This window comes from Cajanus cajan, chromosome 9 (genome assembly GCF_000230855.2).
Source record: "Cajanus cajan strain Asha chromosome 9, NIPB_CcT2T_4, whole genome shotgun sequence".
NCBI classification, from domain to species: Eukaryota; Viridiplantae; Streptophyta; class Magnoliopsida; order Fabales; family Fabaceae; genus Cajanus; species Cajanus cajan.
In genome coordinates, this window is record NC_138525.1 from 7,980,159 (window position 1) to 8,051,249 (window position 71,091).

The 71,091-nt window shown below is 30.1% G+C and overlaps 7 protein-coding genes, 1 long non-coding RNA gene and 2 other non-coding genes across 12 annotated transcripts in view; 2 read left to right on the forward strand and 8 right to left on the reverse strand.

Moving 5' to 3' along the window:
* PAT2 (protein affected trafficking 2) overlaps positions 1 to 3,228 on the forward strand; it is a 9,595-nt gene extending 6,367 nt beyond the window's left edge. The window contains exons 9-11 of the mRNA XM_020378350.3: positions 1 to 581; positions 875 to 1,144; positions 2,698 to 3,228. The exon at positions 1 to 581 is cut by the window's left edge and continues 369 nt beyond it. Of these exons, the coding sequence (XP_020233939.1) occupies positions 1 to 581; positions 875 to 1,144; positions 2,698 to 3,061 (1,215 nt within the window). The 3' untranslated portion in view covers positions 3,062 to 3,228. The remainder of the gene's footprint in view (positions 582 to 874; positions 1,145 to 2,697) is intronic.
* A 4,317-nt stretch (positions 3,229 to 7,545) lies between these two features.
* LOC109814045 (ternary complex factor MIP1 leucine-zipper protein (Protein of unknown function, DUF547)) lies at positions 7,546 to 12,281 on the reverse strand. Of its 2 annotated transcripts, none has more exons than XM_020378376.3 (9): positions 11,720 to 12,281; positions 11,504 to 11,599; positions 11,091 to 11,409; positions 10,193 to 10,598; positions 9,624 to 9,723; positions 9,456 to 9,515; positions 9,249 to 9,332; positions 8,441 to 8,548; positions 7,546 to 8,353 (listed from the first exon to the last, which is right to left on the reverse strand). In XM_020378376.3, exons 1-9 carry the CDS (start codon positions 11,789 to 11,791, stop codon positions 8,045 to 8,047), a joined length of 1,554 nt encoding a protein of 517 aa, XP_020233965.1. In that variant the 5' UTR covers positions 11,792 to 12,281; the 3' UTR covers positions 7,546 to 8,044. The 2 variants fall into 2 exon arrangements, with proteins under 2 accessions (XP_020233965.1, XP_020233964.1); XM_020378375.3 differs by having other exon boundaries at positions 11,504 to 11,620; positions 11,720 to 12,278.
* On the reverse strand, positions 12,254 to 12,325 carry TRNAK-UUU (transfer RNA lysine (anticodon UUU)). Its single transcript has one exon. It is a non-coding gene; the product is annotated as a tRNA-Lys (tRNA).
* Positions 12,326 to 13,598: 1,273 nt separating this feature from the next.
* LOC109814036 (16 kDa phloem protein 1) lies at positions 13,599 to 18,330 on the reverse strand. Its single transcript, XM_020378361.3, has 5 exons — positions 18,118 to 18,330; positions 17,824 to 17,889; positions 16,766 to 16,901; positions 16,277 to 16,412; positions 13,599 to 16,106 (listed from the first exon to the last, which is right to left on the reverse strand). The coding sequence occupies exons 1-5, from the start codon at positions 18,182 to 18,184 to the stop codon at positions 16,020 to 16,022; spliced, it is 492 nt and encodes a 163-aa protein (XP_020233950.1). The 5' UTR covers positions 18,185 to 18,330; the 3' UTR covers positions 13,599 to 16,019.
* A 1,883-nt stretch (positions 18,331 to 20,213) lies between these two features.
* Positions 20,214 to 20,285, reverse strand: TRNAK-UUU (transfer RNA lysine (anticodon UUU)). Its single transcript has one exon. It is a non-coding gene; the product is annotated as a tRNA-Lys (tRNA).
* Positions 20,286 to 24,484: 4,199 nt separating this feature from the next.
* On the reverse strand, positions 24,485 to 26,444 carry LOC109814024 (16 kDa phloem protein 1). Its single transcript, XM_020378348.3, has 5 exons — positions 26,288 to 26,444; positions 26,007 to 26,072; positions 25,605 to 25,740; positions 25,282 to 25,417; positions 24,485 to 25,036 (listed from the first exon to the last, which is right to left on the reverse strand). The coding sequence occupies exons 1-5, from the start codon at positions 26,352 to 26,354 to the stop codon at positions 24,971 to 24,973; spliced, it is 471 nt and encodes a 156-aa protein (XP_020233937.1). The 5' UTR covers positions 26,355 to 26,444; the 3' UTR covers positions 24,485 to 24,970.
* Positions 26,445 to 30,096: 3,652 nt separating this feature from the next.
* On the reverse strand, positions 30,097 to 32,765 carry LOC109814038 (16 kDa phloem protein 1). The gene is made up of 5 exons (XM_020378363.3): positions 32,577 to 32,765; positions 32,167 to 32,232; positions 31,097 to 31,235; positions 30,554 to 30,689; positions 30,097 to 30,363 (listed from the first exon to the last, which is right to left on the reverse strand). The coding sequence occupies exons 1-5, from the start codon at positions 32,641 to 32,643 to the stop codon at positions 30,310 to 30,312; spliced, it is 462 nt and encodes a 153-aa protein (XP_020233952.1). The 5' UTR covers positions 32,644 to 32,765; the 3' UTR covers positions 30,097 to 30,309.
* A 2,968-nt stretch (positions 32,766 to 35,733) lies between these two features.
* On the reverse strand, positions 35,734 to 39,191 carry SCL30 (SC35-like splicing factor 30). Of its 2 annotated transcripts, none has more exons than XM_020378378.3 (8): positions 39,033 to 39,191; positions 38,666 to 38,903; positions 37,761 to 37,928; positions 37,614 to 37,654; positions 36,505 to 36,583; positions 36,243 to 36,422; positions 36,034 to 36,155; positions 35,734 to 35,938 (listed from the first exon to the last, which is right to left on the reverse strand). In XM_020378378.3, exons 2-7 carry the CDS (start codon positions 38,893 to 38,895, stop codon positions 36,035 to 36,037), a joined length of 819 nt encoding a protein of 272 aa, XP_020233967.1. In that variant the 5' UTR covers positions 38,896 to 38,903; positions 39,033 to 39,191; the 3' UTR covers positions 35,734 to 35,938; position 36,034. The 2 variants fall into 2 exon arrangements, with proteins under 2 accessions (XP_020233967.1, XP_020233968.1); XM_020378379.3 differs by having other exon boundaries at positions 38,666 to 38,897; positions 39,033 to 39,183.
* A 1,966-nt stretch (positions 39,192 to 41,157) lies between these two features.
* Positions 41,158 to 45,131, reverse strand: LOC109814037 (Radical SAM superfamily protein). The gene is made up of 10 exons (XM_020378362.3): positions 44,847 to 45,131; positions 44,686 to 44,761; positions 44,471 to 44,568; positions 43,903 to 44,004; positions 43,654 to 43,740; positions 43,285 to 43,401; positions 42,851 to 42,954; positions 42,074 to 42,213; positions 41,832 to 41,968; positions 41,158 to 41,725 (listed from the first exon to the last, which is right to left on the reverse strand). The coding sequence occupies exons 1-10, from the start codon at positions 45,042 to 45,044 to the stop codon at positions 41,567 to 41,569; spliced, it is 1,218 nt and encodes a 405-aa protein (XP_020233951.1). The 5' UTR covers positions 45,045 to 45,131; the 3' UTR covers positions 41,158 to 41,566.
* Positions 45,132 to 51,062: 5,931 nt separating this feature from the next.
* Positions 51,063 to 52,703, forward strand: LOC109814026 (uncharacterized). The gene is made up of 2 exons (XR_002241044.2): positions 51,063 to 51,417; positions 52,444 to 52,703. It is a non-coding gene; the product is annotated as an uncharacterized LOC109814026 (long non-coding RNA).
* The last annotated feature ends 18,388 nt before the right edge of the window (positions 52,704 to 71,091 follow it).

The window sequence follows — 71,091 nt, forward strand, 5'->3', positions numbered from 1 at the left end:
CAGTATGATGGAGCTACTAAGAGTGATTCAGATGAGGAGGATCCAGGAACATCTGGATCTTTGGATGAGGAAAGTGCTTCTAATTATAGTTCTGAACAGTCTATTACTGGTTCAGGCAATGCCAGTGACAGTGATGAATCTGTTTCTGGTAATGAAGGTGAAGATAATGCTAAACCATTGATTCAGATTTCAGACACCAGCAATGTTTGTGACACTGGTTTTCGGGACTTGATGTCAACGAAGTCTCTTGAGTCTTGGTTAGATGAACCGACCAGGTCATCTAAAGGAAGTGAGATAAAACAAAGCCAAATTCGAAGTTCTTCAGCAAGAATAACCATCGGAAATATTGGCAGCCGAGTAAAACCCAAATGCTACACTCTCTTAGATCCTGCAAATGGAAATGGGTTAAGGGTGAATTATTCATTTTCATCTGAGACTTCTAGCATATCCTCTCACCTTGTATGTTTGGAAGTATTGTTTGAAAATTGTTCTCTGGAGCCCATGTTTGATATAGTCTTGATAGATGAAGATTATAGCAAAAGCTCTGATTCTACCAATCAAACATCACCAACAACTGAAAAGTAAGTTCTAATCTTTTCAGATTTTGTTTGGTGGTTGTCTTCATTTTTCTTCTTTTATAATTTGGAATTTATATACTTATTTGTATTATTGATATGTTCTAATAGCTTAAATGTTTTTGTTTTTACTGGGTTCCATAAATTAGTACCTATCACTTTTAGGTGAAAATTTGAATTTAGATTGCCTGTACATCGTGTAAACTTAGGTATATATACTGGCTAATTTACCCTTGTGAAATCTTTACGTGCTGGCTTCAAAGTGCTTCATGCGGACTACTTTTATGTCTCTGTTGCAGTACCTTGAAATTTCATGTTGATAAACCAGCACTGATTTCCATGGAGGAAATCCCTTCTCTGGAGCCTGGTCAGACAGCAAAGCGGACTCTGCTAGTTCGTTTCCATCACCACCTTTTGCCTCTGAAACTGGCTTTATTTTGCAATGACAAGAAATTCCCTGTCAAGTTAAGGCCCGACATAGGATACTTTGTGAAACCACTTCCCATCAGTATTGAAGATTTCAGAGATAAGGAATCTCGCCTTCCAGGGATGTTTGAATATGTGAGGAGGTATGACTGATTGACTGTCATGTGTTTGTTAAATATATCGATCATGTGACTTGTAGGAAAACTTATGGTTCTTCATGCTATCATTCTCGATAGTTCTCCTTCTCCACACTTATTATGTTGAAAACTTAACATAGTGTTTGGTTGGAGGGAGGGGAGGGGAGCAAAACCCCTCCTCATCCAATTTTATTGTCCCCCTCCAATATTGGGGGGATTTCGAGGGGTGGAGAGCGATTTTAAAATATTTTTATTATAATGTTCAAAATATCCTTAATTATGTCATTAAATTTAAAATTACAAAGATACAAAAGTAAATTGATTTTTAAAATCCCTTCCCTCCTCTTGTGAACTAAACAAAAAAAGAGTTACCTTTTCTCTTTTCAGCCAAACAAAATTTCTAACTCTTTCACTTCCCTCCTTAGAACCAAAATAGACCCTAAAATACTACGATAGAGGATCAGGCATAGGTCAAATTCTTATGAAATGCCATCCATATGCAAGATGAGAGTGTGTCAGGGAGAAAAAAGGTGGAGTCTTTAATTTAAAATTAAAATTTGAACTTCAAAGAATAGGAAGTTTCTTATAACTTATAAGTATATGGGGGCAATTGAGTGACTTTAAATTTAAATTATTTTGGTCTTTTAACCGTTTATTCAGTATTGTGGCTGTATTTGGACGTCAAAAATAAACCTGGCTTAAATTTTGAACGGTATGGATATTACTTATTCAAGTTCTTTATTTTATTTCTATATATCCTTTAGGCATCCTTGGGAAAGCATATCTGAAATGTGGTTTTATGTTTCTCTGAATCCATTATCGGTTATACTTCAAAGTTCAAAGAGAAAGTTAAAGCAGTATATACCACATGTCAATTAGTTTTAATTGTGTTAGAATCTACAATAATTTGGGGCCTGTTTGGTTAATGGAGATATTTTCTGTTTTCATCAATTATTATGATTTACAAGTATGTTTTCTTGTTTCTTTGTACAAGTCTTTAAAAACGAAGAATAAAATGAAAACAGTGTGACCTTTTTGTAATTATTAATGAAAATATAAAACAGTTCCACAAACCAAACAAACCCTTATAGTTTACCTATATGGCTATGCAGATAGCCTATCTTAGCTTCCTGCCCAGCTAATTTTTGACTTTGTTAAAAATGTTGTTAGGATTAGGATCTATAATAAACACACTTTTGCAAGTGTTTGCTAGCTTCAGAATATTAACTATCTGGCTCAGGTAATTCTTGTCAGATAAAGTAATGCTGCATCGTGATTTGAATAGCAACTGAAGAGATTGGAATTGGAATTGCCTTGTTAATTTGAATGATGATAGAAACAGAATCTATTGTGTGCATTAACTGACAGTAATTATCTGTTTATTATGAGCTTACTTTTTATGTTCCCTGCACCTTCCGGACTCTTTTTCCCTTTTATTTTATTTTTTTTCCTGTTTCATTCTTGGGATAAGGTTTTTTTTTTTTTTTTTTTTTTTTTTTTTTTTTTTTTTCCATCTAAGGATTTTCTAAATTGGATTTTATTGCATAATTTGCATACAGTTGCACCTTTACTGATCACATTCTAGAGCTGAACAAGGGCAGCAACTCTTTGACAGAGGACAAATTCCTCGTGATTTGTGAAACGATAGCACTAAAGATGCTGAGCAATGCAAATCTTTCTCTTGTATCTGTGGATATGCCGGTTGCTGCCAACCTTGATGATGCATCTGGTTTATGTTTGCGTTTCAGCAGTGAGATCTTGAGCAATTCCATGCCATGCTTAATTACAGTTACTGTTGAAGGTAAATGCTCCGACCCATTAATTGTTTCTGTAAAAGTTAACTGTGAAGAGACCGTATTTGGCTTAAATTTGTTGAATAGGGTTGTCAATTTCTTAGTTGAGCCGTCTGTTACCCAGTTATAAGATTTGACGGAAAATTTATTGGATTTTTTTAATAGCTTTTTGTGAGGTATGTAATTCCGAATTTTCTTTTTTATATATTGTTCGGAAAGAGTAAAAAACGGGTGGGCTGCCGGGACGAGTGACTATAATCCCTTTTATGTTTAATCTCTAATTTTCCATTGACGTTATGTCTCCGCAATTCTAATTACTCAATATTATTGAATGAATTTACACGCAATAAATTTATCCATTAATATTGTTTGTGTTTTGTTAGCGTTTCTTGTTTCTTGTTTCTCCTTTCTCGTGGAAAGGAACTCCACTGACACGCTATATTAAATTCCATCATATAGATTTTGCGGGAGGCAAATTTTCTGATTGTAAGAAAATAAAACTAATGGTTATTGTATGACTAATTGTGTAAGGAGCCTATATATATTTTTTATTGCGTTGCAAAATTTAAATAGATGATGAAGGATATTATTTGGGTTGGGTATCCCCCTTCTTTCACAGGTATTAGTAAGGTCTGATTTTATTTATTAGCTAGCTATATTTAATGGGCTTCTACTCATTACCCGCTACAGTGACAATTCCTTAACAGTAATTTGTGAGATGTAGGAATTTTGTACTTTAATATTTTATTTAATAAAGATATTTAAAAAAATCAATATTTGATAGATCTATTGATATTACATTTAGTTTTAAATTTAAAGATTACGAGTTTGAGTCTTATTTTTATAAGAATGATTAATTTTTAATATTATTTTAAATTTTAAAAATAAAATTATGTAAAAAATGTATACATCGGGATAATTTTCTTTATTATATGTTATAGATAATATGGTTTAACACTATCAAACTATTTATTTACTCTCTGTTTTTTTTTAATTTGACGTTTAAGATTTATGCACAAAAATTAAAAAATGATTGATATTTTAATTTTTTAAAATATTTATTACTTATTTTTCTGTTATACTTTTAAGGTAGTTGGAGAAGAAATATGTATATTAAAAATGAATAAATATATTGTTCAGTAAAAATGTATTAATTATCAAGAGTAAAAATGAAAAAGCAAAATTAATAAGTCATTAATTTTAAAAAAATAACAATAAAAAAGAACAGAAAAATAATATCAAAACGACTATGAATAAAAATCGGACGAAATATATAACTAATTGGCATGTACTTTTAAAAGAAGAAATTTTGTGATGGTAATAAATACTTGTTCAATTTAATTTTAAAAGGGTAATGCTAGAGAACGCATGAGTGGCTAAGCTTCCTAGCATTTTTATTTTTTGTAAAAAGAACAAGTCAAGAACCGGAAAATTAAAAAGAGAAAATCACATTGTTTCCTGTCTGATGTTTCCGGTATATATTCTTTTACACATCTCTTGATCAGCAATTACTACTTTAAATCTATTTCTATATATTAAATAGAAACCATTACTAAATTTTGGATATTAAATATAAACTATTACTAAATTTTGAATTACTAATTAAGTGAACAGTAATATTTAATTTGAGAATGTTTATTATGATATTTCCGTTTTCTCATCTTTACCAATTTTAATAATAAAAAATTATAATATGTATGAGAGTATTTTTAAGAATTTATTTTTAACAAGAGTATTTGTTAGGTATTTTTCCTTCGATAAGAGAGTTCTTAATAATTCTTTTATCTTTTTATCCAATTTTTATTTCATATTTATTTATAAATTAAATTTTATTATCTTTAAAATAAATTATCAACGATTAAAATAATTATGTCACAATATAAATTATTTATCATAAATTTAAAAATATAATTTATTTATATAAATATATGATTTATTATAAATTTTAATTATATATAATAAATATTTAGTCTATGTATTAGACATACTAAAATATTAATTTTATAATAAGTGGTTCTACTTGGCCCGAAAAGGGCTAAAAAAATCCATGCAACTTGACTTGTGAGTTAATTTCGACTATTTGCATACATATGACTATAAGATTTTAATCTTTATAATTTATATTAAAATCTAATAATTAATAATTATTTGTCTCATTCTAATATAAAAATAACTTTCTCATTAAATATGACTTATATATTTTATAGATGGAGTATTTTTATGTAGTTATACTTTTGAGTGTATTTTAAGAAAATTCAATTTAAAATATTTTTTCTAAAATACAAATGGGTTCAAGTTAGTAGGCTTGTCTTAGGACACGAGGTGTCGATTTGGTGTTCTAAATTTGATTTTTGTTTGTATTAAAATAATGCTTGACTAACAGAAATTATGTTCTACAAGTGCAAATTAATATTTGATTACATATTTTGAGATATTGTATGGATCATATACATAAAAAAAAGAAAATTCAAGTTAGTTATGTTAGCAAATTCTTATAGAATTTGTTAACTACTTGTTTTTTTCATAAGGAATATTTTAATTTTCTTAACATGCACTCATGATCAAGTTTAGTTACATAAATATTAATGAAGTTGATAAACTTTTATTAATGATGATGCTATTGAGTGTCACATTATTAAAATTCAATACCATCAAAAACTAATAACAAATAAGCAATAACAAAAACTAATTTATAGATTTGAAACAAAGAAAGTGTATTTTTAAGAAAAAATAAGATGTTTAAGCCTTAAATAAATATTAAAATGAAATATATATTAGAATAACACCATTTGTATGTATCAAACTCACAATCATGTGATTACCACTTAACTAAAAAAGATTTATTAGAATAATAATTAATAACATAAAAATAATTTTTAATAATATAAAACAAAATAGTGATCTTTTTAGGGATAAAAATATCAATGCTTAATGGAGTTGTCAAACATTTATTAATGATAATGTTATTAAGTGTCACATTATAAAAATATGATATCATCAATTGTTATATATCAAAAGTGTCACATATCATATCATCAAAAGAAAATAAAATGTTATTAGGTAGGACAATAAGAATAATATTTTTATAATAATTTAAATAAAAAAGAAGTCATATTTTTTAATGATAAAAAGATGTTTAAACCTTAAAAAATATATTAAAATAATATTATTTATGGAAATCAAACTCACGATCATATCATTAAAAGTCAAACACTCTACCACTAAACTAAGAAGGTTTTATTGGAAAAACAAATAATAACAAAAAATAATTTATTATGATTTAAAATAAAAGGTAATATTTTTAAGGAAAAAATATGTTTAAATCTTACAGAAAGATTAAAATAACACTATTTATAGAAATTGCGTGATTAAAAGCCAAACACTCTACCACCAAATTAAAAAGGTTTTGACCATATTTTTAAATTCTATTTGAAAATATACCATTAATTAAATGAAAGTAGACAAGATGAAGACACCGACTCTCAATACTTCAAGTCTGGATCCAATTTATTCTTTATATTGAACAAAATAATTTAACTATAAAAAATGAAGTGCTTAAACCGTAAAAAATTGAAAGACTTTAATATTTCTTTTTAGTCAATATAATTATAACCATTTAACTTTTTAACTTTAAATTTTCTAGACATTATTATTTTTTGATTCTTGTCATTAATATTTGTTATAAAAATGTTGATGTAACCAATAAATTTCTATTAATAATGTTACCGAGTTACATTATTAAAAATGAATTATCATCAACTATTGAATCGTCTAAAGTGACACATTATCAAATGTCACATTATTTTACCTTTTTAATTATGTTATTAGATTAAACAGTTAAAAATTAAAATATTATTGAGACTATAAGTAATAATAGAAATTATTAGATTAAACAGTTAAAAATTAAAATATTATTGAGACAATATATAACTTTTATAATATGACTTTTAAAATGATTATTATAAAAATATATTTTATACTGTACTGTTAGACTCTTAACTTTTTGTTTTTAGATTCTGTTTGCAAATATACCAACAAATAAATGAAAGTAGACAAAATGAAGACATCAAATCCTAATACTTCAAGTTTTGACTCAATTTATTCTTTCTATCGAACAAAATAAATTATCCGAAAAAAAAAGTGCTTAAACTGTACAAAATAAAGAGCTTACATTTTTTTTTTTGTCTATATAATTATAATTATTTTGCTTTTAAACCCTAAATTTTTAAGATATTAGCATTTTTGGGTCGTTAATATTTATTACACAAATGTTGATGTAATTGACAAACTTCTATTAATGATGAATGTTTGAGTGTCACATTATTAAAAATGCATCATCCTTCATATACTCTCCATTTCTGTCTCTGCACGCTCAATACTTTCAAACACTTAAATACTCTTAAGCTTATACAAATTCTTACAATGAAAATCGACCCACACAATTATTCATATCACTCAACATAATTAGTGGAAAATGTTGGATTGAAATGAAATACTTTATTTCATTTGACCACAGAGAGCCCATAGTGTCACCCTTAACCCATCGTCGATCCATTACTTTTGATTAAGAAAATTGTAGCACCAAAAACTAGATTGCTCTTCATTGTGTCACACTTTTGTATTAAATGTTATTATTATTCACAACCACACCACAACAATCAATATCATGACCCAATCATCCATGACAACCATCAATGAAACCCAAACATCAGCCGCCAGGACACGCTTCACAATCACCAACATTCAAATTACAGAAAATCAAAACATAAGATTTAGGGAACATCAAAAGAGTACCCTCACTACTCTGCATGATTCATTAGTACTTGATAACTATCCAAATCCATCTTCAATGCAGCAATGACAAAAGTTTACTGGGAAATAAAAATATTATTTCCTAAGAAAGAGTCCCATTTAATTAAAGAGGTACTTTATGAAATCTTTTTGGTTAATTAATTTTCAACCCGTTAGGATTCAATCAAAATTTTTATACTAAATAGCAATGTTCATAAATTTATTAATGAAACTTAAATAGAGCTATTTGATGAAACTTATATTTACCAATGATTGAAAAAATGTTAAAAAAAAGTCAAGGTGTTTCGTTTTACTTTTTAATTTATACAGGAAGGAGGTAGCGGAATTCTGATTCATATGGCTGAATTTCCACCATTTTAGACATGGGATATTTTGTTTCTCTAATGAGACACTCCATTGTTGCCCTTTTCAATGAACCTGAACGTGGCAATTGGCTATAAATCCATTCTAATAATGATTCCATTTCATCTGCAAAATCATGCATATGCCACTGCAAAAGTTTAGGCACAATTATCTTCCTCTTGTTTGTGATACCTACTGAAGCTTCCAAGTACTCCACTTTAGCCCTTCCCAATTGGTTCACAACTTCCTCAGAAGTGTACACTCTTAACTGCAACAAACATCATATCATATATTATATTCACCAAATACAAATCTTCATCAATTTATTTCATTACAGTTGGTCAAATACACTTACTGCTGGTGAGGACCAAGTGCCTCTACAAAGAGCAAAGGTGACATTGGGTTCTGGATACCCCAAACCATAAGCATGCCGTAATAGCACTTCCTTTTCTTCCACAGGATCCTTTTGTGAAAGATATAGTTAGTTGGATGTTAAAGAACATCAACACATGTCACGAGTAAAGATTTAACTCTTCTAAAGTGACTAAGAATAAAAAAAAATCAACTAGATTTAACACATCTTTAATTTGTTATAGGTGTACACGTAATATCAACGATTGATTTTCATCAACCACCGAGATTAGTTACTAACAAATTGGGAAAAATAAACACTAGAATTGCATAGAAGCAGTTCCCTTGTCAAAACAATGAACGGTTCTCATATTTTTGTCATTTGGGGAAGGTAAAGAAACAACAGATCAAAATTAATTATCATTTCAAATTTGCTTGAATGTTCTGAGTTTTTACGAATTGTTTAATTTAATAAATTTAAAATCCATTGCATGTAAAGCTCATTTCATAATGTAATAAAGGTTAAATGTACTTTTAAGATAACTCAGATTCCTCCCTTGGTAAAGAAAAAAGGATTAAAAAGGCTGGTGAAGGCAGTTGAGAGAAGTTATTAAGAGACAATTAAATGAAAAAATGTTATGTAGTAACAATAGTTTTACATTATCATCTATCACAAATCACTATGTATAATAAGCTTGTTGACCGTAAAATAAATGACTAAAAAGTTATACTAACGATAAATTGTAATTAACTGATAGGGTCAAAATATTTTGTACGGTCGCCATTAAACTCTAACTATATTTATCTCTTACATGTTTTGATTCACATGGGTGCCGAAGAATAAAGTGTTCGATAGCCAGAGCATTCAGTACTATCCCGCCTACATTCATTGCAGCCTGTTTCAATACGTAACTACATAATTAATAATTTAATATCACCACAATCACTCAGAAAAAGTAACTTTCCATGCTTCACGACTTCCACAAATAGCATACTATAGACTTCTAACTACATCATACCTTATTCATAAGTGTCAACAGTTTATCCTGAGTAGAAGGAAGGCCATGATCTAAAAAAGCCTGCAATTATATCGAAACAGAAAGGTTTCTAAGATTTACCATGCAGAGATGTTAAGCAGGTTGATATTATTGAATAATGAAGGCTTGAAATGAAATGCCTTACTGTACATTCATTATGCAGGCATTGTAGATGTTGATCCAGAATGCCAACTTCTGCTTGTAGGTCAAGAAACTTAAATCCACATCACATAGCTTATGCATCAACACCCTATAAAAGGAAATAGAAAATAAGAAGAAATGGGCAAAAAATAGTATATCTCCATAAGATGTAGACAGTGTTTAAATAGTTATTGGTAAACTATGTACTTTTTTGGTTTGTGATTTGCATTCTATTTCCTATTTTCAAAGATTTTTCTAGGAATAAAACTTCTTCTATTGGAAAAAGCTTATAAGCACTCGTAAGAGAAAAAAAATAACTAGAGAAAATGAAATAAGTTTTTTCAGAATATGAAATTAACTCATGAATAAGTTAATTTGTAGAAGTTTTCTTAATTTCTGTAAAAAATTTTAGTTCATACATAATTTAAAACTCATTTATGCATGAGTTAGTTTTTAACTTATGGAAAAGTTTATTTCCATTTTTCTTCCAATTTTTTTCTCATAGAAATACTTATGGAGAAGTTTACTCCCAAGGCTCTGAGCCTCTAATAATTAAAGATTTAAAGGTAAAAATCAACCTCAGTTTTCTGAATGCTGGGAGGCAGTGTGAAAAACGGTCTATGTCCAATGAGCTCCTAGTGATTTGAATGAAGTCTTTGTAGGGTCCTACATCTCTTGATGTGAAATCTAAGTCTGATGATATGCCATAAGGATCAAGACAGGAAGCATTGCTATTTGAAGATGCCTTGCAATTGAATGAGGTTTTTGCCATCATGCCAGTGGACTTCATGCATGGAAGAGTGAGTCTCGGGACAGTTTCAGATTCTTCTCTGTCCAATGATGTCCTGTTCAGTTCCAGAAAAATGCCTATCAGACACTTCAGCAGTTCCTCTGACAACTCATTTGGTTTCTCAAAGGCATTTTCTACAAGCATGGGGTATTCTCTTGCTATCTTTCCACTGCTCCTTCTTGGCACTTCATATTCTGTTCAACACATATCCAAACCACTTTGTGAGAAAATTAAGCATAGAACAAATACCAAAATTCCAAATGTGATTTTGTTTGTTTAAAGACAAGATTAAGGATTAAATAGGAATAAAAGTGCATTTTTAAAATTACTTGCGAAAGATCTACAATTTGGATTTGGACGTAACTTAACTGCAAAAAGTTAGCTCTAGAATTACCAGAGTAATCTGAGAAATAGATATCATTCAATAAAATATAACTTATTTAATGAGACATTTACATATCTTAACAATAGACTACAACTAAATTATAGTTAATACTTACATACGCATTAGACTCAAATCTAATTCAATCGCAAAAGTTAGCTTATGACTGAAGATTGTCTCTCTCTCCTCACTTATATGTACTATTATCACTAGATAACGAGAGATTTCTAACAAAAGAAAAAAAAACAAATATAAATAATGTTTTATGAAACAAAATGAACCATTAGAAGTGTCTTGTGTTTACCGTTTGACTTTCTTGGCGTGGAAAATAGGCTATGGAAATCCAATGCAGAACCTAGAGAGGCCCTTCTATAACTTGTCTTTCTTCCTTTACCAAGTACTTCATAATTGAGTGAACTTGACCTCTGCTCAGTAATCATTGAACCATACCTTGATGATCCTCGGAAATGGTTATATCGTTTAGGTTGTCTTCTATGGTGTATCTCCCAATCTGGATTCTGGTATCTCTCCTGGAACAATCTAAGTTTTAGTTCCTTAACTTTTCTTTCAAGCTTGATGATCTCTTCCTCAACCATTGCCAATTCTTCAAGAAGCTTATGAACCTGAAATCTCGTGTCAAAATAATTTAATGTATCATATCATATCAGAAGGGTAGATGAAATATTTGTCCACTTTATGGATTTGCTAATACTATACCTGAGGTGGAAACAGTGGTGGAATGAGTGGAAGAGAGCCAGCAGGTCCATGAAGTGCACAACTTAAGACCCTGTTTAGTGCCTCTTCACACTTCAACTGCGCTTGCAATTTGACAACCTATGAGAATATAATAAATAAAGGAAATCATTAACCAGAAAACAAATGAAAAACGATATGATCATTGGGTTTTGGAGAAACAATGATCCAAAAGCTCACCTCTTTCTCAAGGTCTTGTCTATTCTGAGGAGGCTCTTGGCTTTTCTCCATGAGATAGTCTTCAAATTTCATTGTTTATGTGAATCAAAAAGGACCCCTTTGACTTTTAGGTGACGTATTATATATTTTTGGTGTGAGGAAGTTGGTCACATCAAGAGGCTCAAATGTAAACGTACAGGAGGGGAGGTAGTGATATATTAATATAACTGGTTGTTAGTGGGTGACATTAAAGCTACAAAATTAGAGGGAAGAACATGAATGGAAGACCCTTAAATGAATAGACTATAGAGTAAAAATAAAAATGGAAGTGGTGAATTATATATAATGAGACTGTGCGGTGGGGAATATGTTATGGGTTGGAGTTGCATGGCCATCTCATGAACTTCTTTGAATTTGTTGGAGGTGGAATGTTCATTTAAGTTGAGTTCGGTGGTGATGTGAAGCCCATGAATAAAGTAGTCGTAACGTGAAGCCCATCAAAGAATGAACACGCTTTACCAAAATCTGGTTAGTAGTTAAAAATATATACTAATACGCCGTCTGTGGGGATCGAACCCACGACCACGTGGTTAAAAGCCACGCGCTCTACCGCTGAGCTAAGACGGCTGTCACATTTATTTAATTCCTGAAATTAATAATTACCAAAATTCAATCAATCCAAAACCACTCGCCCTTCTTCTTTGCTTTTGTTCTTCGTGGAATGGTTTTGGTATTTGTATCTTAGTTTTATGATTCAGGTTATTGCTTAGAATATTTTTTAAATACATGATTTCTATAATTGGGGTGATGCAACTCAGTTTCTTTTCTTTTTTTTCTACATTTTTTTCCTTAATAACATGATAATTTTTTCTACATCTGTCACAGCTGGGCTATGAAGAGTGTAATTAATTGTGAAAAACTAAGAACACTGATACTGTAACACCCAGTTTTTTTTTATTACTATTGTTAATGACATTTTCGTAATTTTAATAAAGGAATAAGGATATTTCTGGGTGTCGGAACGAGCCGTTCTGAAAGAGGAAACATAATTTGTTTTATTGTTACAGAACAGCCTTGGAACAGGCTGTTCCGGAAGGAGAACGGGCCGTTCCGGTTTGGAGAACGGGCCATTCTGGTTTGGAATGGGCTGTTCTGGTTTTGGAACGGGCCGTTTCAGTTGAGAAATTTACATAGGTTTGAAGGGTCCAGAACGGGCCGTTCCGATTTTGGAACGGGTCGTAGTGGTAGGTGGGTGAAAAATCCTATAAATAGGCCTCAAATCCTCTCATTTCTTCACACCTTTCATTCTCACTCTCTTTTCTCTTCTGTTCTCTCTTCCGTTCCTCTTCTTCTCTTTGAAGACCAAGAGGAACTCAGAGGATGAGATTCTGCCCCAGTTTTAGTTCCGGTCCCTGTTTAAGGAAAGAGAGGAGGAGGTTCTGCCCTAGTTCCGGTCACTGTTTAAGGAAAGAGAGGAGGAGGTTCTGCCCGAGTTCCTATTTATCTAGATACGGGGGGAAAAGGGAATTATTTATATGTAGAGTTACATGAGGGAATTGGGTAGAGGAAGAATCCCTTAGGATTATGAGTAATTTTATAATTATTTCTGTTTGAAGAATTATTGGTCTTATTTGATTATATATGAATTTAGGATTATGAATATATGATTTAATTGTAAAAATGATGCTCTGGAAGAGAGAATGAAATTATAGAAAAGTGCCTGTAAGCTAGGTTTTGGAAAAATTGGAATATTTCTGTTTGAGAAATTGATGATCCTAGTAGATTTTGTATGTGTTGAGGATTAGAAGTACATATTTAATTTGTAAGAATGGTGATCTGAGAGGGAGAACGAAACTGTAGAAAAGTGTCTGTGAGTTAGGTTTTGGAACAATTGGGGGTTTCACTGTTGGTGTTAAAATTATATTAATTTATGAATGTTATTATTGTATTGATTGATAAGAATAAATGATCTTGATGTGAATTACTTGAGGGGTGTGCAAACCCTTTTTTTGTTAGGCTTATCTGTTGTGTATGTGAGGTGGAATTGTGTACGTGATGTGAATTTGAATTATGAGATGAGATGTTGTATGGATGTGATTATGATTGTGATTGTGGTGCCTCACATCAGTGACTAGGGATGGCACGACCCCTGGGTAAGTGGTGCTAAAGGGAGGGCGTGACCCTAGCATGGTGTGGGATGAGTAAGACAGTTAACACACACCACTTATGTCGATTATGGCAGCCCTGTCATAGAGTTAATTGCAATAGATTGTGTGGATTGTAATGTGATTGTGGTTCCTCACACTAAAGGATCAAGGATGATACGAACCCTGGTAGTGGATGCTTCAGGGACGAGCGTACTCCTGGATGATCAGGGATGATACGAATCCTGGGTAGTTGATGATTCAGGGACGAGCGTACTCCCGGATGATCAAGGATGATACGAACCCTGGGTAGGTGATGCTTCAGGGACGAGCGTACTCCTTAATGACTAGGGATGGCACGGCCCCTGGGTAAGTAATGCTACAGGGAGGGCGTGACCCTGGTTTGGTGTGGGAGGCAATTAACCCGTATCACTTGTGTCAGATGTGGCGAGGTCTTGGCATAGTGTTAATTGTGAGATTGGTGTGAATTATGGATGTGGAAATGATATTTGTTAAATGTAAAATTGGTGTGAATTATGGATGTGGAAATGATATTGTTAATTGTAAGATTGACATGAATTATGGATATGGAAATGATGTTGTAAATTGTATAATTGGTGTGGATTATGATGGATTGAGATATGTATGTGAAATGAGATATGTTAAATAGATATGTATGTGAAATGAGATATGTTAAATGTGAATTAAGATGTGAAGATGATGAATAATTAATATATATATATATATATATATATATCGATATATATTTTATTAAATAATGAATTATGATGAGATTATATTGTGATGTGTTTGTATGTACTTTGCATATAGATATTTTCTTTTATCACCGTATAAACTGTGGATATTTTAGGTGAAGAAGATCCGGCTATGAGTGGCATCTAGAATGACAATAGTTAAATTATGGGAATGCTCTGATAGTGTGACATCGGGACAGAGGATTTCTAGGACAGAATATTTATATGGATTTGGTATTGTAATAAATGATTTTAAAATTGTAAATTCTTAAATTCTACCTTTTAAGATTTATTTTTCAGTCATTTTCTTATATCGAAGAAAGAACAGCTATGAAGTTTTATGTGAACCCTTTTACCAACTTTGAAAGTTTATTCCTCTTAATTTAATTATATTATTTTGATGTATATGTTGGGGTAGTAAAGGTGTCCCAGATACCATCCAATAAAATAAGAGGTGCAATCACACATAAGTAGATGAGTGTGTTGGTAATTAATATAGGCCACATAATAGTCAATTATCATTATATGCAACAACATCATGCAGTAGTCCATTTTAAAACTCAGAAACATTATGCAACAATGTTTCCTGGTCTGAACAATGAAACAAGTAACTTGGCATATGTAGCTTGTGTGAGTAAAGCATCACGAAATCCAAAGCCAAAGGTGAGTTTGACTTGAATATCTGATCAATTAAGAGGTAATCATGTATGCATCTCATATTTTTCTTATCCATTGGGAGGTATTTATTTATTTATTTTAATAAAAACTCATGATTTAATTCTCATTATAGAGTATAAAAATAATGTTATTAACTAAGGGTGTTTGTCACATAAAAAAAAATAGGACGTCAGTTAAAAGTTAAAGGATATGTGACATTTAATTTATCTTTAAATTAATTTATGTATAATTATAATTTATTTTAATATTTATAAATTCTTTTGAAGATCCAATTCAAACTAAAATTAAATGAATTTGATTAGATTTTAAAATTAAATTGATTGAATGGTGAAAAAAGAAAGTCAAATGATAATCATGATTTTTCTCCCTCAAAATCTATTTAATCTAATTTACCAACGCTATCCTATTCAAAATTAGATTAACCATGATGATTAGTTCGTTAATAAATTTATATTTTACTTTGCAAATAAATAAAAAATAAGTTAAAATTCATGGCAAATCATCGAGTCAAACGGTGAATTGAGAATCGGAATTTGGAATAATGAAAATAATATAAACTAGCTAGTATAAATTAGAAGAATAATACAAACTAATTTGATAGCACAATAATTTATGAAACGTATCTCGCTGGTGCTTGCTAAAAAGAATTAAAAAATGAAATAATATGCGATTGAAAATGACTTAACCTATTACACAATACAACAAATAATTAATCTAAAATTAGTTCCAATTTGCACTTTGTTTTCATATCTTAGCCTTGCTAATTTGTGACAAATATTTGTCACTTTCTTTCCATCCTCTTGTGCCTTCTTCACCAAATTCATCTTCCACCTGCACAAATTTCATAAAAGACCAAAATCAACACCAAACAGGAAACACAAATTCCATTACCATATATGCTGACATACCTTAACGATTGTTTGAATCATAACTAATAAATATGTTACATTGGTGAAAAATATGTACACTTTAAAAAATCATGAATTAAATGTGAAAAATACCTTTTTAGCAAAACTAACACCAACATCAATTTCGCCACAATATGAGTTGTTTGCACGAACAACTCTATACTTAAGAGTTTGTAGCTTAGCTTCACCATTTTCTACACCTTGGGCCAATAAATCCCCTACATGAATTCTGCATAGATGATAATTGCTATTAATGAATTATTTTATGTTTCTTGGGTTTGGGATTATAATTCATTTTCCCATCCTTACACAAATGATAATTTCAATTCAAGTAATGAACATCTTTAATCTTGCTATTCACAATGGTGGTGCAAAATATTATGAAAATTTGATCTTTTTTCTAGGATTTTTTTTTGTTTTTTGTATAGGTGTAAAATAAGTTCATTACTTAATCAAATTAGTAATAAGTTAACTAGTAAATTAATCAGATGATAATTAATAACAAATTAATAAATTAGCCCACAAGAGCATAACTCTAATCATCTTATGACACTAACAAAAATGAAACCATTGAAGTCTTACATGGCTTGTCCAACGAACTCATTCGTATATAAGTCGTTGTCCATAATTTTGAGGATGAGTTTGTGTTGATCACTTGATCTAGGGTATTCTACTTTGAACATAAATTTCTCATTCCATACCGGATTTTTTCCCTGACCTGCACAAGCATCATTAAAATTGTGTTTAACAAAAATATTTAAAACTATAAGCATTACAAAACTTCTCTAATAACATTTTTATGCATCTCCTGATTCTTTTTAATAATAAGAAATTTACTATCATTATTATTTAGGGCTATCTATGGGGGAAAAAAAGCTAATTGAACTACATCAAATCATTCTTAAAAGATCTAAATAATGTATATTAAAATTTAAATTAAATTAATATATTTTTTTAAGATGGTTTTATACCAAAACAATTTTTAAAAACTAGTTTAATTTCTTTTTTAAAAGTACGGTTCTAAAACTAGTGTTAAACTAATTTAAATATTGGTTTTGAGTTAAAAAATAGTTTAAAATCAATTTTGAGCTAAATTTGATTTTGTTTATAAATCACGGTTTGAAAACTAACTTGATAAAAATTAAATTAATTTTGAAAAAAAAAACTTGATTTAAAACAAATTTGGTCTAATTTTGGTAAACCCAAATCATCATACCCTGTTATTGTCTTTTTTACGTATCACAAATAAGATTCTTGAAGAACAAGTGTAGGTTGCAATTTCTCCATGCAAGAGCAAAAATTTGCAAGAAACTCCGTATTGGTTCTTGTCAACATATTATTTGGCATTATTACTGCCTATATTGTAGGTTAGTTGCTGTCACAGGGTACGTACCTTTTAATTTGGTCAAGTATATTTGGTAAGCCTAGCTAAATTAACTCAAGTCATTTTAACACTCACGAAAACGCAGTTTAAGCAATCATTTGCACAACTGATATGTCATGCACATTTTTCAAGTGTCTCTAGATTAATTCATTTATAGCCAAAGTTTCTTGTAAAATAAAGCAAAATAATAGATATATAACTTGTTTTAACTTTTAAGGGCCATTTAATATGGACTTGATATTACGCCATAACGTACCAATAGCGACACTACTCTTCTGCTCTTGGCCTCCGTATTGTATCAAAACGTAGGGATCCATTTTTCCTATCAACAAAGAAAACAAAAATATATGACCCCAAACCTTGTTAGAATTGGTAAGTATATATGGAGTTAAATAAGAGTAAATACCATTAATTTGGACATATTATTAATATCATATTTGGATAAGGGTTCACGGAGGAGGTTAAGATTAATAATTAAGAACACATAGCAGCAAATAATTAAAACTATTTTTTAAAACAATATATATAAGGCAAAGAACTTGTTACATACCAAAAATATCAGCGTTATACAGGCCTTTTGCTTTCACAAGATGCACCTCCATGAATCCAATAGCCATGTGTGTCTCTGTCCCTCAAAATTCTAACTCAGCAAAATTCTTACAACGTGCTTAAGAAGTATCGATATATTCTGTTTTAGGGTTATGAATGTAAAGTTGGAAGGAGGGGTTGTTTATATATATAGGGTCTTCAGCTTCATACTAATAGGAAAAAGACTTTGGCAAATGTAAAAATTCAAAGTTGGAATAGGACCACACGCATCTCAAGCTTGGTCTTCCCATTTCCACAAATAATTGTCAATTGCCATTGGTAAATATTATTAACTAACATCTAAGTGCTCTTTTCTAATAAAATTATACATAATTTACATAACAAAACTTTATTACTCATCAGGGCTGCTACTTTGCTTTTTTTAATTTTGGGGTAAGAAGGGCTGCTACGTACCTTGCCAATTAGTAACATTTTTTTCTTGCATGCGTAAAAATTATATATTAATTAATCTTCTTTTGTGAGATTTATTATTCAACGTACTGTACGGTCAAGTTGACAACGTCCACTCAAAATGCTCAGTACTTCTGGATCGAGTTCCATTTCCTGACCAAGTTTGATGGAATTATCTTCAAATCGCATTAAATTATTTGGATTCAATTTATAGGATTAGTTGTCTTTCTTATTTGCTTCCAGTTGCAACGCCAATCTTAAAGTGCAGTTATATTCACAATACTCAGTGCTACCAATTCAAAATTACTCATATCAGTTATTATTTTTTACTTAGAATTCAGATACAGATATAAACATTGTACGTGCATCTATGACAATTGTATAATTATCTAATATTGATGTGATAATTCATATTTAATTCGACAGATTGATGATAATTATTTTTTATTTTATTTTATTTTTCTTCTAATTCCTGAAACTAAAATCGTCTAGAAGGGAAAAAAGAAGTTTTGAAGACCAGTCCTTTTCTGGAGAGGATTAGTTTGTCTATAGAATTGAAGACAGGTCAAACTTATTTATTTATTTATTTTATTTGGTGTATACGCTTATTAAGTCTGTCCTTATCTTCTCTAAATAAAAAAATTTCTGTCTTTACCATGCAAGTGATGACCATTTCAATTTCACATCACACTAGTCAAAATATAAACATCTTCCAATGCATTAGTTATTTATTTTAGAAATTTTATTCTTACCATTATTTTTACAATTAATTAACACAATATATGACAAAAGAATAAGATAAATAAAAAAAATAAATTAAAAAATAAATTAAAAAATGTTATAAAAATAATATAATTTTTTAATGACTTTTCTCTTTCCTTAAATCATTAAATCCACACTAAATGGACTTATTATTATTGTTATTATTATTATTATTATTATTATTATATAAAAGTTTAAAATAAATGCTAAGATGTCATGTGTTCTTAGAAGTTTTGTTAAAGTTTCTTACAATGATGTCAGATGACAAGAAATCACTTTTTTAGTGAAAACTAAAAGCGTGAGCCAAACATAATCTCATAATTTCTTATAAGTGTACATTTAAATTTCAACTGAAAGAGCTCAGAAGCACTTTTACTTCGCAAACAATAATTCTTTCCCTTTTTTAGTTGTGTATTTTGGGATTTGTATCAAAACTTTTGCCACTCCGAACATAAACCCAAGTCATAAGGTGAGGGTTATCCCTTTAAGTTCCTCAACTTTTCTAGTTTTCCTTCAAGGTTGATGATCTCGACCATTGCCAGTTCTACAATAAGTTCACGAACCTGCAAATTCTTATGTTAAAATAATACAATATATAATATAATATCGTATCAATAGGGAGTTGGTCAGATTCAAGAGGCTCATAGGAGGGGAGGTAGTGATATATATTATATAACTGGTTATTAGTGGGTGGCTGATATTTACAAATTTAGAGATGAAAAACATAAGACCCTTAAATGAATAGAGTAAAAATAAAAAATGGATGTGGTGAATGGACATGTTTTGGGCCGTGAACTCTTTTCATTTATCTTGAAGCCCATGTTGAAGGAATGAACGTTAAAAGTAAAATAAACGTGAAGCCCATGTTTATAATTATGAAAAAAGCGCCGTCTGTGGGGATCGAACCCACGACCACGTGGTTAAAAGCCACGCGCTCTACCACTGAGCTAAGACGGCTTGTTGTTTATGTAGTACCACTTAAATATGATAATCGTTACGCATATACAGTTAAACTACTTTTCTTTTTATAAAAATATTATTTGCATGCTAGTTAAGTTGACATTGGGAATGTATGTTCTCTTAATCACGTCATTCGAAATCGAATAATCATTTGTAAGCATTTGATAAAGAATATACCATCTTCCAATAATATTCATTTATTTCTCATTCTCTTCTAAGAAATATTATTCTTAAATTTTTATAATTATTTTATAATTAGAGGCATACGAAAAAGAAAAAATGTAAATAGTATTAATAATAATATTTTGTCTTGGAAAATTGTTTCTTAATTATCATTCCTTTGTTCAGTTTGTTGCATATTTTGTCTTAGAAAATTGTTTTTTTTATGGTTTAAATATATTTTTAGTCTCTCAAATTTAAGACAAATTTTTTTAGACTCTCAAATTTAAAATTATTTTTTTTAGTCCTTGTAAATTTTAAAAATTTTGTTTTAGTCTCTTAAGTCACCAATAACATATTTAAGAGTGATTAATTAAGACAGTTATGCAATATCAATCAAATTTAATGTGATATTTTCACTAATAGAAATACTAATAGGTAAATTTTATGCAATAATATTTGATAAATTTCTTAACAAAATTTGAATATAAGGACTAAAATAAGATTTTTTGAAATTACAGGGACTAAAAACAATAATTTTAAATTTAAGGGACCAAAAATAGATTTACCCTAAATTTAAGAGACTAAAAACATATTTAAGCCTTTTTTTATTTTTTATGTTAGGTTATGTAGGCAAGCCCTACATTAATGTTGGGTTAAAAACTAATATGTGATTGACTGTTAGGATTTTTATTTCACACAAGTTTAGCACCAATATAAAGGAAAAGGATCCATAGTTTTTTAATATATCTTTTCACAAAAATATCATTTTTTTATAATAACTATCAAGTTTCTTTGATATTAGGGAAACAATAAGATTATATTTAATTTTCCTATATGCATCAACATCTTCTGACCTCAATGTCAAACTAATGGAGTGTATCAACTTAGATTTTAACAAGCAATCATTGATTATTGGTTGAATAGAATTTGTGATGGAGCTAAGTTGAAGAAGATTGATGAACTTCAACTCCTCCATGCTTAGGACCGAAATGCACTTGAGGTAGACACCTTTAGATCTCTGAATTCTCCTTTGAAGAAATTCCAAAGGAAGAGAAGTCTTTGAAGGAGATTCGACCACTCCTTAAACTTGTGAAGGAGCTTGAGGAACCAAGCAAAGTTTGAAGAACTTTGCTAGAAACCTAGAGAGAAAATTTCTCACGGTTTTGGAGACTCTTGATTAAGAGAAAAATCTGATTTCATTCTCTAAAAAGTTCAAAAGTGAGTACAAGTGTAGGAAAATCAAATATATAGGATAGATGTAGCTTCTAGGAGAAGCTAACCTTAACCATGGTTCACTAGGAACCATGGTAAGGTAGACTTAACTCCCATGGTTTAGCTAGCTTCTAGGAGAAGCTAACCTTGACCATGGTTCACTTAAGAACCATGGTAAGGTAAGCTTACCTTACTTGAGTTTAGAAGCTTGCAAGACAAGCTTCAAAACTCAAGAAGGATTACTTAGAAATTTCGGCCAAAGGAGAAGAATAGAGCTAGGCGGCCTTGAACCAAAAATGCTCCATGATTTAATTTGAAAATCCTTGATTTGGTTTAGTTAGGTTCATCATATGATGATGAGACCTAGCTAAATCAAATCTATGAAAAATTAGGAGCAAAATGAGTCCAATATGCAAAATTTTGCCTAGGCCCAACTTAGACCCAATTTTTAAGCACACCCTCAAGCATTGCTAAATGTCACCCCCTTTTCCCTACTGAAAAAATATAAAATGAATGTATCAACTAGGGAGGTTAAATGGAGCTAAACTCTCCAAGTAGCATACCTTAAAAACAATATACAAACACTAGGAAAAAGCAAGTAAAGTGCCTCACAAATACAAAGGCAAAATAACCTATACAAGAGACTATTTACAAAATATATGAAAAAGGTCTTTAAGATCATCCTATTCCTCTTGGTTCTTTCAATATATCACCTCTTGGATTCCTTGGCCTTGGCCATAGTCTATCAATTTGTCATGTTCATCATTGTGATTGCTGTTTTATTTTGTTACGTTTATGGTAAACAAAGACAGGGTGCTCAACAGGGACGGATCTACATAGGAGATAGTGGGGGCACTTGCCCCCACTACCATTTTATACATATTTTTTTTATTTAAAAAATAATATATTTTAAAAAATAAAATTTATATTCTAATAATATATATATATATATATATATATATATATATATAAATTATCATATGTATAAAATATAAATTTGAAGGAGGTGTTCATTTATTTAATATTTTTTAAATTTTTGAAGGAGATTAGTTCTCATATGTGATAAAGAATACCCATTAATAATGAATTAGTTTTTTAAAAAAAGTTTAATTATATATATATATATATATATTAATTTTCACTTATATAAAGTAATATATTAAAAAAATTATTTTTTGATAAAATAAAATTTGTACTATGCATGTTTACCTTTTGTACTTTCTATTTATTGTATACGTTGATTAAAAAGATCAAAATAATAAAGATTGTAAGATTATATATGTTGATTAAAAAAATCAAAATAGGAAAGGTAGGAAGATTTATATTCTATTTTGAATTTTTATTATAGAATATATTTTAAAATAAATTATCATCTAAAAAATTATATCAAATATTAAAAACATTTTATATCATAAATAAATTAAACTTGTTTTTTTTTATTATAAAATTTAACATATTTATTTTTATGGTTCTATTAGTGTTAAATTATTATAAAGTAGGTCTTTAAGGTTGTAGTTCTAACCAAACATTTAAAAAATATCTATGACAGATAAATAAGTCATATTAAAGACATGCAATTTGAAAGAAAGTTAGGTTCAAATCTATTAAATTATAATATAATCTAGTCTTACCCGATTTATTTCCATCCTTAATCATAATTATAGATATAAAAAATTGTAAAAATAATTATGATATATATTTATACTTTTAAAAGTTATATGTAAAATTTTTAATACTAAAAATATATGAGTAAGTATTGCCCCCACTACCTAAAATTTCTAGATCCGTCAGTGGTGCTCAACAATCACATTTAGAGAAAACTAAATATTCAAGTACAAAAATGAGTACATCAGTTGGATACCTAAGGTGTTATTGAATCTATTTATATTAAAATATTTTTAATTAAAATTTATTAATACATATACATGTATTTGGTCAGGTTAAGGTTCGAAGTAATAATATAATTAAACTAGTAAAATAATAAATTTCGTACACGAAATATTTTTACTTTCTCATATTTTGTAGTTATTTTAAAAAAAATATTTTTAGAAATATAATTCTCGAGAATTATTTTTATTTCACTTTCATAAAAACATTTCTAGAAAATATGAGAATTTAATTTTTTTTCGAGTTAAGGAAATTTTTTTATGTATATAAAAGACCACAATATCATTGTTAAAAAATAAAAAATCTCTCTTTGTGACTCACTCTCACTCCCCACTCTCTTACTCTCTCTCTCTCCCTCTCCCTCTCTCTCTATCTATATCTCTATCTCTCACTTTCCACTCTCCCTCTCTGGCTCTCTCCCCCTCTCTCTCCCCCTCCTATTTCTCTTTCTCCTTCTCTCTCTTTGTCTCTTTCACTCTCACTCCCTCTCTCTCCCCTATTTTTCTTTCTCCATCTCTCCCTCACTCTCATTCCCCCTCCCTTCCTTTCTCCCTCCTTCCCTCCCATATCTCTATTTCTCTTTCTCTTTCTTTATTATATCTCATTATTTCTCAATCTTTTTAATTTTAATAATACTATTAAAGTCTACTTTGTTTCTACAATTTAATGATATTTATTAACACTTATTTATTTATTTGAATGAAATGAAGGAATATATTTTTATACTTCTTATTTATTATATAGCATTTTATGTTTATTTCTTTTTGTTGAATTATTTATTTAAATAATTTTAATTATAAGTTTTGTTTTTTAAAAATAGTTTAATGTCATATTTGTAAAAATATTTGTGTTAATAAGCATATTTAATGAGTTTATTTGAATGAAAGGATATTTTTTGTAAAAAATATTTATGTACCCATTAGTATACTATTGTAATCAAACATAAAAATCTTTAATTCTTAATAATTGTATATGAATATTTTCAAAAACCTTTATGAATAACTAAACAAATTTTAGTTATTTCCAAAAATCATGATTCCCATAATTTGTAATTATTAAGAACATATGATTTCCAGGATTTTTAATTTTTAAGAATCTATGATTTTCAGATATGAAAAATTTTCTCTCCTATTAAATACTCTGAAAGTTTAAAATTGACCGGATATAATCAAGTAATTGAAATCAGAATTTGGTAGAATATGAGATAATCAGAATATATAGTCTCATGTTATAAATAAGAGGAATAATACAAATTAGTTTTGATAGCAACAATTTAGTACATTTATCTTGCATGTGCTTGTTAAAAAGAATTAAAGAATGAAATAATATGGGATCGAAACAAATCAAATCTGTTTCATAGTGACAATTCTAAAACTATTCTTTCGGTTAAAACTTTGATTTTATACGTTGGCCTTCCTAATCTATGGCAGATAATATTCACTTTCTTTCCATCCTCCCAAGTCATCTTCAACAAATTCGTCTTCTACCTGAACATATGCATTACAAGAGATCAAAATCAATCAAACAATAAACAACAAAATTTTCATTACCATATATATATATATATACACGCTGATAGACCTTAAGATTTAGTTAATAATTAATTAGTTTAGAATATGCAATTTGTATATGCACATAAAGTTAGCTTTCTTTATAATTGTTTAAATAATAAGTATGTTGCATCGCTGACATACATTTACATTTTACTGAGTCTTTTGAATGTGAAGATTACCTTTGGGGTGAAAGTAACACCAACATCAATTTCGCCTCGATAAGATTTGTTTGCACGAACTACTCTATACTTGAGAGTTTGTAGCTTAGCTCCTCCATTTTCAACTCCTTGGACCAATAAATCCCTTACATGGATTCTGCATATATATAAAAGAAATATGATTTAATTACCTATATATATTTTTAGTTCTCATTTTTCAAATAAAAAGTATTCTCATTTAATACATTATATATATATATAGTGAGATATTAAATGATAATATTTAAAAACAATTTAATTTAAGAAAATTGGTCCACTTAAGCAATTGAACATTAAAGTCTTACATGGCTTGTCCAACAAAATCATCCGCATATAAATCTTTGTCCATAATTTTTAGGATGAGCTTGTGTTGATTGACTACTCCAGGGTATTCTACTTTGAAGATAAATTTCTCGTTCCATATTGGATTTTTACCTTGTCCTGCACAAGTACATTCAACAAAAATATAGAAATCATAAGCATCACAAACCGTCTTAATTAATTTAGATCGATTTTGAGACTAAACTAATAACTTAACAAATGATTTAGGTCTTGTTTGGAAAATTTCTCCAATTGAAAACGCTGTTTAAGTTATCATTTGCAAACCTAATATGAATGAACATTGTTAAAATATCTCTAGGTTTATTCTATATAGCTAGGTTAATTTCTTGTAAATTAAATATGGAATTGAATAAGCGAAAACGTACCAATAGCGACACTACTCCTCTGCTCTTGGCCTTTGTATTGTATCAGAACATAGGGGTCCATTTTACCTATCAACAAAGTAAAAGAATTAATAAATTAATGACCCCAAACCTTGTTAGTATTGGTATCTAAGTAAGGAGTTAAATATAAGACAGTACTATTTGGTCATTATTAATAGCATGTTTCATGTTGAGGAGGTTAAGATTCAAGAACACAGAAGCAAAATAAACACTATTTTAAAAAAAAAAACAAAATAAGTGAAAAGCACTTGTTGTATATATACCAAAGATATCAGCGTTATGCAGGCCTTTTGCTTTCACAAGATGCACCTCCATGAATCCAATTGCCATGAGTGTCTCGGTTCCTCAAAATTCTAATTCTGCAAAATTCTTATGACGTGCTTAAGAAGTATCTGTTCTAGGGTTATGAATGTTAAAGTTGGAAGGAGTGGTTGTTTATATAAGGTCCCTGGCATGAGCATTTAATAGCACAAAGACTTTGGCATTGTAAAAATTCAAAGTAGGAATAGGACCAAACGCGGCTCAAGCTTGGTCTTCCCATTTCCACAAATAATTGTCAATTGCCATTAGTAAATAATTGACTAACATCTAAGTGTTTTTTTTTTTTTTATCTGATAAAAATTATACATAATCTACATACCAAAATGACTTAGTAAAACTTTATTACTCATCGGGGCTGCTAACGTGATTTTCTAAACTTTATTAGTCAGAAGGGCTGCTATGGATCTTGCCAAATACTTCACATGGTAACATGGTGTGTAATAAATATATATTTGTCTTGCATGCATAAAAATTATATATCAGTCTTCTTTTGTGAGATTTATTATTCAACGTACCGTACGGTCAAGTTGAAAACGTCCATTCAAAATGCTCACTTTCTGGAGTTCCATTCTGACCCAGTTTGGTGGAATTGTCTTCACGTCACATAAACTTGTTTGGATTGAGATTAGGATTGCTTGTCTTTCTTATTTGCCTCTAGTTGTAAGTTGCAACATGAATCTTAAAGTGCAATATTATATTCACAACACTCTGCGTGCGCTACATTATATTGTTCTTATTACTCATATAATTTATTTACTTAAAATTCAGATACAGATATGAACATCGTATTGGGGATATATATATATAATAGAGTTAAAATTAAAAGATTGCAAAAGACGTATTAATAAAAGATAATACCTCATAAAATATTAACTAGGTTAAAATAATATATTTTAAAAAAATGTGTTAGTTGTTTATAAAATATTTTTTTCATTATACTTGTAATTATTATTTCTTTAATAAAAATCAAAATGAAATATTGGAATGATTCGACTATAATACTTTGATTTATAACTTTGTTGCTAAAAATAAATAAATAATAATAAAATGAGAATGTTATTCATAAAATTGTATTAGACTAAACTTTAAAATAAATTTCGCTTAAAAATGAAAAGAAAAAAGAAAATAATTCATCCTAGATATGCCTTATTAATGAAATGATGACAAACATTATATGGATTTAAATGAAATATATTAACAATTTAACAAAAAAAAAGTATATTATAAATTAGTTATAATTTTTCATGGTATTGAAAATTAATATTTTTGTGATAATTATTTAAAAGTAATAAGTATTATTTAATTAGTTAATATAAAATATAAGTTTACAATAATATATCAAATTAAATTAAAATTATTCAGAACTATCTAATAGCAGTGATGATAATTTCATAAAGGTTTGAATATGTTTTTATTTCTTGAAAAATAAGTTACTTTTGATTTTGTTTCCTATAGTTTTTTTTATCGATCCCTCTAAAATTGATTTTTTTTGCTTATAATTTCTAATATTTTGTGATCCTTGTTAACTATTTTTATATTTATCATATGATCAAGTGATCATATTTTGTATGTAGTATCTAAATTTTTATATATAAATTATTAAAGTAAATGTTACTTATTTGTTTTAAATGAACATGAAGAATAAACATAGTGATTTAAATTTTAAAAGAATGAAAAGCAAAAGAAAAATATTTTATAGAAATCAATACTAAAATTTGTTATTTTTTAGAAAGAAAAAAAAAAACGATTCCAATTTTTTAGAGAGAAGAAAAATTAAAAACAATTTATAAAAATTAAAAAGATATTTAATTTTTCAATAAAATTATATCAAACTTCAACTCAAACTATAAATAGGATTATTGAATCATGTTTAACTTCGAGGGATATTGAAGGATTAGACTTTTTTTTTTCCTTCTTATTCTTATTCCTGTACCAAATCCGTTTAGAGAGAGAGAGAGAGAGAAAACCGTTTAGAAGACTAAAAAGAGAGAATCGGTTTGGCTGGAGAAGTGATGACAAGTCAAACCTAGTTTTATTTGGTGTCACGTCTTACGGTTATTAAGCTTGTCTTTATTATGTAAGTGTTGATGTCTAGATCAAACTCATGACGTCTCAATAGTCACTAATGATTCACACCATAAAATTTTAATTTATGAATTTAACGCTCATACACCAAAGTTGAAAGTAATTTTACTTAGTTAATAAATTACAATATATTATGAATACTAAATTTATTAATTTTTATAATAATTACTTTAAAAATCATGTAAATTATGATTTTTTGATCATTAATTATATAAATTTTTTACATTACCAATGTATTATCATTAAATCCAAAATTTATATTGTAATAAGGTATACAAATTAAACTCAAATAAACATCTTTCAACGGAATGTTTATTTATTTATCATTCCCTTTTGAGAAATTTTATTCATATCAATTTTCCTAAAATATTATCTATATTAAGAGGATATATGAAAAAAAAAATATAATAAATAATGTGATAAAAAAAATAAGTTTTTTTATCTATAAAAATTAAATTAAGAGTTACGAGATTATAGTAATTAATGGAACCCATATATTTCATGTATTTATATTTTATTTAATAAAAATATTTTAAAAAATTATTAATATTTATTAGATCAACTGATACTATATTTAATCTTTAAATCTTAAGATTTCAAGTTTAAGTTGTGTTAACAAGGATAATTAGTTTTTAATAATATTTTTTATTAATTAAAAATTTAAGAGTAAAATCATCTTAAAAAAATGTGTATAACAAGTCAAATTATTTTTTTTATATGTTAAAGATTATAAATTCATACCAATGTTTAAAAAATTGATCGTGTTAACACCCTAGTATAATTTTTAAAATTTATAATTAAAATTATGTAAAAATAATGTTATAATTTATGTTAATGATTTTCACAAATAATTAAAGCATAAAGTTAAAGAAATTAAATCAATTCAAAAACTTTAATTAATTGATAAATATATTTAAATTACTCTATTTTATGATATTATAAATCATTTAAATAATTGTATACTATTTAAATTTGGTGTAAATATAAAAATGTAATGATAGTGTTGGCGAATCTTATCTTTATATATAAATTAAAACATAATAAAAGGGATTCCCTTATTCTTAATAACTAATGTTTTACATCAAATTTTAACGATCTAATTCTAACCGTTAAATTAAAAATTCTTAATGTATAAATTAAGATTAAAAATTTTAAAGAAATTTAAAAATTATTTTAATATTTCATTTCATTAATTCAAATTGACGGATAATTATAAAATATTTTATAAGTTGATTTGAGTTTATATAACAAAGTATCATAATTTTAAAATTTGAACTTAGTTAATGAGATATCAAGTAGTTTTTAAATTTTGTAGAGTTGATTTGTTCATTAAAAAAATTAATTTAACCATTAAATTGTTAAAATTTAATATATACAATAATATGTTTAGTGAAATAACTCTTTTTAAAAAATTACTCTTCGAGTAATTTGATTCCCGCTGTATTTATATAACAATTAAACATAAAAATCAAGTTCAAAGATACTTCCAAAACCAAGTAGATAAATTAAGTTCAAAGATACTTTCAAAACTATGTAGATAAATCAAGTTCAAAGGGAGCATTTGTAGTGGAAAATCTGCCACCTAATTACCTGTTACCAAATGAAGATTTATGGGAAGCAAACACACAGAAAAAGATAATTTCAGAGTTTTAATCAGAGACCAGAGTTCCAAGTAATGATTATTATGTACATTCACTCCCTGTTTGATGATTACAAAATGTATGATTAAACTCATGAACAACTATGTTAATGTCAAATGTTTTCATCACATCACAAGCACTAGAAGGGATTTCAAAATCTATGCATATTCAACGACATAAAAGACTTCAAGAGTTGTTTCCATGTTCCACTCCAAAATCCATATCTGAAGCACAATGAACTAAAAGCAACTTTCCTTCCATCCTCCAACATCATCATCATTAAATTCCTCTTCCTGTGAATTCCAAGAACAACATCAAAGAAACTCCAAATATGATTTCATATTATTCATATTGACTAGCTTTTATTTCAAATTTATCATCTTGCATCATAACTAGCATTCTTTTTATATGAACTCAAACTCTTATTCTTAGCAGTTATTTGCCTAACAAAAAATAACTACTTTCAAGCTATAAAAAGGTTACCTTTCGGGTGAAAGTTATACCAACTTCAATTTCGCCGTAATAAGATTGGTCAGCTCGAACCACACTATACTTTTGAGGACGAAGCTCAGCTGATCCATTCTCTGCTCCTTCTGCCAATAAATCCTTCACATAGATTCTGGATACAGAAAATTGACCCTTCATTATTATCTGAGCAAGAAATAAATGTAAGGATATGTTTTATGATCTTTTTCTCATGATCCTGTAGGGTGTCCTTCTCATTTTACATTTTGTGCCACCCTACATTGGTGGATATAAAGTAATCAAAATGCTTAATAAGTTCCGTATCCAAAAGTTACCAAGAAAATTTTAGAAACTACCAAGACATCATTTTGCACTTAGAATCTTTTCGAGTACGAGCTTAAAAGCGTTCTAAAGAGTTTCTCTATTAGTTAAAAAAATCCTTATTTTCAGTAAAAAAGTTTGCAAAAACTTTTATAAACTTATATCTAAACAAACACTTGGTCAATAAGAGCAAATCATCATTACTAATGCACTTAATTTGAGAAGCTATTGAAAACTTACGTAGCCTGGCCAACAAAGTCATCTGCAGAAAATACATCCTTATCCATGATTCTAAGGTTGAGCTTGTATTGGTCACCTGATCCAGGGTATTCGACTCTGAATACAAATTTCTCATTCCATACTGGATTGCTTCCCCCTTCTGCATTATTAAATAAAGTCAACTAGCCAAAAACCTTATTAATGGAAAAAAGAAAATGAAAGTCCCTCACAGCACAGTTTTTATTAGCATTTGTGTTACTTTAAGGCTAGTAATGTATGAAGAAAGCAAACTTATTATGCTTTGCTTGCTCATCTTCAACAAAGGAAATAGGGAAATAAACACAAAGGAAAGGAAGGAGGAGAGGACAGAAATGATGGAAAGAAAATCCCATGTCTGACAGAGCTCTTAATTCTAATTCAGGTGCCCTTTTTGCGTGAGATTCTTAAGCTCTAAGCATCTAATTACAAAATACTTAATTCCTTCATATAAAAAGAAAGGAAGAACAACAGATTGCATCAGCATACAACTTGCAGATAACTTCCTTCATGCTAAATCTAATCTAACAAAATTCTTGGTTCATATTTCATTTTTCATTTTACCAAACTATTGCAATCTCACACGTGGAAATGTTAGAAAAGCTCGACATAAGTTTTGAGGTCGTGTATACGAACCAATTTCTTGTATGAACTACACAGTTCAAAAGAAATTTAAACTGAGTACTCGTGTGTCAAATATATAAATCTCTCCAATTGATCCTTCTGCTATTTTGGGAAAATTAACTACTATCTATAAGTAATTCAATTTTGGGTTAAGTCCGGCTAATCATGAACTACATTAGTGAACCTAAGTACTTAAAAAACACAATTTAAGAAATCGTATCTATCAATGGTATGTCAAAAGTGAAACATCGCTCAGCTGTCATCTACATTACAACAACACTACAGCAAAAGGCAATCATGGCAATTGGTGACAATTAAAAGTTTCCTTTCCTTATCCCTCCATCCCAAGTTCAACAATTCAGCACATGCAGACAAAAATCATGAAATACTAAGCATTTCCAGTCATGTTTGTTAATGAGCACAGAACTAACCATGAATTACTCTGCTCTTGCGCTCTTGACCTTTGTATTGTAACAGGACATACGGATCCATACGAGCTATCAACAAAGAAAACATATTAAAGTAATAAATAAACAGAACCTCGTTGGAATCAGAGAATAGAATGATATGAAAACTTGTATATATTTGAGAATTTCATTCCGTTGTCTAGTAAGAAGGAGAAGAACTAATCGAGAAGAAAATCATCATGGCAATCCCTTGAGTCCATCTAAGCTAAACTGGACTCGAGGAATTGAGATGTGAGAAGACTCAGATCGAGGCTGAACAAGGAGTTGAATATAATGGAAAAATGAATGTTGAGAAAAATCCCATTTTTAGAAAGAGAAAATGCTTAAATATGAGGAAATAAAGAAATAAAATATGAGGAAAAGATGTAATGTACCAAAGAGATCAGTTCCTTGAAGACCCTTTGCTTTCACCAGCTTCACCTCCATGAACCCAATTGCCATCTCTCTTTCTCTCTCTCTGGTTTGGTTTGGTTTGGTTTGGTTTACATGCAAGAAGAAACCTTAAAAGTCAAAATGAGCATCCTGTGATACAAACGAGGACGAATGAATAAACCTCTAAATAGATTCCCTCACGTCAAAAATTGTGATTGAAAAGAAAATCTTTGTCATGTATGACCTAAAATTTATGGTGAAAAAACTCAAATCCTGTGTATATTTACAGGAAATTTCTCATATCACATAAAAACATTTATATTTTTATAATATTAAATAATTTTCATACTAATTCAAATTGTTATAAAAAAATTTAAAATATATCTACTTATCATTAATTAATTTAAGAATTTGAAGTCCGACACATATGTGAATTGTGGTTACAAATTAATTAAGCTATATTGAACTGTCATTTAGGAATTTATTTTTAAAATTAAGTGGATAATTATTAAAATATCAAAAAAAAATTTATGATTATGTGGAGTATTTTAAGAAATGAAATGGTGTGAAATATAATGTATAAACAAGTAGATGCAATAACAATTAAAACAAATTTTACTCTCCATTGGTTAAATGCTAACAAAATATTGAATGTTGGTGAATATCAAATAAATTTTATGTAGATTATGAAATTTTCTTTAAATGTGTAGATATCTAAATTGAAGTGTAATTATGATGCAATTTTTTTTTTATTAAGAAAGAAATCACATGAATGGAAACTTGTTTAAAGAATGAAAGAGATAATTTTTTTACAAATAAAAACTATCTTTATCAAAACGAATATATCGATAAAAAGAGAAAAAAATAAGTACTGCATTGCATTCTTTCCCCGTACACTAACTTCATAATGTGATTATTAAATCAGATTACAAATTAATAGTAGATTAAATTTATTTTAATGAAAAAATATTTTTGAGTGTGATATAATTCTTACAAATTAGACGGTTCATAAAGCTTTCTCCTTCTATTATCATTTAATATAGTAAAAGATAAAAATAATTTGATAACTCATTTTTTAACGAAAAATTCTATTTCATTTGATGCAGAAAACATTAATAATGAAAATTTTCATTATATTCTGAATATTATTTAAATAAAAAAAATGATTTTGTTAGTGTAAAAACAAGTATAAACTAAATTCCTTTTTTTGGTTTCTAGAAGCCTTCCTCGTGTCACACAAGTAACATGAAAACGAGTGAAATAGTTTTAATTTTAACTAAAAAAAATGAAAATGACGGAACCTACGTTATTCCACGTCTTTCCATTTTTCTTTTGGTTCCAGAGGATGACTTGTATAGAATAAATCACACGGCATGCTATAACTGAGTCAAATGAAGATAACAACGAACGTTACTTTGGCAGTTTTAAATATTTATTAAATTTGAAAATTCATATTTAGCATTATATTCAACATGACATCGTAACAGTTTCATATTTAATGCATCTTATTATTTAATTATCAGCGCCGGTTATAATGATTCACCGTTGCACCAGTCAAAAAGTACACTACAGTAAGAAAATATTTTTAATAAATTATTTAAGCTTATTTAAAAATATAAAATTATAAATAAATTATAAAAGTGAGTAAATATTATTTTTATATGTTAATAAAAATTAAGTTAAAATTATAAAACAATAAATAAATTACTAGAATAAATAAATATCATTTTAGTATTAATAAATTTATTTAAAATAAAATATTAAATAAATAAATTTAATTTTTAAAATACTAAGTAAATAAGAAGAAAAAAAATAGTGGCTGAGCATCTACACCTCTAACTATTTTCTTCATTATTATAATAGCACTTCTGGGCTGATGCACCGATGAACCATATATGAGTTTACTGTAGTCATCGCCTTAAAAATCATAATAACATAAATTAAAATTTTAAGACATTAAATATAAATTTCTCTCGTTTATTTTCTAATTTTAATTACTTTAGTAATTTTAGTTATATACACACCACATTTTTATTCACTGAAAATTAAAGAAAACACAATAAGTTACTGAGATAAAATATTTTTATAACTTTATTAACGACTGAGATAGAGAAATTAAAAATCAAGGTTAGTTTCAAAAACACTGCCACTTATGGACCCTTCTGCATTCAGAAAGTAACTGAAAAATAGAAAAATGATTGTTAATGAGAATTTTCCCTTGGACGTGTGCTAAAATTCATTATTTCTAAGCAAGATCAGATTGTGTATGCAACCGCATTAAATTTTAGCATTAAATTTTAGGACCAGCTATCCCACCCTTTGAGGTGCTTCCAAAGTAACAAGAAAATTAGTCATTGCTATCAGCGGTGAATACTCCAGGGACGAATAAAAAAAAATTCATTATTCTAATTTTAGCATATAAATTTGAATCTAATTAAACTCAACCAAAAATTAATTTGCAAAATAAAAGCTAGCTAAGCTTTATAAGGTCTAGATAAGAGTTATCCTAGTTGATGTTTGACTATAAAGCTAAGAGAGGAGAGGAGAGGAAGACAATAAAAGAGAAGGGAAAGGTAAATGGAAAAAGGGGGAAAAATTCTACACCGGTAAATGGAAAAAGGGGAAAAAATTCTACACCATCTATTATATATATATATATATATATATATATATATATTACTTAAAGAATAAAACTACTTAAATTTACTTGAATCAATGATTCATGTCCTATATTAAATTGACATTTTCATAAAAATATTTTTTTATACATTAATCTAAATTAATAAAACAAAATATTTAATTATTTATAAATTTTTTTAAAAATTTACATATATAGTATTAAAAAATTTTAATTTAACAATTAAATCATTAAAACTAACTATAAAACATGAATTTTTTGTAATAAAATTATGCAAACTTACTCTTAAAACAAGTCATTTGTCTCTATATATAAATATTCAACAATAAAGTTGGTAAAACCCTGAGAGATGTCTTGCTCTTCCAGCCTACCATCCGTCCATAAGCAAGCACTCGTTACCAAACTAGGGTATAAATTTCACTTCCAAATTCCTTCCGAGTGCAGTTAACCATTTAATTTGCAATTTGTGCTCAGTGTGACAGGCTCATACAACCGCAGCAGTTAAATATTGAATCATGGGGTCATAAAACAAACTCAAGGTAATTCATCATTCAAGGTTGTAGACCATGTTCTAACAAGTTCAACTTGTCCCAGAAAGAACACGCACATCAAGACAATTATTATACATTCATCCATCATGTCCGCAAAATACAGGTTTTTTTAAAAATGTCGTGATAAATTGCAGATATACAGAAGCCCAGCAGCACATTGCCAGCGACCTGCAACCTGCATGATAAAAACCATCAAAACAAATTAAAACCCAAGGAAAGCCCAATTTCCCAATGTAAAAAATAATAATAAAATTACTCGTGAAATTTTACCTCATCTTCCACGCCTAGGTGACAAATCAGCAGATCTTGATCTAGATCTAGATCCAAGGGGTGATCTTGAAGACTTCCACTGGCCTCGATCACGATCAGCTTCAGACTTGTACATAGATTTCCTTAACATAGTGAAACAAACAAGTGTGGGGGGAGAGCCGGGTACAAAGTCAAGTAAAGAAGCTAAACCAAAAAATAATTATACTCACTCAGCATATCCATTGCTTTGATTCTGTTCAATACCATTGCCATAAGCAGGAGAATAGGACCTACGCTTTTGATCACCATCTCGCTCCACAGGAGGACCTCTTGGTGATCTAGGATGCTCTGCGTGCCTCCTAGGGGAAACAGAGTAATCACTTTGCCGTCTTGGAGCGGGAGAATAGGACCTGGTTAGTGTCAAATTAAAATTAAAACCATGATTACATGTTTCAATGGACTATAAGGAGAAGACAATTCGAAGAAACTTGCCTTGAGCGATATCGACTTCTAGAACCAGAGTGATAAGGTGGTGAGCGCGATCTGGTATTTGAGCGAGATCGGGAACGCCCTGATAAACAAAAACCAGTACTCTGGATAAGAAATGTAAAGCAATGCCCTTTCACATTGGGGCCAACAGAAGAACAAAATTTGAATATTGCACATTTCTTCAAATAAACGAAAGCATCACATAAAGTAGTTAACTAGTTATTAATTCTGAATTTAACAAGATGCATGAAAATTTGGAATTATTAAAAGGTGCAACCTAATCAATTAAATGATTAACCAAAATTTGAGAGAGAATGGGAGTCAGAATATTATGAAAAAACATGTCTCCAGGAAAGGTTCCCACCATGCTACCAGAAAACTAGCAAGTTATGCACATACAAGTCATGACTAACAAAACATGAGCTATAAAAGCATTATGAGAAATTGGCTGCCAGCAATCACCGCCCTGGCAAGTTAGCAGTGTCTGAATCCACATCATAACAATCATTGGTGGTATCCAGCACTCCAGTTAGGCAGCAGGCTTAAGTGCTTATGATGATTTTCGGTAAGCTAACTAAACTTGCAATGTTAATTTAAATAGCTTTTAAAGACATAAGAACATATCATGTAGGTTCCAAAATCCTTACAATTAATAACTGGAGAAATCTACTATCACTATGATAATAGAACCAAGGGTATAAAGTCTACAGAACTATAAAAAGCAAATTAACACCATTGTTCTACACATCTGATTACATAAAATTAAAAAAAGGGGTGGCTTAAATCCACTAAAGCTAATTCTGACTAAAATAAGCCATGGTATAGAGTTCAGATTCATTATTGGAACAGACACAATCATGACATGGCAGCAATTTTTTTAAGATAACTAGAAAACAGTGATTCTGAGCAGCAAAAAAAAAGATTATAAAAGTATCAATTCAATTAGAATAGACATCCATCTCTCAAACTATCATTTCATTCTCATATTCACCCAGAGACAAAAGTTCTAATGTACCAGTAGAAAAAAAAATGCATTACAATTACGGATGGAATAGAATTTTATATCCAACACGGATGAAAGCCCCAGCTATACATTTTAAAATCAACATTACCGTAACGGGAAGACCTTTGCCCCCCATAGCCCCCTGGTCCTCTGTAAAATACAAAAAAAAAAAACATTTTATGAGGAATAGTTAAGCTACAAGGTAGTTTTGTAATCCATCACATGAGGCAGACACATGAAAAAGCAAAAGAAATACCTGAATCTACTAGTCCTGTGGCGCATCTCCTCGGGTCTTTTTCTCGTCTCTTCAGCCACAACAACAGTTATTTCTCTTCCAGCAAAAATCTGTCTGTTCATATGGTACTGTGCCTCCGAGGCATCATACGGATCCACAAACTGCACAAATGCAAAGCCTCGAGGTTCTCTGTAGGGGGAAAAAAGTGGAGCTTCATTCTAACACTGCTAGAAAAACATTGGCAGACACAGATTGTAGAATATGCTGACTAGGCAGAATTTGCATACCCCAGTAAACCACCTCAATCACATTACTTAGTATAGCTTTCTTTACACACTTGAAACACGCACACAGCAGCCGATGCTGAATTTACTAAATCCTCTAAAAATCCAAAGCTTAGTTGTGACCGGTTTCCTTTACACTCTAGTATACAGAAGTGACTTGGAAAATTCTTCAAGACTCTAAGCACTTGAACTCAAAGCTCCCACAACCTAAAAAAACCTCCTCACGAAGCCTCCAATTTGGGACAAGAACCAACCAACCTTCCATTCATTGTGTTGTGTAATTATATAATTTCTCTTGGTTTGAAGTATGAACACTAACAAACTTGGGAACCAACATGTTAAAAGAGTGAGTTGATCTCCTCTTCAAACTTGGGGCTTGGTCTTGTTTTAACTTGAACAATTTCAAACCAACATACCCCCTGACAAACCATTCCAAGATCAATTCAACAATCCAATAATTAAAAAAAAAAAAAAAACTTAATCAACAAAATCAAGACTAACATCTTCACCCAGCTGCACTTTGACACCCTGAAATAACTAACTACTCAACAACCTCCCACCAATTAGAAAACACAAACATAACCTTAAAAAAATGTTAATCTGAAACAAAGGCTAGGTAGTTGAGATATGTGGTTGACTCACCCCGTGTAATAATCCTTGGGAATGTAAACATCGCGAACAGGCCCAAATCGCTCGAAAGGGACACGAAGCTCCTCGGGTCTGCAATCGAGAGGAATGTTCCGAACCAAGAGGCTTCCATTGTTGTTATCCCTGCGCCTGCCTCCACCGTATCCCCTCCTACTGGAGCCTCCTCCTCGGCCACCGTATCCTCGCCGCGGAGGACTGTAATATCCTGGACTGTTCCGCCGCATCCCTAACCCTAACAAACAACTAACAATCGTCACAACCAAAGTCGAACACTCCAACGCGCTTTCTTCGTTTTTTTTTTATGTGGAAAAGTTAAACAATAAATTGCGAAAAGATGGTGTGAGAATAAGAATGCGATTACCTTGAGTGAGGACAAAGAAACCTTGCGAGTTCGTACAGGAAAAAGGAGAAAGAGACGAAACTGTTCTTCTAGGAATCGTTCTGACTTCTGAGCGCAACCTAATTTAAAACCCTAAACAGAGACCAGAGCACACCGTTTTAATGTCTAAATATCGCGGTTTATATTTGTTTCTCGCATCCTAATAGAAAGAGAAAGCGGTTTGAAAATTTTAGGCTCAACTTAACCTTTTGATAAATAAAAAATAAAAAGGGATTTTGTTAAGCTAGCGAATGGATAAATAAATAAATAAAATGTTAAAAATATATTGATAATAAATGTCATATTTTATTTTTAAAAAACTAGTCTTTTGATTTCTATATTAGAAAAAAATAAAATAAAAAAATAAAAATAATAGATATATAAACATAAGTGACTACCCTTTTTTTTGCTATATATTGTTTATTATATTTATTAAATATATTTAAAATGCATGTCAAATATAAAAATTGAATTTTAATTTAATGTCAATATAATTTTTTACAATTAATTACATTTTAAAACTTTTATTATGTGTATATTTTTGATAATTTAATAAGAAAATATTCAAATTTTGAAAAATAAAAAATTAATTTCCTTTATTTATCAAATTAATAACATAAAATTAGACGAAGAAAAAATGAGCCCAAGTAGTAATAACTAGTAAAGTAGCTATGTTTCGTAAGTAGGTGATTAAAAATTTAATTATTTAGTCTCTACATACCAAAGAGCATCTTATTTTGAGAAAGCCAAATCCTTAAATAGATCTTCATATCATAAAAGACTTATTTTTTTTTTATTTATCAAAAGATACCTAAGCAACAACAAAAAAATTGAAAAATATGATTAACAATTATCAACATTTTATAAAGTTAATATCTTAATTTTTGTCTCACATGCTTTTGTGGTGTATTTAAATATACATATAAATTTATTAAATATTAAATGATACTACATTTGATCATAATTATAAGCATAAAAAAATCACTAAGCAGAAGAATAATTATATAAAAAATTACTCTTGAGTAAATTTTTTTGACATCGAGTGTTTTTAAAAATTAATGATTGCTGTTTATAATTAGAATTAAAGAAAAAATTAATTTGTTGATTATAATTAATATTTTTTTATATAAAGATGTCTCCTTATTATTTTTTTAAGGCGCAATAGTGAAAAGAAAAAGAAGAAAAAATCAACCGTGATATATTTAAATGAATTAAAATCGTCGGTAAATTCCTTTAAAAGCTTAGCAGAAGAATATCATGTTACGTATGTAAATTGATGATTACGCTATTAACTTCAGCAAATAATTTGAAGATAATCTGGTAAAGAAACCTAATTTTGATAATAAAAGATTGATTGCTATTGAAAATTATTAAAACAAAAATACACATTAATTGTAGTTAAACACATAAAGATATATACAAACTAATGTTTTGTATGATCGATAATTTGGCTTATCAAGTAGTAATTAGGTACAAAATGTTGAACGTAAAAGTCTCTTTTTATCCATATAAAATTAACTATTACGTATTATAGTTTGCTATGTACAAACTAAATATTTATTATTTATGATTAAAATTTATAATAAATTATATATATATAAATATTATATTTGAATATATAAATTATATATAAAATTTATATAAATAGATATTTTTAAATATATAAATTATATTTTAAATTTTTTTGTAACATAATATTATTTTTATTTATTAATAACTTACTTTAAAAATATTAAAATTTAATTTATAAATAATTATGATAAATAAAATTTGATTTAAATAAAAAGTTAAAAACATTTCTAAATACTCTCTTATTGAAAAAATAAATTCTTAAAATACTGTTGTGTAAAATAAAGATTTATATTTAATATATAGAAATTGATTATGATAAAAAAAGAAGAAAAAAACTCGTGTTATAGGATTAATATTTTTAACATCTATGATTAGATTCGAATTTTTATTATATGATGTTGTAAACTCAGAATTATTATTAAAAAAAAAAGAATTGAATGACGAGTGCTTATTGACTTTTGCAAGATTGTTGATAATTGACTTTTGTAACAATAACTTAAAAAATCATGTGTAAAGATTTCTAATTAGTCGATACTTGATAGTGTAAAAATCTTTTCACCGAGTATAAAAAGCGGGGTCAATAGCTGCTACATCAATACATACCAAGCAAAAGAGGTCCAACGCATGGAAAAATCTCTCCCTCTTGACTCAGAATCACTTGGTTTAGGCCTAACCCTGTGGGCTGTGTGTTTCTTAGTATACTAGTATAGATCATATAGATGCCATAGAGTCCAAAAAATAATACTCCAGGCCTGCATGCTCCAGCAAAATTGCCAACAAGCAAATAGATGTGTCCACAATTTCTCAGATGGCAAGAAAGCTGATATTACAACTGATGCAGCAACAGTGAACACCTTCATCAGTTCATAATTGTAGTGGATATGATGCTCATCTCTGGCTTCATCAGACCTCTCATCAACAACCAAAAAACAGACATTGTGCCATCAACAGGCTACTGCAATACCAAAAGGGTCGGCGACTAAAGGTGTTTTCTGGAACTTGTTCCGAAGCTGACCACAAGCTGCATTTGCATCCAGTCCTCGTGTTTGACGTACACTAACAGTTATTTTAGAGGATTCCAATGCACCAGCAAACGCTAGCACCTACGAAATGAGGAACTTTAGGTTAAACATCCAAAATTACAAAGATGACTCAAACCATGAACCAAATCATGTTTAAAATGAACAAAAGATAGGAAAATTATCATACTGCACGCTTGGAAGGACGCTGATACTCAGAGCCTTCTATTGGATTGAAGGGTATCAAATTGACGTGATATCCACTGCCCGATTCATGGAGTAATTCAGCAAGTTCTGCTGCATGGTGTGCCGAGTCATTGATTCCAGCTGCTCAAACATAATGCCAAGGAAGTGCCATGTACATTATAAGTATTCCACCAAACTTTCTATACAATAAGGAAATAGTATAGTATGTATGGGAACTTCCAATACCTAAAAGCGCATATTCAAAGGAAACCCGCCTACTAGTTTCGAGAAAGTAATCTCTGCAATCTGTCATAAGTGCATCCAGCGGGTAGGATTTTGCACTTGGAACAATTGTCTCCCTAAGTTTCTGGTTAGGAGCATGTAAGCTGATGCAAAATACAAAAGAAGATTCACATACTAGAATATATGTATATGCATCTGAAAGAAACCATTAAAAAAATATCTGAAGCAGGTGGGAGAGGAATCAGTTTAGCAAGAGATTATCAGAGCATTCTACTAAAAAAAAAGGAAGGATGATAAAAAGAGCAATACCATCTTAAGGTTTATACTTCAACTGACTTAATAGAAAGTGCACTTGCAACATTCCAGCAGTGCTAATGATGTGGATAAAAGCATGAGTTAATGGAACAAAAAACACATTGACAGATGGAAGTTTAAAATTTATCCCAACTTTTGAAGATGTCATGAAGTTGTGTTGAGCAACACCTAATAATATAAAGATTCAAGATGCAGAGCTAGATATTTCTTCACCAGGGTCATGAGTCAATTAAGATTTATTTAGTCGCAACAAATCTGACACATCACCTTCACCAATCAAGCAAAAGAAATAACTGCAGCAAATTATAAGCATAAAGGGCACCAGCTACTGTGGCTGGCTGGCATCCCAAAGGTCTAAATACTGATGCAAATTCCATTTTGCTACCTGACATCTAGGGCTCTAGCTTAGCATGAAGAGTAAAATTAATGGCAGGTCTAAATTATATTTAAATCAAAGGTATTTACCTCACAGCTAAAGTAGATTGAAGTTTACAAGAAGCAAGTTTCTTTATTGTATTTGGAACACCCACAGTGGAGATGGTAATCATTCTTTGCCCAATTCGCACATCCTACAAGAAACACATCCTACATAAGAACACATTATGCAGACACAATGACTTCTTGAAGTTTTGAAGGAGAGAACATATGTAAGAACGTAATTTTATTGCATGTATGCACTTCTATTGAAGATAAATAACATATGCAATCCCACGTGGCATAAAGGAAGTCCATAAAGTCTCCAAACAACATTCCTTGCCCTTCACCCGCAAGGAAAGATAATACATTATGTAAATACATGAAAGTTTGATCTCTCAATATCATAGAAAACTGTTACAATTACAAGTAAGTATTTGGAAATTGGAAGGAAATTATGTCACATATAATAGTCACTCGTTCACCTTATTCAAGCAATGGTGTGCTTCAAGTACTGCCTTCAGGTTTAACATTGGTTCACCCATTCCCATAAACACTACATTTGTCACCCTGCGCTTGAAGACCTCCTCGATGGCCAAGACCTGTTCACATAAGATGAATTTTATTTCTGACTTACAGTAAACAAAGTCAAGCTTGCTACAGAACATTTACAATCCTAATTGCAATGACAATGTTCAAACCTCTTATTTTTACTTTATACATTCTTTTGCCTTTCTCTCTATAATTTCTTTAAATTAATCTCAATACACCTGGGAATCTATTTCACCAACCATGCAGGTAATCTAAAATCAAACTGATTCAACAGACAAACATGGATGAGATACAACACAAACCTGTTCAACGATTTCGTGTGCCTTGAGATTCCTTGAAAACCCCCCTTTCCCAGTAGCACAAAAAGAGCAGCGTAAAGGGCAACCAACCTAAATATCCAAACAACAGATGGCGATAACAAAATAATGGAAACATCAGCACAAATTTTCACATAAACAACAAAAATAGTTTCCAGATCCACTTTACAAATACTCCAGCAAAGAGGGAAAACAACAGTTAATTATTTAATGATTCAGGAGCCAGTGCGACACCTGTGATGAGACACATGCTGTGAGGCGAGTCACACAATCATCAGCCATAACCGGAATGCCAACTGTTTCAATCAATCTATTGTCCTCCAACTTTAACAACAACTGCAAAATCAAATGCCAACCCAAAAAAATGTAAAAAACCAAGGAAACACCCACAATCGTATTCATTAAAGAGCAACTAAACATCCAACTTTATGCAAGTGCCATTTATAACCCCAAACAAAACAACTCAAATCCTTGCCCAAAAAAAAAAGAATTGGAACTTATCCACATAATGATTCGAACAAAACTTAGGTAAAATTCTTTAAGTACAATTAGTGTTGTTCTCTAATCCAAATTGCAGTTTTATCTTGGTAATATGCATAAATGTATATTACTAAAGTTTGTATTTAATGTAAATGGATATTATTGACATAAACATCATTTCTAATTAGAGAAAGTTTTGTCCAAATCGATATCGTGCAAACATGAGGACATCTCAAAACACAAGATGGTAATTGGGAACTAAAACAAAAATCCATCAAAACACAATTTAAAACGTTCTGTTGAACTATGATTACACCCTTACCTTAACAGTTCCATCAGCTGCAGTAACAGTTTGGAAAATAGGAGAGCGCCCCACCTTCCATCCAGCTTTCTCAAGAGCTTTCCTAAACCCCAAAGGCACTGAAATTCAAGAAACCAAAAGCCTCAACCTACGCAAAATCAACAAAAAAAAAAAAGAAAAAAAAAAAGAGGGAGTTGCAAATAAAAACAAAAAAAAATAGTAAAGAATATACCCACACTGAGAGAAATCCTGAATTTCTTTGACCTTCCTCTGGTATATAAAATGATAAAGTTGTTTTCCCCTGTAGCTTTCCTGTGAAAAAAAAAAAAAATTCAATTTAAACCTCTCATTGTTCTATAGTTTGCTCCAATTGAATGGGAAAAGGTGAAAAATTTACCTGACCAAAGTCAATTGCAAGCTGTTGCAGCTTCTTCTCGGACAAGCCGAGGAGAACCTGAGAGTCGGAGTTGGCGCGCGGGGAAACGGGTGCGTGGACCATGGCCGTGAAACAAGGTCGCACGTGCGTAGGAGGGGGAGGGCGCAGCGCACGTGCGAGGGGCATGGAGATGGTGCAGTGCTGAAGTAGCGCCAGCATTATGGAATAGATCTTACCTTCTCTTCTTCAGTCTTCGCTTGAGCTTTGAGAAGATAATCAAACTGACGGAGCGGCTTTATCCGTATCCATATAAGACTCACATTTTCTTTTTAATATAGTTATTTTATATTTAATATCGGATTCAAATCCCTCGACAAAGGGGTAGATTTAAGTAAATATTAAAAATATTGGTGTGAAATTAATTTTGTTGTTTAGATTTAATTTTTTTTTTGTCTGTGTAATTTAATAAAATTTTATTTGAACTCTTATGACTAAATTTGGTTTGTAAATATGTGAAATAAAATCCACCTATTATTAAATTTATTATACAAAATTTATTTACTATTATTTTATTAATAAAAGTGTTATATTAAATTCTATTAATATTATATAATTGTATTGATTTATCACTTTTTAATATATTATGAGTGGTTACAACAATCTAAAATAGATTTTTTTAAAAAAAATTATAAAAACTATAAATATCAAATTTAAATTTAAGGTATAAAATAAATCTATCCTAAATTTAAAAGAATATAAGCATACTTAAACCTCAAATATTTAGTTAAATTACAATTAGAATCTATTATCATCTATCAAAACTTTACTATTTAACTTATTAAGTCATCTATTTAATTTTTTAGATTATAATATGAATTTGGTATTGTCCTCTCTTTGTCTTGTAACGACTATAGATCAAAATTTTTACACTCTATCAAATTTAATTATTTTAATTATTAAGTTATTTATTTTAATTTTTTTTAATTATAACATGAATATTATATATTGAACTCTCAATTTTACATCACATCACCTTTTTTAATATAATTTTACTAAATAATTTATTCTATCAATAAATATAATATTTTTAAGTGATGGTTGAATAATTTATAAAATGACAAGTTAGAAAAAAAATTAATTAATATTACATTGAAAAGTAAAAAAATATCTTTTATTTTAGAACAATTTTCAAATGTTAAAACTGCAATCATTGACAAAAGGAATATTTTATTTCATTAGAAGATCACATGTATTTAGAGCTGTCAAAATGGGCCAGCCCGGCCCATATGGGTCGGCCCACCTTGACCCATTTTTAAAGCGGGCCAACCTAACGCAGCATACTTTTAATTTTCTCAAAAAAAAATTTGGTCCGGCCCGCCCACCAAAAATTAAAAAAAAAATTATTAACAAAATTCAAATTTTAAAATTAATTATAAATTAACATAATAGTCATAAAATTAGCATCATTAATAGCCATAAGTCATAATTCATCATACAAAATCAAATTCAAATCATGATAAAAGTCCAAAATAAAAATTTTCAATATCTTATCATATAAAATTAACTACAAATCATACTTAAATTTTCATTACAAAAAAATTGGTGGGCTGGTGGGTTACCCGGCCTACCACGGGTTCGCCCCGGATGAAAGTGGACCGGGTTGAAATATACCCACTTACTATAAAACTTCTATTTTTTTAGCTCGGTCTGGCCCATTTTTAAGATGGGCCGGTTGACCCACAGGCCATAACCCATTTTAACATCTCTATATGTATTCTCTACCAAATGGTTGTAAGTAAGATCAACATGAGTCGTAAAATTCTATTCAAATATTTAATATAAATGTATAGAAAGATTTGAACTTAAAACCATTCGTTAAGTTGAAACAACTCCATATTTAAGTTAGTTCATGTGCTGATTGGTAAAACTATAATATATATAATATTATTGAATGAGTTAATTTTTTTTATTCTTATTCAATATTAAATATATTTTAAAATTAATGAATATGTATTTATTTAATAAAATAATATTTTATTAAATAAGTTATATACTTTATTATTTATTTTTTTATACGATGAATATAAGCATAAAATAACTTATTTTCTTTCATTTCCTTTATACAATAAATATAAATTTATAAACCAAGTTTTTTTTAATCAATCAATCTTTATTTATTAAGCACAAATCGTTATCTGATACTTAAGTATTTTTAGAAGTTTTCTTCAATGAGAGAGTTTGTAAAGATTATTTTAAATTTTAATCTAATTAAGTTTTTATTTATTATAATTATTTATAAATTAAATTATAATATTTTAAATAAATTATTAATAAATAAAAATTTAATATTTTGTTACAATATAAATTATTTATCATAAATCTAAAATATAATTTATATATTTTTAAAAATTATTTATACAAATTTTAAATATAATTTATATATTCAAACATAATATTTATTTTTATATATAATTTATTATAAATTTTAATCATATATAATATTAGTTTTTAATTATATATAAATTCTTGTAAGTTGAAAGGAAAGTTTATGTATAAAGTTATAAATCATATACATGAAAATTAGACACCGCTAAAAAAAATAATATAATGACAATAGTTAATATATAATACTTTATTAGATTTTTTTTAAAAAAATTTAAGGATATTTTAAAATTGAAACACATGTATTTTAATCATTTAAAAGTTAAATATGAATAATTATATGAGTATGTAAATTAATTATGTTTTAATGATATTATAAATTTAATTATTGGTTATTTTAATGTCAGCATTTTTTCCCGCACGGTTTTTTCTAAATATTACTAACTCGTCGTCTATCAGAGCATGTATATTTTCTCACAGCAGGACTTTACGTGTAGCCATTGGATATGTTTATAAATTGTGTTTGTGTTGAATTATAGGAATCATACATACAAGGATAGAATAGAATTATAGAGACATGAAACTGAATGAATGATATTTATATGATGTAATGGTATATCTTGTTATTCTTTCAAACATATATATTTAGAATAATGTTACAAGCATTCATGTGATACCAGCTGTATTTTGAGTCTTTATTTTTCACTGTGCATGGCAGCACCCTTTGAGTTATTGATTTTGTCACTTGAGAGACGGAAGCTGATCCAATAGTGTAAGTACATACAACTTAGGACTTAGGACTTAGGAGTGTATTTACATCAGTTCTAGATTTATATTTTAAATTCACTATTTCTAATTTTTATCTTTTATCTTTAATAAATATTTTTCTTTTTCATATAATATTTATGTATAGATTTATATATATATATAATAATAATAATAATTTTTTATTTCTTAAATAATTTGTCTTCATTTACTCAAGTCATAAGTCTACTACAACCTATACAGCATTTGAAATCAGTTCTCTTGACAAAAGAAGTTGGAGAAGGATCTATTACTTGTACTATATCTCTTTCAAAGACAAATGAAAGATAAGATGATATATCATTTATCCATTTAAACGTTTAAGAGTTAGCATTATTTATTATTTTAGTATTTAACGAGTATTACAATTAGATATCAATTTCCTTATATCTACTAGTGCATTTTAATCATACTTAATGAATTGATCTCACTACTTCAAAATTTTAGAAATAGAAGTTTGGTATTTAATTGGCTCTAAAGTGCAAAGTTCATTTTTTTTATACCGAAGAATATAAGAAAAACAAACTAAGGTCTAAAATGAAGAATTCCGCTTTATCAGCTTACACGTATCTCGCAAAGTTCAATTTAAAATATTTTATTATCAACTTAATTAAGAAATAACTCTCGAAGAAAAATCAATCAAATTAGTAATTAGTAATATATACCAAAAGTAATATCAACTATTACGTATATATTTTAGTAAAGTATCGACTACAATTAATTTAAAAGTTATTTAAAAAATTGAAACAATATCATGTGAATAAATACAAGATGAATTAAATTAGTAATATATACTTGAAACAACATCAATTAAATAATCACATAAGTACTGCAAATTTTTTTTTAAAGTATTGATTGTAATTAAAAATATAAATAAGTAAATTAACATCAATTATATGATTGTAATTGAATTATACAATTATATTTTAAAAAATATCAATTTAATTATTTCAATTAATATCATTTATATAAAGCGATATGTGATGTTTTTACATTCTCAATAAACGATAAAGGAGGGGTTACAAGTGAGATACAAGTAAGGGGGCGTCCATGAATCAAATTTTTAAAAATTTAAAATTAATTGAATCAATACTTTTATAAAAGTGAACTTGAATTATTTTTGGATCAATTATTTTTTTAAAATATAGATTAAATCTTTTTAAATTGAATTGATATAGTACAATAATTCATTTTATATTTATATTAATTATTTTTTAAAAAATTGGAACAAAATGAAACTGATCTATTTTATAAAAATAAATAAAATCACTAGTGAAAAATTAGGATATTACGTCACCCATTTTACGTCAGAAATACAAACACCCGACGTAATAAAAACGCAGTGGCATGTTTCGTAATTTTTATGATTTTTTTACGTCGGACCTTAAAGGGACCGACGTAAATAACCCACATCCTGCTTAAAAGAAGGTGTGCGCGCATGGCTAGATTTCAAAAATTTCTTTCTCTCGCGCGTTGTGCACCTTCTTCTGCACCTCATCCCTCCGAAACCTCCTCAAGTTTCTTCTTCTATTTTTCTTCTTCGGAGGTTTCTTCTTCGCGTTGGTTTCTTCTTCGCGTTGGTTCCATACGTCCATCTGTTTTTCTATGAGGTAAGTTTCTTCTGTTTAGTTAAGGGATTAGTGGAACTTATTTTTAGAGTGATTATTTGAGGTTATGTTTATGACCAGTTTCAAGATTTTTTTGTAATCAACAGAATCAAGCTCAGATAAAAGAGGAGAAGATGAAGAGTGACCGTCAACAAGTAGTAGAGACATCCACGGATCCAACTGGGTTAGGCCGAGAATTTGTGTCGAAACTTGGGCTCTAAGAAGAAGATATAGGAGATGAAAGGAGCTCTGCGCTAGAACAATTAAAAGATGAAGTCCGGATTTGGAGAACCTGCTCCTGGGTTTATCAAGCAGAACGGGCCGTTCTGCTTGCACTCGTTTTTTTTTTTTTTTTAAAAATTTATTTAAATTTTTATGACTTTTTTACGTCGGTTTTTGCATCCCGACGTAAATTTACGTCTCCCGCTTCTACGTCGGAAGCTTTTCTGACGTAAAAACTCCTAAAATAGCCGATGTAAAATGTGTATTGTGTACTAGTGAATAAACATAACTAATTCTGCAAAAATAAATCGGTTTGTATTTTCCTCTGCATGATAGTATTTTCAAATACATGAATCAAATTGGTTACATAGTCCTTCACACAACACTCTTCTCTCTTTCCTATTTGAGTGAGTTTGAGAACTCTCTCACACACGTAACAAGCGATTACCTCTTACCTTTCTCCCTCTCTTCATCACCCATTTCTTACTTCAATGAAAAAAGAGCCAGAGATGTGATATAATAGGGTGCATTTAATCAATTCTTATGAATTTATAATAAAAACAAGAAAAGTGTGTATAGGAGAATAAAAACAATCATGGCCACCCCCTTCCCCTAGCTATGTTATGATCATCCACTACAGAAACAAGATAATTAACTTCCTCTTGAGCAAATATGCTGTTGTAATTCATTTTTGAACCAAGTGAATTGGTTATTCGATTGACAAATAATAAATTGTTCAGATGTACTTATCACCGAAATTATTATGAATATATATATATATATATATATATATATATATATATATATATATATATCATGTTGGCTTTGACAGTGCAATAATGTTCCTTAACAACATTGTGAAACAAAATATTTTAAAAATAATAAAATTGAAATCAAAGTAATTTAAATACTAAGAATTTAAAATTTTTTGAATTTATAAAATTACTTATCCAAAACACACTACTAGAGTTGCTATTACATCTTAAGTTGCTTTCTTGTCAACACGTCAAGTTTTAAAATAAATAAATGCAGTAGAATAGATGTAAAGATTTTTTTGTATATATAAAGATTTTCGTTTCTCATGCTTTGCTATCCTAGCAAACAGTATCCTTGCAAATCTGATAATTTTTTTAATTTGTTTTTTTTTCTAATTTAGTTGCGAATATAATTCGGAAGGTAATAAATGGAAGAAAACTCCATAAGTAATATTCCATTTTACTAAATAGGAGAAAATTCCATACGTATAATTTCCTGCAAAACTTTTTGTGAAGTTGAATTTGAAGAAAAATAAACAATTAATTTATTTAAAATCATTTTAAAATTTGATACACATTTTTACTATCAATAAATTAGTAGTTAATCTGAAACTAATTTTTATTTTTGTTTTCTTAATTTTTCAACATGAAATCACAAATTAATCTGTAATACACACAAACCCCATTTGTGACGACTAATGAGTGCTTAATTTTCTTCTAATTAAACCCGAACATTATATATATGTGGGCTCGCTCTCTTCATCTCACTCATTATCTTTGTCCTAACATTTTCTACTATCACTTTTCTCTCCTCTGTCTCTAGTAAGTTACCTTTCTTATTGCAATTAATGCGGGTTTTTCCTTTCCTTCTCTCTTAACGATAATATATCTACGTATTAAAATATTGCTTTCTAAGTTGACGAAACTTCCTATGCTTTCTAATTGATTGCTCTCAATTTTTCGATGTTTTTTCCACACGGTGGTGTGGCAATGAAACTAATAATTTCTTATTAATTTGGGATGTCTTTGAACTTGGGACTTCATTACATGCAATTTTAGCTTTTTCTATTATTCTTAAATTTCCCACGCACGTAAGGAGTTCAATGAAATGCTCATAAACAAAGTTAAACCCATAAGTATTGTTGTGCTTTGATTCAAAATTAATAGAAGTTGTCTTTTAAACACTTTTAATTTAATTTAATTTTTTTACTTTTAGTTAATTTAATATTTCGAGATTTTCTTTTTTGCGGTTGATGTGTATTTTTAGAATAACGGATCACTAAAAAAATTATAAAATTGGGGAAATAATTATAGATGAGAAGTAAAGCCCGCTTGATATTAGATTCAATATATATTGAATGCTCAAGTTTGCATATTTAGTTGTTGCTTACCTTACCTCATTCTCTTACTAGGTCTTTGGACCTCCTTTTAAATCGAAACAACAAAGTGATTTCAAATTTAGAGTGATATATTGCTGAAGGAGGCTCTGCATCATAGGTCTTTGGACCTCCTTTTAAATCGAAACAACAAAGTGATTTCAAATTTAGAGTGATATATTGCTGAAGGAGGCTCTGCATCATATTGATATAAACTGGAAAGATATAAGATAAGGTGTACCTTCAAGCATTTCATAAAATTAAAAACATTCACAAGTTAACACATATTATTAGCTTCCATGGTCGTTAATTGAATTCTATCATTTGATATTTAAAAATTTCCATGAATTGCACCTCATCAAGTATGTCTAGTAAACCATTTGAAAATTGGAAACATTCGGCATTTTTCAATTTTTAGCATTTTGAAAGATGATCATGAATGTGTATCTTACATGGAATTGTAATTTTGCAGAAAAATCAAGGTTCCAACTAGCCAAGTTACAATTGTTGATAGAGCAAGTTCTTTCAAACCTTGTAAGTTGTAATCCATTCATCTTGATTGACATGCATCCATCATGAAATGTCTCTTAGGGTCATATTAGCCAATCAAAGGAAAATGTAAATTATTTTTCCTTTCCATGATGTATGGCGATAGCCTATAGTTGTGCGTAATTGTCAAAATATTGTACACATTTTTAATCAAAGTTGCTGGATTTGGATTCCCTACAATCATATTCTCTCTAGAAGTTACTAGATCTAATATTTGAAAATGATGGTCGGAACCCACCAACTTTTGGTGAGAAACAAAAACAACATGACTACTGCTCTTAGAATTAAGATTAGCAAGGGATCCAAGCATTCATATTTAATTTTCATATTTGTCTGAAGATTCAGCAATATTAAATCGGTGTTCAAGTTTCTAATTGAATTAATTATATTTTAGATTATAAGTGTTTTGATTTTCTTATTTGTAGTTGATGAATATGCGGTGCATGTACAAGTTAATTTAATTTTACTACTGCTTAATATTTGTTGGAACTTATTATCCATGAACAAATTATCTGTGGATTTTAATCTGTAAAAAAAGTGCAGCAAATATATTTCTTGTAATTTTTATGAAAAATTCACATAAAACCTACATGATATAAAGAAAATTCTAGTAGTATGATAAAGATGATTAAGTTTTTGTATCCATATGAAAATAAATCACAACTTAGTTTTATAATATCATAAATAAAATCTTAAATATCATTGAGAAATATATTTCTCAAATAGGCTAACATTAATATAATATTAATTTAATTATTCATATAATTAGTCATATTTAATTCATTGAATTAATTTATATAAAAAGATCAAAATAAGTTGGTGGCGGCAATTCGCTTTCTTTCTCCTATGTGTTTGAAAAGGAGATAAAACCATAAATTTGCTAAGCAGTTGCATGCATGCATACAACGCCTTGGACAAAACAAATAATTGATATTTTGGGGAAAGAAAAACATTCAATTTATTAATTACAAAGAGTTTTAAGACGAGTGAAATAAATAACGAATATGGTATTATTTATTATAGCATTTATAACTTTCTAGTTAGCACAATTTGCTAGCTAACCTTGAAATAATTACAAAATTGGGTGATTTTTTTTTTGTTTTTTGTGGACGCTAAACCAACAAACAAGTAACATTTGTTGAATTTAACTTTCGATCCTAACTTTTAAATATTGAATTACTAATTCATTATGTAAGATAAATGTTGTAGCTTAATGATATTTCAAAAGGCTCGAATCTTGTTTAATTAGTTTTACTTTCTTTATATTGTTTATATTAACTTGTCCAAGAGTTTTGTTAGCAAGTGGTGTTAGCTTGCTTGCACCTGCACTAGACTTGTCTCATGGTTGTCAGCTCCATACTATTTAAAAAAAAAACAAACAGAATCATTCCCTTTTATATCTAATTATACAATTTATTGATAGAAGTTTTGAAATATTCCATGCATACTCTTATTTAATAGAATTTAAATAATACAATTTATTATAGAAGTTTTTTGTAGTGTTCCCTCTAGTCTCTAAGAGACAAAATTTTGACATTAGTCTTCTATTATAGGGCCATACTAATTGACATGGCTAGCTTACTAGCTAGTCGATTGGTGCAATTTGTTGTTGAACTTAAAGGAAGGAAATGCATAAACGAAGACGAGCGGCAGAACATACCAATTTCGTTATTCATCTTAGGAAATTTATACAAAAAGACAAAGGTAAAGAATATATAGCATTGATGAAAAGAAAGCAAAACACACTTGTTTGCTGTAACTTGTAAAAAGCTTATACTACAAAAAAAAAGTCAATTTAGTCACCGAATATATCGACCGATTTTTTTCGGTCGCTAATAGCGACATAATTAGCTACCAAATCTAATTTGATTGCAGTTTTTATTTAGAGACTGAATTAGTGACAGAATATTTTTAGTAGCAATTTATCGGTCGCTAATTCTGTTGTTATTCAATTTGTATATTACATATCCTTTAGCAACCGAATAGCCACCAAATTGTATGTAAATTTGCGACTGAATTGGTTTCAGTGGCTAAAGTAGCAACGAAACAATTTCGGTCGCTAAAAACAATACAAAAATTTTATTTATAATAATGGTAGTGACCAAATGAAAATCGGTCGCTAAATGTTAACTTTTAAAAAAAATTTAAGAATATATTTTTTTAAAAAAGAAAGTAAATATAAAAATATATAATATTATTTTTATAATGATAAAAAAATTAATGATAAAAAATAAAAATCACGACCCTCCCAATAAAATTATTTTATTTTTAAAATAATACATATTATATAATTTAAAATAGATAATATACCATAATGTATTTAAAAATGAGAAACATAATGGTATAAAAGAAATTTAAATAATAATTTCTTTAATTGAATCTTTTAAAAAATTTGGACTAATTTGAATAATAATTTATCTATCAAATTTATTTATTTTTCTATTGAGAAATTTATTTCTCTTTTATCATACTTAATATTTTATTTTATTAGATAATATGAAAATACACAATTTATTGTGCTTTCTAATTTTGTTAAGGTAAAAAAACTTTTTTTTTTGTAAATCTTATTTTTTTCAATTATTACTTTAAAAGTTAGACTTAAACATCTAGTTTAGTTGATATAAACGTGTTAGTTCCATCAACTTAAAAATAATTAGTTTATATAAGGATTAATAAGAATTTATCAAACAAATCTAAAATCAATAAAAAAATTAGATGTTTCTTAAAAACAATTATTGTGTTAACTTAACAATAACCATCATAAAATTTTGAAATGCATTTTTTATTTAATTATTCATAAAAAATACTTTTAAATTAAGCATTCGCCAAAAAGATACTTTTAATTATTTTTTTTAATTTTATTAATTCATTGTCATTCTCTCAATTGATTAAAAAATAATAAATTAATGTTCAATTATTTTAATAAATAAAAATTATAAAATAAATTATATATATAAATATACACACCAATAACACGTGAATTATATTACTGATGGAATATTTTTGACAAATTTATATTTGTAAAAAATGTAAGAATTTTTGACAAAAATTGACAATCATATATTAAAAAATATCATCAATAAAATTTTAAATATATATATATATATATATATATATATATATATATATATATATATATATATATAGAGAGAGAGAGAGAGAGAGAGAGAGAGAGAGAGAGGAGGAATCAAATGACTCACAAAGTAACTCTTAGTAAAGTTATTCCGCTCAATAACTCATGGTGTATGTTGAATTTCATCGATCCAATTATTAAATTAAAAGTTATTAATTTTTACTAGTAATTAATATAGAAAAAATTGATTAGCTTTGAAATAAATTATTTGCAAACAATATAGTTGAAAAATTAATTATTTTAAATTATTTAACTAGAATCTTATTGATAATTTACTATATGATCTTGATATTTTTGTATAATTAATATCTAGTTTTAAATTTGATATGAAAATATTATGATATAACTATATAAAATTTTATAAATTAGTATTTTATTAATGGTTGATAATTAGAGAATAAAAACAAGGATAAATGTATTTTTTAAATTTTATATCTTAGATTTAAGATGAATAAATATATTAAGTTAATTAATAATTTATTTAAAATGTTAAAATTTAATTTATAAAAATAATATTTTAAAAGAGAATGGTTATAATAACACCGGTGTAACTTTTACTAAGTATTACACCGCTCAATAACTTTATATTAAATGTGAATTTTATAAATTCAACCGTTATATTGAAAGTTTTTTACTCTTAGATGATATATACAAAATTTTATATTAGTTCAAGATGATTTGATAATTCTTTTTTGTAAAACAAAATTGACGTAATATATACATTTCAAAATATACTAAAATATGAACACTATGATTACCTTCAAGTTGTTGTTCAATTTTAACAAAATTTGATATAAACATATAAAGTGATATGAACTTTCAATCTAACGGTTAGATTTACAAAATTTTACATGTAATATAAAGTTATTGAGGCGGTGTAAATACTTAGTAAAAGTTACACCAGTGTTTATTATAACCCTTCTCATTTTAAAATATATAAATTATTATTTAAACTTTTAAATTTATAATAAATAATTTAAATTGTATCATAATATTAATTTTAAATAGAAATAAGTAGATTGTTAATTATAAAAGTAACTATATATATATATATAAATAAAGATTAATTAAATATAATATAATTATTATTATTAGTAATATAATTATTATATATTTATAACAGTTCAGACACATCGAAATGAGATGGATCTAAAGATAGTATAAGTACTATGAAATTGTATAGTTGAGGATGACTTAAATGAATTAATTTGTACTACCTATATTAATAACATGTATCTGTTTTTCGGTAGCTTATCTCATAAGAACTTCACAGTTAAGCGTGCTTGATTTGGAGTAATATAAGGATGAGTGACTTTCTAAGAAGTTTTCCATATATAAATTGTGCAAGTAAGGACAAAACACACTAAAAAATGAAGTATTGTGAAATATAATTCTTGAGATACCAAATATGAGTAGTTCGTAGTGATACGAACAGCGACCGAATTTGCGACGTCTATAAAATTTAATAAAATAAAAAATAAATATTCAGCGACCGAAATTCTATTTAAAAATAAAAACATACTTAACGATGTCTTATTCGGTGACTAATTTGGTCCCCATATACAACAGCGACCAAAATCATTGCAACCATTTTGAGATCAAAATTTTTGATCGCTAAACAGTGACCTATGATATTTCCGTCGCTATATAGCTTTACGATCAGGATTTTTGTAACTACTTAAATTTAGTCGCTAAGGTGAATAGCGACCGATTTTAGCAATTTAGCAACCGATTGTGGTGGTCGATAAATGTCATATTTTCTGTAGATTACATTGTACTTTATCATTGAAAGAGATGTTGAAATTTTTTTGTACATAAAGGGGAGTGAGGACATGCTCCTTTTCTATAACCTGTTCTCTCATTCTCATTCTCTATTTTCTGTGCTATCTTTTCAGACAATTTTCCTTACAAATGGCACTGTCAAGTTTCCTCCTTATTATGCTTGTTATCATTGCAAGCACTATCCTACAAGTTGTCTCCGCTGACATAGACTCTCATAATTCTCCGGCTTCAGCACCTCATGCAGAAGTGGAGGATGGCATTAACTCTGTATCGGATACTTTTTTCGTAATAGGATTAATATTGCTAATAGGATACGTAACTTTATCATTAATAATTGCAAGGTTGAATGAGCAACTTTTAGGCAATGCATTAGGATAGAAGTGAAGATTTTAAGTCATTTTTTCCAACAATATTGTGCAGTCATTCATTCTTAATAAATAAAATCAGCTAACTAGAGAAGAGTTTAACTTACCATTTACCAAAAAACGTCGAAACACTGCCTTGAAACATTTCTCTCTATACATGTTTTGGGTATGTTGCTATGGCTACTGTGGTCAGCACTCCACTCAAAGACTTGATCAAGCTGCCATTCGAATCCAGGCAGTGTTTGAGATTTCTTGGTAAGTTAAACTTTTCTCTAGTTAGCTGATTTTATTTATTAAGAATGTATAAAATTCAGCTATTCACATGTGTAAAAAAAAAATAACATAAACAATATTAAATAGTGGTATTTTGCAAGGATTTTTGCAAAAGATGAAAACAGGATAGTGGCTACAATCTATCTGCTTTCTTTTTGTTCTTAGTGTTTGAAGAGGAGACGGAACCATAAATTTGGGAGGCAGTTGCATGCATGCACACAACGCCTTAGACAAAACAAATTGTTGATATTTGAGAGAAAGAAAAACACAAATTTATTAATTGTAAAGATTTATTAAAAAAAAAAACTGAAATAAATAACATATATATGATATTATTTCCCATTTCTCATGGCTCTTATAACTTAGTGGTACTTAAGCAGAATGTGTTAGCTAACTTTGAAATAATTACAAAATTGGGTGAGCAAGTGTTTATATTTAGTGGCTAATTATCTCTCCAAAAAAAAATTTCTTAATAAAATATACATGTAAAGGAAAAATAAGAAAGATATATTTGATTATATCAATTAGTTAAATTTATAATTTTACCATTAATTCTAGGCTAAAAATTTATGAAAAAGTCGGTTATCGTAAATAAAATGGATGCTTTTATGCCAAATTTTAATATATTATTATCATGTTTAATATAGATAATTTTTTTTACTTAATATGAAATAATAAAATAATAATTAAAAGCAAATAATAAATTGTTCAGATGTGCTTATTACCGACAGAAAAAAAAGAATGGACCGAGCCATTCATTAAGCATCACGTTTTTTTACATAAAAGCAACGCATTGATAGATGACACTCTCATCCACTACAACACAAAGAGTCTTTAGTAACATTTGAAAAATGTTACTAAAATGCTTTAATAATATATTATCAAATGTTGTATATAGTTCATGTTGCTAAAAACTTTTAATAATATTTTTATACAATTAGGTAATATTTATCAAATGTTATCAAAGTAATATTTTTGTAACACTTTAATGATGTTGCTAAACTTTTGTTAACTTTATAAAATGATAATTAATTTTAATTTTGATATTATTATCAATTATTATATTTTTATGTCTCCTAAATCCCTAGGAGTTCTTCAAGAGAAAATTAAAGACATTCTTAATTAATCACTACTAGTTATATATCTAATATTATAGTTCATTTATCTTAAGTATAACTATATGATTATATATACTCTTTATGAGTCATTCATTTATTTGATGTAGGACTTTAATTATGGGTAACAATTAGAGATGAGAGAAATATACTTTTTTTTACTTGATGTGGGACTTTGATTCTAGAAGCAATTATAGTAACATTTTTCAAGAAAATGTTACAAAATAACTTATGTGATATTTTTTACTCGATATGAGACTTTGATTTTAAAAACAATTGAAAAGAATAATATTGAAATAAAAAATGTTACTCTATCTATAATGACATTTTTCAAAAAAATGTTACAAAATAACCTATTTATTTAATATATAGTAACATTTTAACAAATTTAAGAAAGAAAATATTACTAAAGGGTTAAAATGTAGTAGTGATCTAGCACTCAACTGAACTCACACAAGTAAGTAACAAACAAACAAACAAATATTTTATTCTCATTGCATCACAACGTCCTCATTGGAAGAAACTTCCGTAGATAATACTCCATTTTATTAAATGGGAGAAAATTATGTAGGTATAGTGTCTTGAGAAACTTTCCGTAAGTTTGTTGATTCTGGTATGACTATTGACGGAGTTGTTTCTTAGAAGGTCCTACAAACTATTTCCAACATGAATATTGATTTTGATCTACCTCTCCAATTTTGATCGTAGTTATTAAAGTAATTGCCTTGTCTTTCCCATCAGATATGTATTGTGGTGCTTTGAGAGTTTAATTATTGAAAAAACTTTTCTTAAATATAATTGTCTTTCTTGAAATGAAGTGTTGAGTCTTCTCTAAGTTGTTCTTAATTGATATCGTATGGGGTGAGGTTGAACCATATTGGTTTAATTAGAAGTGGTTAACTGAGTAAGGTATGAAGTTAAGGGATAAAATTATTAACTGATTATCAAAAAGGTGTACAATATATGGAAGGTATTTAGTAGGTTAATACCATATATGCTTAGTGTCGAAACTCAAAAATTATGATATTGTCTATAGATGGTTTTGACTTCTATTTGAAATCCTATCAGTTTGGGAATGCTCAAAAACCAGACTAATTCTTCACCAATGATTTTTGAAAAGGTTCTTAGGAGTCGCCACCAATATTTTACTTAAAACATTGAAAAAAAGAAAAGGTTTTCAAAGAGTTAATTATGGTCTTCATAGCTAGAATTAGGTTCGAGGTCGTTTACGCGTAAGGAAAGTGTTAAGCAACCTACAACACCCTAATTCGGTATCCTATGATGATTTTAGCATAATAATAAACAATCATTGTAACATTTACCCTTTAATTGATTATTTACATATTTAAGGTCTACATGATGAACAATTTGTTATGAATGAAACAAATTAAATAAATAAAAGAGAGAATTGATAGAAAATACCTCCATAGCAAAATTTTATAGAAAGAACTTCGAATCTCAGTGCAAATGCGCATTTTGACAGCCTTTCGCTCTACAAAAGCCTCACAGACACTCAAGAAAGTATAGAGAAGGAAGAGAGAGAATTCCTACTTGGATTAGGTCAACTGAGTAGTGTGTGTGAAAAAAAATGTGTCAGGCACACATTTATATGCACTGGAGTTGTGGAACGGTTGTTCTGATTTTGGAATGGTTATTCTGGTTTTGGAACGGGCCATTTCAGACTAGGGTTTCATGTTGATTTTAGTTGGCTAGAACAACTTGTTTTGGATTGGGAGCAGGCCGTTTCGCACCTAAAACCCTACCTTTGAGTCTTTGGGCCTTCTGTCATTGTTATGGTCCATTCTAGTGCTCTATTAGGCCCTCAAGGGACACTCGTGTCGTTCTAGTAATCCTTTATCCTTAGTCTTGACATCCTAAACAATATCTGGTGTCTACACTTAGTTGATGCATATTAATGTCATGGCAGACCCACATTAAATTATTCTATTCTTCACAAAGATATTGTAAATTGGACAAAAGTCTAAGTTATTGAATTCATAGGGACTTGAATTCTAATTGTTTAATTTAATTTTAGTGCTAGATAGATGGTTAAAAAATTTAAAATCATTTAATATGAAATATAATAAATTTATAAAATTATGGAATTAAAAAACATATAATAGAGTAATGAAGAATTATAATTTAGGTAATAATAATTAAAATAGTCAAATATTGATTTCAATAACTTTTCTCATGTAAATCCTCTCTAATTTTTCTTCAATATTATAAATTATACAATTAATTCAATATTTTTTGAATATATTTAAACCCTATTGATTTTACTTTTATTTATTATTCATGTCATATTTTTTTTATTAAATCTTTTAGTATTACAAATCAATGTTTTCGAGTGTAATCTATAAAATCCTTTAAAATCTTATAATATAAAATCAAAATCTATTAAAATCTAAATTACAAATTCTTGATTAAAATATAAGTTCTATTTTAAAAAAAATCCTAAAAATCATGACATTCGTACAAATTTTTTTAAAATCCATAAAACTTTTTCATACTAAAATTGTCTTTCGAAATCTCAATCCAATACACCCCCTTAGTCTTGGTGGAAAGAAATATGGTTTTGTTATTGTTGGTGATTTTTCAAGATAAACTTGGGTTTTAATTCTTGCACATGAAAATGAATCTTTTCAAGATTTCAAAAGCTTATGTGAGAAAGTACAAAATGAAAAAGATTTGAAAATTGTTTCCATAAGAAATGATCAAGGTGGTGAATTTGAAAAATCTTTTGTTTAATAGTTTTTGTAAAGATAAAGGAATCAATCACAACTTTTTGTATTCAAGAACACCACAACAAAATGGAGTTGTAGAAAGAAAGAATAGATCACTTTAAGAAATGGCTAAAACATTACTATTGATGGGAATTCAAAACTATTTTTGGGCTAAAGTTGCCAATACAACATGCTATATTTTGAATAGATTAACCTTTAGAAAGATTCTAAATAAAACTCCTTATGAACTATGAAAAAAAGGAAATCTAGTGTCTCATATTTTCATGTATTTGGATGCACATGTTATATTCTAAATAACAAAGACAATCCAGGGAAGTTTGATGAAAAGTCTGATAAAACCATATTTCTAGGTTATCCTTTAACATCTAAGGGATATAGAACCTACAATTTTAAAACATTGTCTTTTGAAGAAAGTATGCATGTTATGTTTGTGACACCCTTACTACCCCAACACATATATAATATAATTTAATTAAGAAGAATAAACTTTCAAAGGGTTCGTAAAATGGTTCGTAAAAGGGTTCACATAAAACTTCAAATCTGTTCTTTCTTCAATATAAGAAAATGACTGAAAAATAAAACTTGAAAGGTAAAATTTAAGAGTTTACAATTTTAAAATCATTTATTACAATACCAAATCCATATAAATATTCTGTCCTAGAAATTCTCTGCCCTGATGTCACACTATCAGAGCATTCCCATAATTTAACTGTTGACATTCTAGGTGCCACTCGTAACCGGATCTTCTTCACCTAAAATATCCACAGTTTACACGGTGAGAAAAGAAAATATCTATATGCAAAGTACATACAAACACATCACAATATAATCTCATCATAATTCATTATTTAATAATATATATATATATATATATATATATATATATATATATATATATATATCAATCATTCATTATCTTCACATCTCAATTCACATTTAACATATCTCATTTCACATACATATCTCAATCCATCATAATCCACACCAATTATACAATTTACAACATCATTTCCATATTCATAATTCATGTCAATCTTACAATTAACAATATCATTTCCACATCCATAATTCACACCAATCTTACAATTAACACTATGCCACGACCTCGCCACATATGACACAAGTGATACAGGTTAATTGCCTCCCACACCAAACCAGGGTCACGCCCTCCCTATAGCATCACTTACCCAGGGGCCGTGCCATCCCTAGTCATTAAGGAGTACGCTCGTCCCTGAAGCATCACCTACCTAGGGTTCGTATCATCCCTGATCATCCGGGAGTACGCTCGTCCCTGAAACATCAACTACCAGGGTTCGTATCATCCTTGATCCTTTAGTGTGAGGAACCACAATCAAATTACAATCCATACAGTCTCTTGCAATTAACCCTATGCCAGGGCTGCCATAATCGACATAAGTGGTGTGTGTTAACTGTCTTACTCATCCCACACCATGCTAGGGTCACGCCCTCCCTGTAGCACCACTTACCCAGGGGCCGTGCCATCCCTAGTCATTGATGTGAGGCACCACAATCACAATCATAATCACATCCATACAACATCTCATCTCATAATTCAAATTCACATCACGTACACAATTCCACCTCATATACACAACAGATAAGCCCAACAAAATAAGGGTTTACACACCCCTCAAGTAATTCACATCAAGATCATTCATTCTTATCAATCAATACAATAATAACATTCATAAATTAATATTATAAACAATGGAATTATCAATTTCATATAACTTTAACATAAACAATAAAAACCCCAATTCTTTCAAAACCTAACTCACAAGCACTTTTCTACAGTTTCGTTATCTCTCCCAGATCATCATTCTTACAAATTATTAGCATATTTATAATCCTCAACACATACAGAATCTAATGGTATAATTAATTCCTCAAACAGAAATAATCCAATTTTCCCAAAACCTAACCTACAGGCACTTTTCTATAATTTCGTTCTCTCTCCTAGAGCATCATTTTTACAAACAAATCATATATTTGTTGTCCTAAATCTATACAGAATCATATGAGACTAATAATTCTCCAAACAGAAATAATTATAAAATTTCTCATAATCCTAAGGGTTCTTCCTCTACCCAATTCCCTCATGTAACTCTACATATAAATGATCCCCTTTTCCTCATGTAACTCTACATATAAATGATCCCCTTTTCCCCCGTACCTGGATAAACAGCAGTTGAAACTACAACATGGATCTCTTGGTCTCCTGCTCTAAGTACCCCATGGTCTTCAGAGAGAAGAAGAGGGGAAGAAAAAGAACAGAAGAGAATAGGAAGAGATAATGAGAGATGTGAGAAAATGAGAGGTAAGGCCTCCTATTTATAGGAATTTGCCTCAGCTAATCTGGAACGGCCCGTTCCAAAAGTGGAACGGCCGTTCTGGACCCTCCAGAACCAAGCAAAAATCTCAACTGGAACGGCTCGTTCTCCAACCGGAACGGCCCGTTCTCAACTACGTTTTTTAGGCATGTAGACCCCTAAAATTGTCTGGGTCGGAAATAAAGCTTGAAGACTCTTGAGGACTGAAGGAAAGTCAGCCAGAAGGACTCATGGAAGGCCCTAGGAGGATTCTCTGTAGGTCTAGAGGTCTTGTAATAAGCTCAAAATAAGGAAGTGGAGGGAATGAAGCCCAATACGGCCTCCCAAAAGTTCAGTACGGCCGTATTGAACATTTTGAACTACAATACGGCCGCACTGAACTCAATACGGCCGTATTGAGGTTTCTTGAGCTTCAATACGGCCGCACTGAACTCAATACGGCTGTATTGAGGTTTCTTGAACTTCAATACGGCCGTACTGAATTCAATACGGCCGTATTGTAGTTCAAAAACTCAATACGGGCCGTATTGACTCCAGGGCCCGTATTGCGCCTGTTCCCTATAAATAAGACGTCATTTGGACGTCATTCTACACTTTGACACTGAGTTTTAACCCTCTTCTTGAGTATTCTGGGTTTTTTTGAGCAGTGCTCTGCCTAGAAATCACTCGGAGAGTTGATCCGACAAAGTTCTCGAGTTCTGAGCTTTTTTGCTTGAGTCTCGAACTGAGTCGAAGGGAAATCCTCCGGATTTCCATAGTTAAAATTTTCTAGGAGGGAGCGAGCGGGCTTGTAGAGCGAGGGAACGCCAAAAAGCTTCCCAGTTTTACTTGAATATAAAAGCACGCTTCAAAGGTTTCTTCTTAAGACCTTCCTTTTACTGCTTTCTGTGTGTATATTTAACTGTCATCATGTAGATAGTTAAGTTATAATTGTTTAGAATAAATAGGGGTAATTTAGTAATTTCGCACTATTATTTTTAGAAATAATCTGTCATAGGGAACCCGAAAGGGGCGCTGTGGGGTGCTAACACCTTCCCCACGCGTAACCGACTCCCTTACCCGACTCTGGTTGTCATGGCCGAAGTCGATTTTTGAATCGATTGCCTTAAACTTCTTTTTCCAATGTTTTGAGTAAAACATTGGTGGCGACTCCATGAACCCTTCCTTTTTATGAAAACCGCTAATCCATGGAGGGTCCCGCTTGGGATTAACATGGATTGGTGAGCCTTTTAATAAAATTGCTCGTTTGACAAGGTCTCAGTTTGAGAATAAGTCATTCTAGCAATCCATATTTTTAAAACAAATAAAAGAGTCCAACCATCCATCGCGAATGCCGAAAGCCCGTTTCGGGCCGGTGGCGACAGATGGCGACTCCGCTGGGGAAGCCTCGAGAGTCAGTCCCATTTAGTGATGGATTCTTTTTAAAATAATAGTTTAAAAATTACTTTATTACCCCTCACTTGTATGATAACATGCTTTATTTATTTGGCTTTAATAACTGTTGTTTGTTTAATTTTCCGCAATTGTTTGAAATATAAATTGCACACAAACCTTTGCACACAACAGTTCCCTCTATACCCGGGGGCATGAGTGGTAAGCCATAGGGAGTGGATGTTAGTACGGCCGGTTGTCGAATGGGTCTATAGGTGCCCGTAGACCGTTGTCGGAAAGCATCACTCAAGGTGATAACCATGAACTCGAGTCCGACAGTGCGTTGGAGCTTTCCATCGGCTTACGACGAGAGGAATTGGGTCCCTATAATGGGGGCACCTTGGGGGCCTCAGACCGGTGAGAACAGTTAGAACCTCCTTGAAATATGCACTTTTCTGCAGGATACCCCTACCTCGTGATTCGCTCGTGACTGTTCGTGGATGAGTGAATTGTTTGTGCATTGATTATGTGAAATTGTTTGAGCATACATTGCATTTCTTTAAACATACAACATTCCTATTCTTTTAAAAAATAAGAATAAATAGGAATAAGAATCTTCCATTATACGGTGTTAACATCTACCTTCATCACATTCATATAGGTAGTTTCCCTTTTCACCCAAAAAATACAAAAAATACCCAAAAGAAAAATAAAGAAAAATATTATTTATCCAAACCAAGCAATATCATGCATCATCTTAGGGACATCCTAAAAACATGATAATGCTTAGTTGAATAAACACAATGCATGCATATTCAACGTCATCATCTCATATCATGCATTCTTATCAAAGATCATGGAGGGATCTAGGTTTACATTTCATACATCCCTCCTAGTAAATCATTAATAAACATTAATAAAAAGAAAGAATTAATCGATGCGTATGTTCAAAGAATGGATCGCACGCCGTTCGTTATCAAGTGTAAGCCAACAACCGTGCCAAGCGAACACACGTCAACTCCGTTGTTGGTAATCAAGACGAACAAAGGGGAAGGTCCAACACCGTTAAGGATCACTACTCCAAGACCTTTTCCCTACAAATCAAATAAGGCTGTGCCATGGATATACGACATCCATTCTTCTGCCGACAGCGATATCTCTAACATCGCTGGACTTGGGGGCATAACTAGGAGTGGCAGGATCTACACTCCCGAAGATCTTCATGATGAAGCTCCCAAGAATAAAAGGAAAGAAAAAGAAGAGAAAACCGAGGAAAACAAAGAATCCGAGGAGGAGACAGATAAGCTGTTAAAATATATCCGACAGAGCGAGTACTCCATCGTGGATCAACTTCATAAGACGCCAGCAAAGATTACTCTGTTGTCGTTGATCCTATGCTCCGAACCGCATCGACAAGCTCTGTTGAAAGTCTTGAACGAGGCATACGTGTCGCACACTATCTCCCAAGACAAGTTTGAGGGGATTGTTAGTCACATCACGGCTAATGATCACCTCACTTTCACCGATGAAGAAATCCCCGCTGAGGGACCGAACCACAACAAGCCCTTGCACATCTCTGTAAAGTGCAAGGAGTATCACATCGCTAAAGTCTTGGTAGACAATGGATCTTCCTTGAATGTGATGCCAAAAATAACGCTCGAGCAAGTGGCAATCAAGGGAATCCAAATGCGCCCGAGCAACATGATCGTTCGAGCTTTCGACGGTTCTAAAAGAGAAGTGGTGGGAGAAGTCAATCTCCCAATCCAAATTGGACCCACCATCTTCAACGTCGAATTTCAAGTGATGGACATTACTCCCGCATACAGCTGTCTCCTCGGCCGACCTTGGATTCATGATGCGAAAGCTGTTCCCTCTACGCTCCACCAGAAAGTCAAATTCATAGTGGATGACAAACTGGTGACCGTACAAGCTGAAGATGACATACTCATCAGCAAGCCATCCACCATACCTTACGTGGATGCAGCAGAGGAAGCTCTAGAAACCGCCTTCCAAGCATTGGAGATTGCCAATGTTGAAACGTTTCCCCGAGAAATGAAGAAGGTAGCCCATATGCTCACCAAGAATGGATACTTGCCTGGACAAGGACTTGGCAAGGATTCCCAAGGAATTCCCGAGCTACCCATTATCAAGGATAATTCGGGGAAACAAGGGTTAGGATACAACCCTAATAAAGATCAAAGGACGAAGAGGAACCAAGATCCTTCTCGACGTTCTTTAAGCCAGATCTTTAGGAAGGCCGGTTCACAAGCGTCAAGGCCGGTCGTTGTCATCAAGTGCTTTTCTCCTTCTGATAGGGATGTATAGACCTGATGACTATTAGAGATCACTCCTCGGGGACAGCCCGACCCCCGAGCCTCGATAGGGCACATGTTTCCATTATGATTATAATAAAATCATTCTTTATTATTTCTTACTGCTTCTCTTCTTGCTTACAATAAATTTCTAAACCACATTATTTTTAACCCTGTTTGAATAAGCATGAATGAGGTTAAGATTGTCTTAATAACAATAAACCCGCATCATTTTTATGTGGAAGTGTGCGTGACAACTTAGAGCACCTTTCCTTGGCCTCGACAAGTGCCATCATGGATAAAAAGAAAATCCTTTAAAAACAAGAATCATTAAAATAAAAGAAGCTCGGCAGGAAACCCAAAAAGGGGGCTGCGCAAAAATAAGAGCAAAAGACCCGCTAGGAATCCCACGAAAGGGTGACCTAGGCAAAAGTTAGGGTTGCAAAAATGAACAAAAACAAAAGTCCGCTAAAACGCCACAAAAGAGTGTTTTAGGCAAAAATAAGGACAATCAAAAAGCGAAAAGAAATCCATGATGGTACCATGAACAGAATTCAAAAAGAAAAAGTTCAGGGAAAGCTATCTAAGTTGTCAAATCACAACGTCAATAACAAGATTTGATTAACTTCATAAATGCTTAAACAAACAAGCCTAAACACAATAAGCCTACCTTGGCCAGCCATTCTTACAAAAACCATTTTTCAAAATGAAAATAAAAACCCCTCTAAAAACTTTCGAAAAATATATACCTTTCCTTTCTTTTCTCTCTTGTCCCAAGCGATTTTAGGATAATCTAGTGGAAACATGGAGATATAGTGGTCAATAGGAGGGTTGACATATCTTCTAAAGGAAGGGAAGAATCACTTGGTTGATAACACCAAATCTCAATATAACACGCATCATTCCTCGGCTACAGAAATCGGCATCGCACAGCCCGTCTGGAGGAATGGCAAAATTCAAACAGAGAAACGCATCGGTTAATTCTTTTGAAAGATAAATCAAATAGAATTAGGTGCATCATACCGCATACATGCATACAGATGATAGGTGTAATGGAAGATCACTTATTCTCTGTTTATTTAAAAAAAAAAAAAAAATCAAATCAAATCAAATCTCAGAAACAACAAATGCGCCCGTATCATGTTCAGTACACCCGTACTAAAAACAGGGTTATGAACAAATTTTCAACTCAATACGGGCGTACCGAAATGAATACGGCAGCATTGGCCATAACATCCACATCAATACGGGCGTATTAAATTCAATATGGCCCGTATTGGCCCATTCTCATTCATCACAACATCTTCATTCCTCTGCATACTTCATCTGTGAGTGTGTTTGAGATCCCTCCAACAGAAAAAGCCAAAAATAACAAAAAAGGCAAAAATACAGAAAAAGCCAAAAATCAACGAAAAAAGGCAAAATTAAGAAAATCCAACAAATATACAGAATAACTGAGCCTGGAGAGGCTTGCCGAAATAATACTCTCTCAGAATAACTGAGCCTGGAGAGGCTTGCTGAAATAATACTCTCTCAGAATAACTGAGCCTGGAGAGGCTCGCCGAAATAATACTCTCTCAGAATAATTGAGCCTGGAGAGGCTTGCCGAAACAATACTCCCTCTTAGAATAATTGAGCCTGGAGAGGCTCGCCGAAATAATACTCTCTCAGAATAACTGAGCCTGGAGAGGCTCGCAGAAATAATACTCCCCAGAGAAACCTCAGCTTAAGCTCATGGAACAAATCCCCAGCGAGAGCTATCAAAGCAAGATCGTCAAAATCCCCAATGGAAGCGCGATCATCCAAGCAAAATATTCAGTCAAAGGACTTGAAACTTCCTCAGTGGAAGATAGCTCTCTGACTCAAGCGCTGAGTGAGGCTAAGCCTGCAGAGGCTTCCTAAATAATACTATGGGATACATAAGATCCCCAAATCCCCAGTCGCCTACTCAAGAGGCACCCCTACAAAAGGAGAAAAATAAAAAAATCAATAAATATTCCCCAAGCGGAATTCGGCATCCAGCCAAACACCAAACATCAAGATGATTTGCCTAACAGAAGAGGCCAGTCAAGAATTGAACGACAGAATCCCCCAGCGGATAACAGCCTACACAGAGGCTACAAAAATCAGAAAATCAAAAGAGACACCCGAATAAGGATAACCGGGATACTCCACCACCGTCAAAAGGACGTCAGCCAATCATAAGGCATCGCTCACATCAGAAAGAGCATCTTCGTGTCTACACCCCAAGGAAACAGAAATTCCTCCATGGGTACCAACTAAGCAATGCAAGTTGGGGCACAAAAACCTATGAATGACTGCACATCCCCTAGACGGATCCCTGCGTTATCCAGCCCTCAGTGGCACAAAATCAGAAAAACCATCGAAGCAGCATAGTGGACTGTGGAGACAAAAAATCATCTCAGATCCCTGGAGAGGGTAAACTCGCATTGCCGAAGTGATCAGAAGACACGGACGCAGACCCTGGAGAGGGCAAACTCAGTTGCCTAGGTCGTCAGAGACAACCGAAGCAAAGTCTGGAGAGACGGTACTCAGAGTCTGGAGAGACGGTACTCAGAGTCTGGAGAGACGGTACTCAGAGTCTGGAGAGACGGTACTCAGAGTCTGGAGAGACGGTACTCAGAGTCTGGAGAGACGGTACTCAGAGTCTGGAGAGACGGTACTCAGAGTCTGGAGAGACGGTACTCGGAGTCTGGAGAGAAGGTACTCAGAGTCTGGAGAGACGGTACTCAGAGTCTGGAGAGACGGTACTCAGAGTCTGGAGAGACGGTACTCAGAGTCTGGAGAGACGGTACTCAGAGTCTGGAGAGACGGTACTCAGAGTCTGGAGAGACGGTACTCAGAGTCTGGAGAGACGGTACTCAGAGTCTGGAGAGACGGTACTCAAAGTCTGGAGAGACGGTACTCAAGGTCTGGAGAGACGGTACTCAAGGTCTGGAGAGACAGTACTCAACCATCAGCGTCGTCAGAGGCACGTTGGTGTTCAACTTCCGGCTCGGGCGTCGAGTGAAGTTGACCTTGGAGAGGGTAAACTCAGCTACCGAGGTTGTCAGAAGCGCCGAGGTATGCAACAACCTGGAGAGGCTACTCAACAATTTTCC

What these genes read in the sequence shown, in the direction of transcription:
- LOC109814045 (XM_020378375.3), bottom strand. Translation starts at nt 11,791, where the DNA reads ATGAAATTTGAAGACTATCTCATGGAGAAAAGCCAAGAGCCTCCTCAG. An exon ending in CACGCCAAGAAAGTCAAACG is followed by an intron (nt 10,599 to 11,090) that starts GTAAACACAAGA and finishes TGTGTTGAACAG; the next exon opens with AATATGAAGTGCCAAGAAGG. An exon ending in TGTTGACACTTATGAATAAG is followed by an intron (nt 9,333 to 9,455) that starts GTATGATGTAGT and finishes GTATTGAAACAG; the next exon opens with GCTGCAATGAATGTAGGCGG.
- LOC109814036 (XM_020378361.3), bottom strand. Translation starts at nt 18,184, where the DNA reads ATGGCTATTGGATTCATGGAGGTGCATCTTGTGAAAGCAAAAGGCCTG. An exon ending in GAAGAGTAGTGTCGCTATTG is followed by an intron (nt 16,902 to 17,823) that starts GTACGTTATGGC and finishes ATGCTTGTGCAG; the next exon opens with GTCAGGGAAAAAATCCGGTA. An exon ending in GAGTTCGTTGGACAAGCCAT is followed by an intron (nt 16,413 to 16,765) that starts GTAAGACTTCAA and finishes TCATCTATGCAG; the next exon opens with AATTCATGTAGGGGATTTAT.
- LOC109814024 (XM_020378348.3), bottom strand. Translation starts at nt 26,354, where the DNA reads ATGGCAATTGGATTCATGGAGGTGCATCTTGTGAAAGCAAAAGGCCTG. An exon ending in GAGGAGTAGTGTCGCTATTG is followed by an intron (nt 25,741 to 26,006) that starts GTACGTTTTCGC and finishes GTACTTGTGCAG; the next exon opens with GACAAGGTAAAAATCCAATA. An exon ending in GATTTTGTTGGACAAGCCAT is followed by an intron (nt 25,418 to 25,604) that starts GTAAGACTTTAA and finishes ATATATATGCAG; the next exon opens with AATCCATGTAAGGGATTTAT.
- LOC109814038 (XM_020378363.3), bottom strand. Translation starts at nt 32,643, where the DNA reads ATGGCAATTGGGTTCATGGAGGTGAAGCTGGTGAAAGCAAAGGGTCTT. An exon ending in TCAAGGAACTGATCTCTTTG is followed by an intron (nt 32,233 to 32,576) that starts GTACATTACATC and finishes CTTTGTTGATAG; the next exon opens with CTCGTATGGATCCGTATGTC. An exon ending in GACTTTGTTGGCCAGGCTAC is followed by an intron (nt 30,690 to 31,096) that starts GTAAGTTTTCAA and finishes TTCTGTATCCAG; the next exon opens with AATCTATGTGAAGGATTTAT.
- SCL30 (XM_020378378.3), bottom strand. Translation starts at nt 38,895, where the DNA reads ATGCGGCGGAACAGTCCAGGATATTACAGTCCTCCGCGGCGAGGATAC. An exon ending in CCCAAGGATTATTACACGGG is followed by an intron (nt 37,929 to 38,665) that starts GTGAGTCAACCA and finishes TTCCCCCTACAG; the next exon opens with AGAACCTCGAGGCTTTGCAT. An exon ending in AGAAGTCGATATCGCTCAAG is followed by an intron (nt 36,423 to 36,504) that starts GCAAGTTTCTTC and finishes GACACTAACCAG; the next exon opens with GTCCTATTCTCCCGCTCCAA.
- LOC109814037 (XM_020378362.3), bottom strand. Translation starts at nt 45,044, where the DNA reads ATGCTGGCGCTACTTCAGCACTGCACCATCTCCATGCCCCTCGCACGT. An exon ending in CAGCATGTGTCTCATCACAG is followed by an intron (nt 43,741 to 43,902) that starts GTGTCGCACTGG and finishes TTGGATATTTAG; the next exon opens with GTTGGTTGCCCTTTACGCTG. An exon ending in CAATCTACTTTAGCTGTGAG is followed by an intron (nt 42,214 to 42,850) that starts GTAAATACCTTT and finishes ATTTTGCATCAG; the next exon opens with CTTACATGCTCCTAACCAGA.